Raw genomic sequence first — 72,089 nt, 5'->3', positions numbered from 1 at the left:
CGTCGGGACTGCCTTGTGTGATGTTACCCGCGATAAATATTTTAAAACATTTTTATCTTTATGTAAAGATAGTATAGTAATTTCGTTTTTAAACATTATTTCAGATCTAAAGACAAACAGAAATAAATGAATAATTAATGTTTAATTTGTATGGATTATCGTAGGTTTTTTTTAAGCGAACGAGAAAACAGTTATGTAAACTTATATATTGTTCAGAAGTAAAAAAAAAAGTGTAGGCAGGGGAATAAAGCATTCATTTCCCTTGGCCTCGGGAGATATGAAGATTTGTTCGCCCTCGAAATAATTATTTTTCGGTTTACAAATGTTTAAATCTCCCTCAGGCACGAAAAATAAATGTATAATATCTTGTCGGGTAATTTTTCTTTTGTAACAGATAAAACAAAAAACAAAACTTGTAATTTCGGTTTATCATTATTTAGAATTTGTCTTGTTGAATAGGATTAAAAACTAGATAAATAGTTATCTAAGGTACCAGGATTATAATTTAATACGCCGACAGACGCGCGTTTCGTCTACATAAGACTCATCAGTGACGCTCAGATCAAAATAGTTGTAAAGCCAAAAACAAGTGATAAGTTGAAGAGCATAATTCATTATTTATGATAATCCATTCTTTATAATAATTTATTTTTTAATCTTTCATATTTAGTTTTTGGACATATTTTAAAACAGTCCTGTGATATGAAAAGTAAAACATAACATTTAAAAAAATATTCATTGAAAAGATGGCGTATTGGTCCAATGAATACTTTGTAGTTTAAACGACATATTTGTATACCAAGTGTACTTTAAAACAGTCGCTATAATACAGAAAATACTTCCTTACCCACAAAAGGTTGAGGAATTTTGATACTCAAGGTTAAAAAACAGTAAATCAGTAGTGTCTAAGATTTTTATATGTTTTTGTATACAAAATTGGGCATATTGTAACGAAAAGAGAAATTTTCAAATAACCGATTTATTCATCAATTAAACCATAATCTATGAATTATGATGTTAACTCCTTAGGATTGATGTTAATGTATTCAAATCTCAACATTATTCCAAAACCTTCCAGTTATCTTGCTGAAACATCTAAGCAAAAAACTGCGTCTTACTTGTTTCAACAAATGTTTATTTATTGGACCGGTAACAAATACAGACACCCTATTACCAGAGATCGGTACAGCATATACTTAGATCGACATTCTCTTTTCTACCTACAAATCCTCTTCGTTCCCGGTTGGACATAAGGCTATGTGTTCCCGATTGAGACATCATCTAATCAAAAATATGTTGACAACCATATATAAAAATGTCTAGCTATTTGAATCCCATTATTTGCAGGAATAATCAGTGGCGGATCCAGAACTTTTCCTAAGGGGGGCCCCCGCTGACTGACTTAAGGGGGGGGGGGGGTTTGCTCCAGTCATGCTTCAATAATTCCCTATATAATCAACCAAATTTTTTCCACAAAAAGGGGGGGGGCCTCAGGGCCCCCCTGGATCCGCCTATGATAATTGCACTCATACACATCAATTTGAAAAAAGCTTCATTTCTATTTACTAATAGAAAGCAGATTTTAACAGAGTAATCTCCCTTAGGTGTTCTGTATCTTCTTAATTTAGAATCTTACCTCTTCATTTATGTGTTGACTGATTGTCTGGTACGCTTCAGTATGGGGATAGTAGTAATCGTTTGTCCAATTGATACACAAAGATATCGTCAATTTAATGGTAAAATATGCTGAATCTGAAAAAAAAACCATAGTACTTTAAGATTATGGAAGCAGTTGCACTTATACTAGTATATCATTCAATCTGTTTAAATATTGAGACACTTCTGAAACCTGAATACTGCTGGGTGTCTCAACAATTATGAAAGAGGGTAAAATCTATTGATAAGTCCTGATTAAAACATACTTAATAGTATTTTCATCTAAGCGATTAATTTCTTTGTGTGTGTGATTGTTTAGGTGGGTACGAATGCTTTTCATTAGCCAAAGGAGTTATCTTGGTACAGTAATTACAGTAATTACTGTCTTTGCCGGTTGTCCCAAGTTATAATTCAATCATTTGAAATCATATTGTTTTTAAAAATCTTAATATATTTTATGCTGTCATACTATTTACTGGTTTGCCTATTAACTCCTTTTTTTTTATGTCACACATAATATTTCAAAATATTATCTTAATTTTGAATAATTAAGTGACATCGCGAAATTTTAAATATAATTCAAAGCAATACTTTTAATATTTTAGGTATTGTAAATTCCTAATCATTCATTAGGTTCTATTGAAATGAGGATTTCTTTTGCATAGTCAAACCACCAATTGTAATGTTAAACAATATAACATTATCCTATAATTTGTGAATTAAATTTTGCACTACAATCATTGTTATTGATGCCCAAGGTTCATATGAGAAAAAAAATACACTATTACTTGTACTAATTAATAATTGAATGGGCCTTTATGTTGCCATACTTATCAATTGCTTATAAAAGTTGAAAGGTACTTGATACATAATAATGCAAAGGGACAACATAAAGCTTTTGCTTAGGTTTTCCGTGATTTAAAACCATTTTCATATATACAAAAATGCATAACTAAAAAGCTTACCGAGAAGAAGTTCCTGATTATCATACTTTGCTACGTTGGCTGCATAAGATAGTGGTGTTGACACAGAAATATTACACCAACCTCCCACTGTATAACAATAATATTCACATACAAACTTCCTTGATGGCGTTGTTGTTGGTGTTGTTGTCATGTCAGTCGTTGTAATCTCTGGTGTCGTAGTAGCTTCAGTCGTTGTAATCTCTGGTGTAGTAGTAGCTTCAGTTGTTGTAATCTCTGGTGTAGTAGTAGCTTCAGTCGTGGTTATCTCTGGTATAGTAGTAGCTTCAGTTGTGGTTATATCTGGTGTAGTAGTAGCTTCAGTTGTTGTGATCTCTAGTGTAGTAGTAGCTTCAGTAGTTGTTATCACTGGTGTAGTAGTAGCTTCAGTTGTTGTAATCTCTGGTGTAGTAGTAGCTTCAGTTGTTGTAATCTCTGGTGTAGTAGTAGCTTCAGTCGTTGTTATCACTGGTGTAGTAGTAGCTTCAGTTGTTGTAATCTCTGGTGTAGTAGTAGCCTCAGTCGTGGTTATCTCTGGTGTAGTAGTAGCTTCAGTTGTTGTGATCTCTAGTGTAGTAGTAGCTTCAGTCGTGGTTATCTCTGGTGTAGTAGTAGCTTCAGTCGTAGTTATATATGGAGTAGTAGTAGCTTCAGTCGTTGTTATCTTCGGAGTAGTAGTAGCTTCAGTCGTTGTTATCTTCGGAGTAGTAGCAGCTTCAGTCGTAGTTATCTCTGGTGTAGTAGTAGCTTCTGTTGTTGTAATCTCTGGTGTAGTAGTAGCTTCAGTCGTGGTTATCTCTGGTGTAGTAGAAGCTTCAGTCGTGGTTATCTTCGGAGTAGTAGTAGCTTCAGTTGTTGTGATCTCTAGTGTAGTAGTAGCTTTAGTCGTAGTTATCTCTGGAGTAGTAGTAGCTTCAGTTGTTGTGATCTCTAGTGTAGTAGTAGCTTCAGTTGTTGTAATCTCTGGTGTAGTAGTAGCTTCAGTTGTTGTAATCTCTGGTGTCGTAGTAGCTTCAGTCGTTGTTATCTCTGGGGTCGTAGTAGCTTCAGTCGTGGTTATCTCTGGAGTAGTAGTAGCTTCAGTTGTTGTAATCTTTGGTGTAGTAGTAGCTTCAGTCGTGGTTATCTCTGGTGTAGTAGTAGCTTCAGTCGTAGTAATCACTGGTGTAGTAGTAGCTTCGGTCGTAGTAATCACTGGTGTAGTAGTAGCTTCAGTAGTTGTTATCACTGGTGTAGTAGTTGCTTCAGTCGTTGTTATCTCTAGTGTAGTAGTAGCTTCAGTCGTGGTTATCTCTGGTGTCGTAGTAGCTTCAGTCGTTGTTATCTCTGGTGTCGTAGTAGCTTCAGTCGTGGTTATCTCCGGAGTAGTAGTAGCTTCAGTTGTTGTAATCTCTGGTGTAGTAGTCGCTTCAGTCGTGGTTATCTCTGGTGTAGTAGTAGCTTCAGTCGTAGTAATCACTGGTGTAGTAGTAGCTTCGGTCGTAGTTATCACTGGTGTAGTAGTAGCCTCAGTCGTTGTTATCTCTTGTGTAGTAGTTGCTTCAGTCGTTGTTATCTCTAGTGTAGTAGTAGCTTCAGTCGTGGTTATCTCTGGTGTCGTAGTAGCTTCGGTCGTTGTTATCTCTGGCGTAGTAGTAGCTTCAGTCGTTGTTATCTCTGGTGTAGTAGTAGCTTCAGTCGTTGTGATTTCTGGAGTAGTAGTAGCTTCAGTCGTAGTTATCTCTGGTGTCGTGGTAGCTTCTGTCGTTGTTATCTCTGGAGTAGTAGTAGCTTCAGTCGTTGTTATCTCTTGCGTAGTAGTAGCTTCAGTCGTTGTTATCTCTGGAGTAGTAGTAGCTTCAATCGTTGTGATCACTGGCGTAGTAGTAGCTTCAGTCGTTATCTTTGGAGTAGTAGTAGCTTCAGTCGTAGTTATCTCTGGAGTAGTAGTACCTTCAGTCGTTGTGATCACTGGTGTAGTAGTAGCTTCGGTCGTTGTTATCTCTGGAGTAGTAGTACCTTCAGCCGTTGTGATCTCTAGTGTAGTAGTAGCTTCAGTTGTTGTAATTTCTGGTGTAGTAGTAGCTTCAGTTGTTGTGATCTCTAGTGTCGTAGTAGCTTCAGTTGTTGTGATCTCTAGTGTAGTAGTAGCTTCAGTTGTTGTGATCTCTGGTGTCGTAGTAGCTTCAGTCGTTGTGATCTCTAGTGTAGTAGTAGCTTCAGTTGTTGTAATTTCTGGTGTAGTAGTAGCTTCAGTTGTTCTGATCTCTAGTGTAGTAGTAGCTTCAGTTGTTTTAATCTCTGGTGTCGTAGTAGATTCAGTTTTTGTAATCTCTGGTGTAGTAGTAGCTTCAGTCGTGGTAATCTCTGGTGTAGTAGTAGCTTCAGTCGTAGTAATCACTGGTGTAGTAGTAGCTTCAGTCGTTGTTATCTCTGGTGTAGTAGTAGCTTCGGTCGTAGTTATCACTGGTGTAGTAGTAGCTTCAGTCGTAGTTATCTCTGGTGTAGTAGTAGCTTCTGTAGTTGTTATCTCTGGTGTCGTAGTAGCTTCAGTAGTTGTTATCACTGGTGTAGTAGTAGCTTCAGTTGTTGTGATCTCTAGTGTAGTAGTAGCTTCAGTTGTTGTAATTTCTGGTGTAGTAGTAGCTTCAGTTGTTGTAATCTCTGGTGTCGTAGTAGATTCAGTTGTTGTAATATCTGGTGTAGTAGTAGCTTCAGTCGTGGTAATCTCTGGTGTTGTAGTAGCTTCAGTCGTAGTAATCACTGGTGTAGTAGTAGCTTCGGTCGTAGTTTTCACTGGTGTAGTAGTAGCTTCAGTCGTAGTTATCTCTGGTGTAGTAGTAGCTTCAGTCGTGGTTATCTCTGGTGTAGTAGTAGTTTCAGTCGTGGTTATCTCTGGTGTAGTAGTGGCTTCAGTCGTGGTTATCTCTGGTGTAGTAGTAATATCTGCTGTTGTTGTCATTTCCTGTGTTGTTAGTACATGACAGTAGCTTTCACAAACATCTGCAACTGAAAACCCAAATCAAAGTTTCAATAAGATTTTATAATGACTTCATACAATATGTCGTTGTGTATATATTTTTTTTTAATTCTATGTCATGTTTTATTAAACATTTTCTAAAGGGAGTCAAGTAGGAAAGTGTGAATTTTGTAATTTCTATATATACTGGGTAAACGCAGAAATCAACATCATCTCATATTTGATTAGCATTATTTGAAAAGCTCCGTTTGGTTTCTTATTGGAATACATGCCAAGTTCTATTTTGTAGGTATTGCGGTACTCTTTGTGTCCAAGATAGTATACATATCTGGTTGCATAAGGCGTCTATATCTAGATAACTAAGAGTAAATAATAGCTGAATTTCACAGGTAGATGTACACCAGAAAGACTATACTCATGTGCAATTAGAAGAAATTCCCATAACTCAAATTATATTACAGTTGTTTTTCACTCGTTTTGTTGTTTGATGACGTGTGTGATTTTGTCCGATTTATGGAAGTCCCTTTTTTAATTTACCTTGGAGTTTGGTATTTTTGTTATACTTTGTAGGGTTCAGTTGCTTTCGTTTACTTTGTAAACTTCATTTAGTTTTTGTCCGAATATTTAGTTCTCTAATACTTTGTGATCAACAATCATTTACAATCAAACAATTGCAAAATGCATTCACACTAGGTGATTATAACAATATGGTATTAGAAGGAGGTCTATCTATGGAACGTCATGACTGTCTTCTGATGTTGATTTTTTAAAAGTAAGGTGCTTTATGCAATATGTTCAGTAGTACGTATATTATGTTCAGTAGTTTTCATTCTATGTTCAGTAGTTTTGCCATTATAATAATGAAACTACTGAACATAATAACCAATGCACCGCGAACATAACTACTGAATATAATATAAAAACGACTGAAGATAATATGGAAACTACTGAAAACAATATACATACTACTGAACATAATGCATAAAGCACCGAAGATATTAAACAATTAACATCAGAAGACAGTCATGGCGTTCCATACCTATCGCACCAATTGAATGCTGTAAACCAACTTATTTTCTCGGATACTTTATTTCGCGTTTTACCCTTTCTTGACCACTTCGCAGCTATTTAATTTCGCGATTTTCTGATTTACTTGCTGAAGTTTAATAAGGAAAGATCAAAGATTTACATATTCACGACGATTTATATTCGCGTTATTTTTCTACTCGCGAAAGTCGCGAAAATAAATCGCTCGCGAAAATAAGAAGTTCATGAGTCATTGTCTGTCATCAAGTTGTTCATATCTTAGATACATAGTGACTTACTCCAATCTTGTAACTAGGGACTATCTTAAGAAAGTCTCCTTGTTGAAGACCGTATCTTGACCTATAATGGTTTTCTTTTATAATTTTGAATTGGATGGAGAGTTGTCTCATTGGCACCCATACCACATCTTTCTATATCAAAGAATGTGAAGCAGTCGGTCACATAACATAATTCAATTCTACATTAACCGTGTTTTACAATTCATAGTCGTCTGTCTAGTTTAAAGTCCTGGTCATGATTTTGATACTATGTGCTTGACGATTATTATACTTGGTGTAAATATACATATTTTAAGAATAAAGCAGCCTCCAACAAAAAAAAACGACAATCTCACCTATAGTTGGTGCTTCATTAACTTCGATGGACTATTTTCAAACAGAAAGTTATCGACAATCATAAACAGTTTAGAGTATGAATGCATTTAAGAGAAATCATAAGGTCTCCCTTTATCATCTGTATCTTGAGAACAAAAGGGAAAACGTTTGCGTCAGTCGTAACATTTGTCACAGGCATGTTATAGGTATACCGGAGCTTGTTTTGTTTTATCTATTTGAATGTTTGTTTATTATATTTTTGAATGAATGAATGAATGAATGAATGAATCTTTTATTGAAAAAGCATAAACATGCTAAGTCAAAAAACAGCAAGATATGTTACATACATAAAACATGAATAGACAGCAGAGAACAATAGTATAATACAATGACATCTAAAGTCATGAGATTATATTAAATCGAATATTCAAGCAGCTTTAACACTATTACATACTAGTAATTTAAAAGTAAATTTAGTAATTTGATTGTGGTAATACTTATTGTATTGCTCTAAGAATTTCTTACCAGTATAGCATTGCGAATTCGCTGTAGATGTGCCTTTCAAAATAAGCAATGAACAAATGGTCAGTAAATCTGAATAGATCATTGTTCTGAAAGAAATAAGATTTTCATTATAAGCATTTATGTGTTATATCTTGTAAAAAAAATTCCAAGTGGTTATATTTTGAATGAGAAAAGGTTTGAATTTGACAAGTGCTGAATCAAAAGGAGGCAATGCCTTTAAAGACGTGTGTAAAACTTTATAGTTTATATTTTTTAATTTCGTTTTTTTTGTTTTTTTTTGTCTTACCTTTTATTTGTGATGACATTATTTTTCTTATTTCTGATCTCTCCTTTTTCGAGATAACTTTTGTCGACCAATTTTTGTTCTTTATAAGTTCCGCTTTTACATATATGATATGTACCAGGAATAAAGACTTGCAATATGCACATTTTCTAGTCTAGTTATTTTTGTCAATTTAAATCTATTTTAAAATATTAACAAAAGAGTTCTTGGTATTGTATATTTTAAATAGATGTTATTATTAATGTGGACAATATTTAATTTACAAAAAAGAAACTCCTGGTTAATTTTGTTTTATTTCGGACATTCCATTTGGCATATGTTAAAAGATATCTTCATATCTTATTCGAGTATAACAGTATATACTTATTAATAAAATTATTACATGTTGTGATTGCTCGAACAATTGCCATTGAGACTAGCGCACAATTACCATTAAGACAACAAAATTAGAGTAAAATGGCATGTTTTCAGTTGCCGCATTCATTTCTTAGGAAAGAATTTGATATTATCAATTTGTATTTCATACATACCTGGGATTTTTCGACGTAGAATCTGGTCAGTAACATCAGGATCCAGAATTGATAAATTTAAAAACTATATAGATTTATTCAGGTAGTTAAATACGACAGGTATTTCAACAACATTTCTGAGAAATAAATTTTTACTGGTATGGAGTAAAAGGACTCACACAACTGTGTTAAAAAGAATGATATGAATTTGTCAAAACCTATTATTCATACACCTATAAAATTGAAATATATTTATTTACATTTTCAATACTTTTATGTACTAACAAAACATTAATTTTCTAAGTAAAATAACCCATTAACGTTAAAGAATATCAAGAGATATGATTCTGAAACGTCAAACATTAGTATTATGTTATCAACATTTATTTTATATGGCTTAATGAATTACCATGATATTATTCAAATTATAATTCTACGTTTTCGTGTTGATTTGCACAATTTCCTAGAAAATTGCATATTGGACAAGCAGTTAATCATATGCATACTATAGTTGATCATTTTGGCTGTTTATAAAAGAGGGACGAAAGATACCAAAGGGACAGTCAAACTCGTAAATCCAAAACAAACTGACAACAGAAAAACAACAGCACACATGACACAACATAGAAAACTTAAGAATTTTACCAAATGAATTGTGTTTAATATCCACTAATACTTGTTGTATGAACAAACATACGGATAAATTCACGGAAAAACTGTTCATTCTCCATTGAGTACATCTAGGTTCATAGAATACTGACATATTTTGCTTGATTGCAATTGAAAAATACTTATTAAAAGTAAAATAACGAAAATTCCGAACTCCGAGGAAATACTAAACTGAATATTCCTAAGCAAATGGCAATTCAAAAGCTCAAAAACATCAAATGAATGAATAACAACTGTCATATTCTTGACTTGGTACTGCTATGCATGTAAATGATACTGAAATGAAAGCATGGTAACCCATGGGTTATATATGGAAAAAGAAACTTCCTATTTTTGTTAATACTTACAAAACGTCAAACTGATATTTGAATTCAAAATATCCGTGTTGATTTCTACAAAAATTGAAGAGTAAAAAAATAAAGAACCTAAGATTGTACATGTGGTTAACATGGCCCCGACAAACACAATTTATATAAGACTTTGTTAAACTTATGATGAAAGCTTATAATAATGACTCTCGCTCGCTACTGCATGTATTGATATTTATTTTGTTTAAATAAATAATATTTCAAACTCACTCAACCATTCCAAAAAATACAATTTTAATAATATTAAGTTTTACGTATTGAAGTTATCTTATTATTCCTTTAACAAAATTAAAGAATGGTTTTAAATTTCATCTTTACACAATATATTTTCAAACCTCCATAGTTTTGTTGAATATCATTTTTTCTTGTTCAAGGTTAAAGCAATTCATATGGTTTTATTTAGAAAAATGAACATAGATGTAAATATACCCTTACATCAGAATATATGCAAAAGCTAACTTAAAGGACTTGATAAATAGGAGTGTGATCATGACATAAAATACTTATCACACAGAAATATGAAGATAAACTACTTAAGTCGACTCTGTCACAATCGGGGATTGGTAGAACGACATGATGTGACTGTGTCTCAACTCACTTGTGCAGAGACATGTTTTCTTGGTCTTCTACTGTCACCTCAATTTGAATACCGGAATAGTTGTGTGATCTGTAAAAGAGGGACGAAAGATACCAGAGGGAGAGTCAAACTCATAGATAGAAAATAAACGGTTGACTCTAGTTTTTCATGTTAATGCCAAAATCTCGTTAATTTAATGATTACCAAGATTTTCAGCATCTTTACAAGGGTGTTGTCTAAAACTTATAATTTCCAATGTAGTACCAATCTCAATATGTGTATTATTTCCACTGAGTTCTTTGCAAATTTATCATTTATACAGGTATATTCCGTTTTTAAAAAAATCAATGCATATATATTGAATGGTAACATCAGACCAGTATTCAGCACTTTTGTGTTTGTCATTTATAAATTATAAATACATTTTCTGAAAATTTCATGTTTATATAAGATTTGCATTTTTTGTGAAAAAAAGACACACCCCTGTTTTAGTTACAAAGTCCCGTACCTCCAACAGTTTTAATCTTATGTTCACTAAAAAGTGTACAAATCGTTTGTCCATCATATAGCATATTAATCTATTGCAATAAAAAATCATAATATTTCATAAAATTTGTAAATTTAGCTAACTAAGTCCTTATATTTGAATAAAGTAACATTCGTTTATAGTGGAAAATTGTTTTAAGGTTGAATAAGCTACACTTAAAATTTGCTCGCCGGTCCCATTCTGTGATTACCATTAGATAACTCTGGTTCATTTGCCAATCAATCCATCATCAAGAGAAGATAATTTATCGTTCATAGTCTTTTTCAAAAATGATGAACGCTTCTTTATATTGGTATGTAATCATTTTAAACGTTTCAAATTTATGAAATTATATTCGTACATCAATGTTTTTGATACACCAATAACAAAAACTGAAATATATTGAATGTATACATTCAAAATTATACCAGAAACGTAAACTTAATTATAAAATAATCAACCTGTTAAGGGGAGAGAATACTCGCATAACTTTTTCGAATTGGCACATAATTCAACGGAATGTCACTCTTGCATACAAATGGCACATCAATAGAATTAATTAACTGCGCAATCGTGCTCCAACTTCAATGATGATTCTGAATTATAAATATAACCAAAAGTTGTTAATCTATAGATAGTGAAGACTAATGAAAGCTAACCCACTGTAAAAATATTTCTTTGCAATTTTTTAAAACTATCTAAGGAAAATGATCGAGTCACTTGACTTTCAAAGCTCAAAATTAATGTTTTTACACAATATTTGAATAAAGTAGTTAAAGATTATTCGCTTCTCAAAGTGTAAGACGCAATAAAAATCGTATGCTTGCACCATCCTACCGAAATACGGATTTAATTAAGTCCTGAACATTTCGATATTTCTCCGTATATTTATAACAAAACCTGTTTAACCAAATCACAAGTACGTGTTAAGATCCGACTAAATACCTATTTCCCAATATGGTCAGGTAAAATTGCTATATCATAAGAAACAACTACTATGTTAAGTTTCGTTCTCAGGTTAAGGTACATGTGGACGCTGTACAGACAGACAGACGGACGCCGAACATTTGTATACCATAATACGTCCCGTTGGCATTTTGACGGGCCTATAAAAATTGTCCACTAATTTTCTCTACGGTAGCATATCTTTTTCTCTTTTGTATAATGTTTACATGTCACTGTTAATACGCTTGTCCATGTTCATTTTATAAGCCTTGTACGTTTGATAACTATTCATGCTTTACTGACTAAATACGCATTTGATATGTATGTACGATTTTTACGAATAAACTGATAAAGCCTTTTTGTGTTCATGCGGCATAAAGCCACTACAATCAATCAATCAATCACAAATTGGTTAACCAATATAAGATATATCTTGGCCTCAACTCATACGCAATATGTTTACGCAGTTTTATATATTTAAATACTAGAATTGTTGTATTATGAGGCTGGTATTATCGGTTTCCTTGTTAATTATGGTTTATTCCCGATTGTGACATTTTGACTAAGTGTGTATGTGCATGGTAGGAGGCGATTACCTTGTCGAAGTACCTTTGGGAGCTCATGCATTTCACATTTTGTTTGTTTCTTTGATATGCTTTAATCAATGAGATCTGAACATCGGTAAACGACTATTGTTTATACTTGACCGTTTTTGGACATTTTTTGCGAAATTTTTGTTTTTTGTTCTCTTCAAGATCGTATTTATTTATTCTATTATCTGGTTTTATTCGACAACAGCAATAGCGTAACAACTTGGAAGCCATATAGCTTTGATGATTTTTTTTAAAGCACTAGTCGATGCCAATGCCGATGAACCTTTAGTCCCTGAGAGAATCAACATTTTGGTAGACAGTTTTTTTCGTGACATGAATTATAAATAATATATAAATAAATATATTGTTTCAAACAGTTAGGTTTTCATTTAAGGGCATACATTACAGTTTTGATCCCGCATTTACATTTTGATAAACAAAAATCAATATAGACGATTTTATTACCTGATTAAATCAAATATGTAAATTGAGGACGAAATTTTGTATATTTGCTCGAAATTTGGATTAGTGGCCGTATTTATCTTTCAAAAGAAAGACATAACCTTTTTATCCTTTTAAAAGATAAACACAAATTGTTTTTTGTTAAATAATTTGTAATTTCTGTATTTTATAAGAATCCTAAAAATTTATACATTTTATATTCAGAAATATCTCATTTTTATCAAATGTTCATGAATGTAGAAAAAAACATAATTTTTTGCTGTATATTTGTCAAAGGAGAAGGTTCAGTAAGACCCCTTTTTGGCCCTAAAATATAGCAGTTTTACAAAATTGTGAAAATGTAATCTATCAGCAAGTTATTGGAAAGTATAATGCTTCTGCTACATAAATATGGGCCTTTTTTTTGACAATACAATGTACATATATCGGATCTAGCATCAAAAAGTCATGCTAAATTACTGAAATCTTCACAATTTTTGCATTTTTGTTAAATTCTAGACGGTTTCTGTCTTAAATGAAAGTGGCCACATTCGTGTTCATTCTTAATATTGAAATGTAAATTGTATTTAATGATAATACATAACATATATAAAGGTTGAGGATGGACACGGATGCGTATTAAATGACTAAATCAGTTAGAATCTTTCACATAAACTTATCGAATCAATTGAAATAGACACTTAAGTGTTTAAAAAGTGTCCAAAATCTTTCTAAAGATGAACCTGATATTTGAGGCCAAAATCGACCCTTACTGGACCTACTCCTTTAAAAAAAATGCACTTTTTACGTTTTCATGAAAATTGGCACACCTAATCTTCTTGCCTAATCAAACCGAATGGGATGTTAAAAAAGAGGGGTCCATGAACTCGTTTTCAAATTAAATAAGGTAGCAATACACAGTTAGGAAAAAAAACTTAAAATTGACACTCATAATTTTTAAACACCCTCTTTCCCCTCCTGTCTAACAAAGAAGGCTTAATATGTGTGTTATGCATGTATATACTTATAGAAAGAGAATCTTCCATATAGATTTGATTTATAATGGTCATAAGGGTGAAATATAATCCCTTTTCAATCAATTACAGTGATACCTTTCCTGAATCTATAGGTTTATATCAATCAAGTGGTCAAAAAAAAAAAATCCTATCAAAAATTTGAATTTTCGAAAAAACTAAGGATTTTCTTATCCCAGTCATAGATTACCTTAGCCGTATTTGGCACAACTTTTTGGAATTTTGGATCCTCAATGCTCTTCAACTTTGTACTTGTTTGGCTTTATGAATATTTTGATATGAGCGTCACTGATGAGTCTTATGTAGACGAAACGCGCGTCTGGCGTACTAAATTATAATCCTGGTACCTTTGATAACTACTTAACAGGCATAGATTGTCTGAGCCGTATTTTGGCACAACTTTTCGAAATTTTGTCCACTGATAGGGGACATAAAATTGCTGTGATCATTATAATATTGTCTCATTCATAATATCTCCTAATGCTCCTTTTTTAATTGTAATTGTTGTAGGAAAGGAGGTTTTGAAATGTTGAATAAATTAAAAATTGCATACAACTTTTTTAGAAAGTATTTATTTGGGATATTCACTTATACTACAATGTTTTAAATTTTATGTATCATTTTCACCAAAATCTTTGACATGGACCAATTACTGTCCCTTGATCCTTTAGAAGTTGCACAAAATTTGTTTTTAATGATCTTAATGACAGTTGACATAACTCAAAAGCATGAACAATACTCTAGAAAAAAAAAAGTCAATAAATAAAGTAGTTCACAGGCAAAAAGATTCTATATTTTATTTTATTTTTTTTAAATTTTACGTTTCAACGTCACTTTTAAGCAAACCTTTCAGGCTGTTTTGTAGCAGCCAGTTTTTATTGGTGGATGAATCCGGATTTTCCGGGAGAAAAACAATGACCTTCGATAGGAAAACTGATAATCCTAGTCAATTAAGATTGGAGTTAAGGTTAGAACTCACAACCTCAGTTTTTACTGGCTAGTGATTACAGTAAAAACAACTTACACCACTTGGCCCCCAAGTCCCCTTAATTCTATATTTAAAGCCTTCCCGTTGTCTTTCTTAAATGATTGACTAACGTGATAGTGAATAATTGATTATGACATAAATTTTATTTGCCTGTTAAAAGGGGTGTAAAATACGAAAAAGACAATAAAAACTTAGTAGTTGAAGAGAAAACATTCCATGAAACACTACACAGTATAAGAAAGACTGTAGAACATAAACTCCATCAAAAACCAGAGTGATCTCAAGAGCTTTGGAAGAGTAAGCAGATCTTGCTCAATTTTTGATTCTAAATGCTCTTCAATTTCACTCTTTGAAGTCTGTTTAACTCTTTTGATTAGAATGACTGATTGATTGTTTGCGTTTTAAGGCCTCTTTTAATGGTTTTTTGGTGGCAGCCAGTTTTGATTGGTGGAGGAAGCTGGGATGTTCAGTGAAAAAGCACTGACCTTTGATAGGAAAACTGACAATTAGAGTTGAGTTTGACTTGACTAGTGATTACAGTAGTAGACTATATAGACCACTTGGCCAACAAGGTCCCTTCTCTTGATTAAGAGGTCACAGAATCTTTTGTAGAAGAAATGCCCTATCAGTGTAAGAAAAATTAATCCTTATGAAAAAGTTCTGACAAGTATATAGTAAATAGCATCCACTTTTGAATTGTATTTTTAACATTGTTGGTTTGCAAAAGTCTTCCTGTGGAAGTTGGATAAATAGAGTTTTCAAATGACCAGTTTTGTTAAATAATAGAATCTGCAACTTATATTCCATCTGACTGTAAAAGCAGGAAACCCACATCAATGTTCACAGATATAATTTGGTTTTTGTTTGTTTGTTTGGTTGATTTCTTATTAAGATTGAATCAACAAATAGCTTATTTTTATTCTGTATATAAGACCTTGGAGTTTAAAATTTCATTTTTTTATTTTTGCATCATAAAATCTGTACAAGGTTTTGAATTTTGTTTATCTCTTGTTGTGTCCAAGTGTTCTTTGGGAAGGAATCTTGAACAGTGGACCTGAAATGACAAAAATAAAATATGACAGTATATCTTCTGTTATATAATACACACACACACATGTATAAATTTGTAATTTTAAAACGTCTTACCAAAACAAAAGAACATACCTTATAAAACAATTTCAAAAATAAATATGTGTCCATAGAACACTGATGCGCCACTTGCACTATCATTTTCTATGTTCATTGGACCGTGAAATAGGGGTCAAAAATCTGATTTGGCATTAAAATCATAAAGATCATATTATAGGGAACATGTACTAGGTTTAATGCTGATTGGACTTTAACTTCATCAAAAACTACCTTGACCAAAAACTTTAACCTGAAGCGGGACAGATGAACAATAGATGAACGACGGATGCACAGACCTAAAAACATAATGCCCCTAAATGGGACATAAAAATAACATAATCATTCCAAACAACTGAGAAAACTGCAGATCGAAGATGTCCACCATTATCTTAATAAGTAGATGTGGTATGATTGCCAATGAGACAACTCTCCACAAGAGACCAAATGGCATACAAGTAATTAGCTATATAAATTGTACTTCTTTCAACATTGAAAATAAATCCATTTGGCACAGCAAGCTATAAAATGCCTCAAAATGACAATGTAAAACACATATTTATTAGAAAAGTAGCAATTATTTAACAACTTACATATTAAAACTGGAGTCTTGTGTGTACTCCATGTCATCTACAGTTCTCTGATCTAAACTCTCTTCTACTTGGTCCTCAGGTGTTGTATCTCCTAACCTTAAACTGCCATAGGTAATGTTACAACCTGGTATACAACCAATCGGAAACTCATTCCAGTTTACATGGTCTAAAAGAAATAATAAACTGTTAACACAGAGAAATGTCTTTTTGAAATTATGATAGCGTAATGCAAATGTTGTATTTTTTAAAAAGACAAAATTTAAAGATATAAACTATGCAAACATTCAGAGTCAATGAACCATGACTGAAGGTGTAGGGCCAAATAACTGTCATGGAAATGAGAAATCCAAAAACTTATATAACTGCAAAGTATTTACCATTAACTTATAACATAAGTGGTAAGCAGAAAGTGAACATTTTGACAAATTTGTGTGTAACAAGTTCAATGAAATGAGACATCAACATTACAGCATTATATAAAACCCAAAATTTCTAGAAATGTTAATAAAAGTAGGTTTGTTGAAATTTTACACTTTAAGACTCCAAGGGAATCCATGTTATAAAATATATTCAGATTTTCAGGGTTCTCGTTAAGACGCGTATACGCGTCCTGGACGCATGAAAATCGAGCTGGACGCGTCATTTTTGAAACCCGTGAGTCCCTGGGACGCGTCCTGATTGTATCCCCGGAGTCCCAGAAACATCGTTTTGCCTAGAAGATTAATGATATGACATTGTTTTGACAAGAAACTAAACCGGAAGTCGATGTCAAAACATCGATGTGATGCGTAGATCAATATTTTTGACAGCTGATAGATTTATAATTTACATAATTTACATTGTCTGCATGGTTGAACAAGCCAATGAACGGCGATCATGAGACATTTCTCAAATTGAAAAGTAAAAATTCTTTGCAAACTATATTTTTTAAATACAAATGCATGACTGTACCTTAAATGAATTGAATATTAATCCAAACTAAATTATGAAAAGCAGAATAATCCAGAAAATAAATGAATTGCTTGACCACATGGTTTGTTTTGTTTACAAATATGTCACATGATCATTTTAGGCGGGAAAAATACTTGGGGAAACACCTAAGTAACAGACAACTCTGTCTGGATATTTATAGACATTAAAAATAAACAGATGATATGGTTGTGCCATGAAAGTAGTAAAACTTGGTGTATAAATTCAATCTACACTAATTTAATTGGGAAAAGGGGTTTGAGGGGAAGGGGTTAATTTGTAATTTTTTTTTTTTTTAATTTTAATAAATTGTGGTAACTAAAAATGACAAGACAAATTCTTTAACTGGGTTTATTATTGAATAGTCCATTCATATAAAAAAACAAAAAACAAACTAAAACCCTACCTATCGCCCTGATCTTTTTAAGAGAATTCTGGCTTTGGCAAACAAATTTTTTTTTCAATGTGGCCCCACATCAAGGATATGATATAGACCCAGAAAGAAGTCTGTTACATGTATATTTTGAACAATAACTATTAAGAGGTCATATTTTTTATTGATTTAATAAAATCTACCAACCCGACACGCATGGTTTAAGTTGTATTTCGTCAAATTTCATTATTTTATGACACAAAAAAAATACATTGCATCCTGGACTCATCAAAATCTTTTGGGACTCACCATTTCTAAAAGTGATGAGTCCCAGGACTCACCATGAAAAATTCCTAGTGAGAACCCTGATTTTTATGAATTACCAGTTATATTATAAAATCAATTTATTATTTATAACAAAATGATCAGAGGCATGTTAACGTACACCCTCAATCGTACCAATTAAGAGGCATATAAATTGTTATAAAAGTTTTACCTGTAAATAATTTCCATGATGATTCCAAACTGATTTCTTTTGCTTCACCTACTGGCAAATCTTTAACAAAGAAAATCATTCACAAATTGTTACAAATACATTTCATAAATGAGTATACATAAAATAATTATTTAGTTTTTATTTATTTGTCTAAAATTATTGTGACCTTATTAGAATTTGCACTTTGAAGATTTTTTTAATTGTGTTTTTTTTTAGTTATATGGCATGTAACAGCCTTGAGCTGCAAAGGAGATGTTTGTACAACACATTAGTGCATGAAGGAAATCAGGCTTATTAAAACATTTGTTGCTATGTCTGGGTTTATAATTATATACTTTCTTTTTTTATGGTAGCACTCTGCATGACTTCTTTCGCATCATACTCTCTCTAGATATTCATTGATTGATGGTGTTTAATGCCACTCTCAGCACTATTCGTAGATTTTGGCACCAGCAGATAACCTCTGACCTTTTGCATGATACTCTTTCTAGCCATTGGTCCAAAACTATTGTCTATATTGTGTGGGGTCAGTTTTTAAGGGTGGAGGAGACTGGAGTGCCAGCAGATAACCTCTGACCTTTTGCATGATACTCTTTCTAGCCATTGGTCCAAAACTATTGTCTATATTGTGTGGGGTCAGTTTTTAAGGGTGGAGGAGACTGGAGTGCCAGCAGATAACCTCTGACCTTTTGCATGATACTCTTTCTAGCCATTGGTCCAAAACTATTGTCTATATTGTGTGGGGTCAGTTTTTAAGGGTGGAGGAGACTGGAGTGCCAGCAGATAACCTCTGACCTTTTGCATGATACTCTTTCTAGCCATTGGTCCAAAACTATTGTCTATATTGTGTGGGGTCAGTTTTTAAGGGTGGAGGAGACTGGAGTGCCAGCAGATAACCTCTAACCTTTTGCATGATACTCTTTCTAGCCATTGATCCAAAACTATTGTCTATATTGTGTGGGGTCAGTTTTTAAGGGTGGAGGAGACTGGAGTGCCAGCAGATAACCTCTGACCTTTTGCATGATACTCTTTCTAGCCATTGATCCAAAACTATTGTCTATATTGTGTGGGGTCAGTTTTTAAGGGTGGAGGAGACTGGAGTGCCAGCAGATAACCTCTGACCTTTTGCATGATACTCTTTCTAGCCATTGATCCAAAACTATTGTCTATATTGTGTGGGGTCAGTTTTTAAGGGTGGAGGAGACTGGAGTGCCAGCAGATAACCTCTGACCTTTTGCATGATACTCTTTCTAGTCATTGATCCAATACTATTGTCTATATTGTGTGGGGTCAGTTTTTAAGGGTGGAGGAGACTGGAGTGCCAGCAGATAACCTCTGACCTTTTGCATGATACTCTGTCTAGCCATTGATCCAAAACTATTGTCTATATTGTGTGGGGTCAGTTTTTAAGGGTGGAGGAGACTGGAGTGCCAGCAGAGAACCTCTGACCTTTTGCATGATACTCTTTCTAGCCATTGGTCCAAAACTATTGTCTATATTGTGTGGGGTCAGTTTTTAAGGGTGGAGGAGACTGGAGTGCCAGCAGATAACCTCTGACCTTTTGCATGATACTCTTTCTAGCCATTGATCCAAAACTATTGTCTATATTGTGTGGGGTCAGTTTTTAAGGGTGGAGGAGACTGGAGTGCCAGCAGATAACCTCTGACCTTTTGCATGATACTCTTTCTAGCCATTGATCCAAAACTATTGTCTATATTGTGTGGGGTCAGTTTTTAAGGGTGGAGGAGACTGGAGTGCCAGAAGATAACCTCTGACCTTTTGCATGATACTCTTTCTAGCCATTGATCCAAAACTATTATTTAATATACATGTATAGCTATTTTGTAAACATACCTTTCACATGGTAAATTTCCTCTTTTTGAATGGATTGTTCATGTGATGAGTAGATATCCATCATTTTTGTCAGTTGATTGGCTTTATTTTCAGGCAGAAGATAGTTAAGATCAAGTTTATGCAGACTGAAAACATAAAATTATTGTCATTATATTTACTTTATCATTGAGAATAATTTTGATTTGTAAGAAGTGTTTGTACATAAACTGCATAAAACAAATCTACAATGCAGAAATTACTTGAAACATCTATAAGATATTTTGATGAGTTAAAATTTCACTTCGCTCATTCTATTGTATCAGTAAGCTGTTATTCAATGACACAAATACTTTACTACATTATAATTTTCTAGTATTTAATTTCTGTTCATAAAATAATAGTGACAAAATATATATAGGAGAAACACAGTCAATACATCGTTAATGTGTTATTCTAATCTTGTTTACTGATATTTTGATTATTCTTGTTTTTAATCTACAAAATAAAACTTTATATAAAATATCATTATCTATTAGTGAATAACCCCACCATTGGATCATTTTCTTAAAATGTGCAAAACAGAATTCATATTTAAATACATGGCAACCAGCTGATAACCATACTTTTGATCTTTAAGGTTATAAAGAACTGACATAAAAGATGTAAATGTTGTTCCACTGCTGATGATTTAATAAATTCTACCAATACTTACAGACACAGTACACTGTATTGGTCCACACTATTCAATACACAATCAAAGTACTCCACTATTTTGTTTGAACATCCTGCAATGACATATCAATGAATACTTCGTTTGACATTGAAAATATTATTCATTCCAAACATGCCTCAACAAAAATATCTACTGAACTGGCATTTTGTGTTGTTGTAATTACTAAAAATCTATTTCATTTTTCATGTGTACTAATCAATTCATGTTTTGTATCATATTTAAGTGTTTCAGGATGCCTATTTAAACTGTGATCACCAGCAAAGCATCTAAAATTACTTTTTTTTTTTATCATTTTCATTATTATGAATGTATGTTGAAATATAGACAATGTAACCTGAAAAGAGGCAATCATTTTAAAAGTGCTAGGCCTACAGGTGAGGGCAAAATAAATCAAGATTGATTTGTATTTAACACCGCTTTAAACACTATTGTGTTAATTCGTGGCGGTAAGTTTTTGTTGGAAGAGAAAGTCAGATTGCCCAGAGATAATTACCCTAAATCTCATTGGAAATAAGAAGATTTGGTATGATTACCTATGAGACAACTATTAACTTAATAATGATTTATGTCAGTTATCAAATGTGGAAGTTTTGCAAATTTTCCATTACTAAATATTTTCAACAACAAAACCCTGAAACACCATATGGTTCAAAAATCAACAAAGTTCGTCTTTATGCCGTAGAAAAATAGGATTTTTCGCTTAATCTTCAGATTTAGTAATAGAGTGACTTACCGGTATCAGCCAGCTGGTAAAGAAATGATGAAATAATTCCATGGCAACCATCTGTAACAGGTAAACACTTCAGCATGGATAGTGTCAAACCATACTGGTGATAAATCTTAAGAACTGGGTGCCAGAATGATAAAGTGTCTTCTGGAATAAAAATAAAAAATTGAAAGTACCATACACAAAAATGTATAATATGTACACATGATGTATCCAACTTCAATAAACAACAATTCCTTTTACATATTTTATAAGTATTTTTCTTACAATTGCAGTACTTTAAATGTACTGTCCCATTGTTCTTATTCTCCACAAGTCTAGAAAGATGAAAAATAAACAATCCTATATGTTTGCCTTCAGCGCATTTTTTTCACTATGATAAATCGTGTTTTATACATATTGATATATTTTGTGTTTTAACCACACCTTTAAGCACTGCTTTCGGGCTTTTTTTGTGGCAGCCAGTTTTTATTGGTGAGGAAGCCTGAGTGCCTGGATAAAAACCACAATCCTAGCCAATTAAGATTGGAGTCAAGTGCACCTGCATGAGCAGGATTCGAAATTTCACAACCTTAGTGTTGACTGGCTAGTGATTACAGCAGTAATTACTTAGACCACTCAGCCAATGAGGCCCCTAACTATGTTTTAAAATTTCACACAAACCTGCGTCAACATTCTTTTTAACTTGACCTTCAATTATTTTTGACATTGATGTTACAGCTTTCTCCCTGCAATAGAGAAGAAATAATACAATAAGTCAATATCTCATATTAAAAACAAGAAAGTTATCAAAAATAATTATCAAGTAAATAACTACCTGGTATGCATAAAACTAGTGTGAAAAAGAGAGATAAATTTGTGCACTGCCTATCAGAACATTTACAGACAGGATAAGCGATAAAGAGAATAAATGTTGATTTCAATTTGTTTTCAGATCTAGACCAAATATCTATCACACAAAATGGAGAAGTGTAGACTCTTGACAACTTTGTCTCTGGTACACAACAGTTATGGTATCTCGAGCTAATGTGAATTAATTCTCCTTTCAAAAGTTGACATGAAGTTGCATATACAGTAAGAAATTCAAGTACCCAGTCATATCCTCTCTGTGTTTTTGTTATATGTATTTCTGTTAGTATCCATCTGATAAGTTAAACCTTTTTCAACAGATTTTTATAGTTTGTTCTTATGGTGTACTGTTACACCCCTGTCCCAGGTGAAGGGTGGGTTGGGATCTCACTCACATTTTGAACCTTGCCACATTCTCTATGTATGTGCCTGTCCCTAGTCAGGAGCCTGTAATTCAGTGACTGACGTTTGTTGCTGTGTTACACACTTGCTTTTCATTCATTTTTTTGTTCATTAATTAGGCCATTTGAATTGTTTGAATTATTTGTGATTTCTGGGCCTTTTATAGCTACCTATGCTGTATATGCTTTGCTAATTTTTGAAGGCCTTACAGATGGCTGTTGCTTTCTGAGTCATTTGGTCTTTTCTTGAGAGTTGACGTATTGGCAATCATACCACATCTTTTTTTTTATATTAAAATAATACTACATAACCATCTCAACATCAAGAAATCCATTTGCATCTGACCTAAATCATATATATATAAATATATACCTATTGCGTAATAATTCTACTTCTATGTTCTTCAATATCTGTGTTGTCTTACTTCCCCTTTTCTTTGATGTAAGCGTCTTCTGAAATTAATTTGCAAATAAAATTCATCTGCCAAAAGTGTATGCCAACATTTTGTATATAATATATTGTTTTGTGTAAGTTTTAATTTAGCATGAAATATTTGCCACTGGAAATTAAGGAAGTCACAATCAATCAATCATTCTAATTTTAAAAATGGTTAACTCTAAGATTATCTTGGACAAAACCCTTGACCAAGAGGGCTAACAAAGCATGAAATCTAGGAAATAGTGACCTACTTTTATCCTTATGCTGACTTTCTCCACTAGAAACATTGCCATAATATATATTACATTGAATGGTGTAGACTGAGTAGGGACTTCATGGACAAAAATGTCAATTGTTACTGAACCTTATTAAACAAACCTTAATTTTAAAACTATTAAGCATCTCTGTGATATTATCTTTAACTTTGCTGTCTTTTGTATCTTTCATTGGATGGTCTTGTTGATAAGCCATACCCTCCAACTGTTTTTCCCAATATTCATCCTTTAAAAAATATAGTTTAATCATAAAACACTTTTAATACAAAAATAAATATTTTTTTTATGTTAATTTGTTATGCAATATGTAGTGAACTTTTGGTAAAGTTCTTGCTTTTTTTTCCATCAATAAATTGTAATTGAATTGAACACATTGAAATAAACAGTATACAAGTTTGTCACCAGTATACAACGAAGAAAGTTTTACACAAAGAAGTAAATTGTACAAATTGAATTTATACGATTGTCATACAAGTGAGATGTTTAGCTAGCTATTAAACCAGGTTTAATCCACCATTTTCTACATCAGAAAATGCCTGTACCAAGTCAGGAATATGACAGTTGTTGTCCATTGGTTTGATGTGTTTGAGCTTTTGATTTTGACATTTGATTAGGGACATTTTGTTTTGAATTTCCCTAAGTTCAGTATTTTTATGATTTTACCTTTTTTGTACACATTGAAGTAAATTGTACACAATGAAGTTAATTGTAAACAAAGAAGTAAATTGTACACATTGAAGTAAATTGTACACATTGAAGTAAATTGTACACATTGAAGTAAATTGTACACATTGAAGCCAAAAGTATACCAGGATGTCAATTGTAAACAATGAATTAAAGCTGTCTACTTTTGTTAAAATGAGTCATTTAAAATTGTAAGACTGTAACTACAATGTACATATAAGCTATTTCAAGGTACATAGAAAACTTAAACCTGAACTAAGGAAGAAAAGAATTAAAAAGGAAAAAGAAACAAAACATTTTATTCTATTGAAGGAATAAAACAATAAGTTTTTTTTTTTTTTTAACTTTCACTGAAAGTTTAGGATGAATTATATTGCATGAAATTCAGATCATAATTGACTAGTATTGCAAATTTTCTCGCCAAAGTTTGTTGTTCTCTCCGTGCACTTTGGCTTCCTCCACCAATAAAAAATACCACCATGATATAGCCGAAGAGTACTCAGTGGCGGATCCAGAAACTTTCATAAGTGGGGGCCCACTGACTGCCTAAGATGGGGCCTGCTCCAGTCATGCTACAGTGATTCCCTATATAATCAAATTTGTCCCACGATAGCCCCCCCCCCCCCCCCCCCCCCAAAAAAAATAATCTGCCTCTGGTACTGAAATTGGCAAATGCCACTTTGCATCAGTCAATCAACATGCAGTACATGATAAATTACCTTTAACCATTGAATACACCAGTCAGCAGCTGTCTTCAGTAAATCTAATGATGGCAGACGACCATGTGTAGCATCATGTCTTAAGTTCACTATCCATTCTGGAACTCCCAACTGTAAAACAATAGTACGCAATTAATCAAAAATGTAGGAAAACAAATTTCTTGTATTTTGACAGTTCTAGTTAAAAGTTCTAACAAGAGCCAACTGGAATATTTTATAGATACCGTACATGTAAGCTTCAAGTATCAATTTGTTATTTTCAATGCTTCAAATATTTCTGTGTCTAAAGGATATAGTTCCTATTTTGTATAAATGAACATTGTTAGCATAAATTAAAAGGACCAACGACTTAAAGTTTATTAACACAATTTTCAAGTTTTGCAGCGAAAATAAATTTATACATACTCTGTTTACTTTCACTTCTAAAATATAACGTTTTATGGATTGTTAAGGTGGTACCTAACACTACAGGGAGATAACTCTGTAAAGTCAGCTAAACGTTTTAAAAACGTTGTGTTGTAAAAGGAATATTAAGCTTCTCAATTATCAAAATTGGTGTTTGTCAAACTGCTATATAACCAGTGTAATTTTTCTGACAAAATGGTTGGTTCAAAATTTTTGAAATTTTTATATTTTTGTTAAAGGGTCAAAGTAAGTACTTTGACAAAATTTTATGAAAATAAAACGAGCCAAATAAATTTTAGTACAAGTGTTGGGTACCACCTTAAGATCATACCTCTTCTGCAAGTCTGTGAACAGCCTGTATATATACTGCTTCACTTACCTCTCCAGCAAGTCTGTGAACAGCCTGCATATACTGCTTCACTTACCTCTCCAGCAAGTCTGTGAACAGCCTGCATATACTGCTTCACTTACCTCTCCAGCAAGTCTGTGAACAGCCTGTATATACTACTTCACTTACCTCTCCAGCAAGTCTGTGAACAGCCTGCATATACTGCTTCACTTACCTCTCCTGCAAGTCTGTGAACAGCCTGCATATACTGCTTCACTTACCTCTCCTGCAAGTCTGTGAACAGCCTGTATATACTACTTCACTTACCTCTCCTGCAAGTCTGTGAACAGCCTGCATATACTGCTTCACTTACCTCTCCTGCAAGTCTGTGAACAGCCTGCATATACTGCTTCACTTACCTCTCCTGCAAGTCTGTGAACAGCCTGCATATACTGCTTCACTTGGCTTCTTTCTGTTATATGATTCACAAACCTAAGAAAAAATAAATATCAACTGTCAACCAGAATTTAAACTAAAATGTAGAAGTTAGAATAAAATATTTGAAAAACACTCCATTTTGTGAATTATCTCAATAAACATGTAGCGATTTTTCCAATCAAAATCAACATTGTTCTGATACACGCATAATTATAAACAAGAAATGTGAATGAACTCACAAAAAGATTCTTCTGCCTATTGAAGTAAGTTAGATTATCTCCCCTTATTCACATTTGTATATTCCCTCAATGAACATTTATTTGTAAGCTCTTTTTAAATCAAAATCCACATTGTGCTAACACGGGCATGACTATAAACAAGAACTGTGAGTGAACTCACAAAAAGATTCCTTTACCATTGTCTAATGAGAGACTATTACCATATATTACAATATTGAAGACGTTAGAATATCTCCTCTTTTTCAGTTTTGTAAATTGAATCCAAGAAAATTGATTTCCAACAAATAATATTTAATCTACAGAATGCAGCATCCTATTCAGAAATAAAGAAATGTAATAAACCTACCTAATAATGGCTAAGCTGTATGCATTTCTAATAGAATCTTCCATATTCTGACCAGATTTCTTCCCTTCATGTTCATTTATATAAACTTTAATTAGTGCATCTGTACTCTCTACAGCAACAGGCAGAATACATCTTTAAATACAATTCTTATATAAACTACATTTGAACCTCAATAACCAAAATTATTTATACATGTCAACAAAGAGAGTATTTTTTAAACTGGTGTTTTTTTATTATGTAACTTTACTTTGTCCTACTTCAAGTTTTATTTAAAATCGTCAGACGGTGGCATGGAAATTGCTTTCATTTTATATTTTACAATTACAGGTTTCCCATTTCATTTTTATGTGTGTTTTATATATATTTTTATGTGTGTTTATAACTGTTTTTATGTCTAATTGTTGTTACTCATTAATCAAAAAATCTAAATATAGACATGTCACACATGTACATTTGTACCATCATAATATTAATGAATATCAAATTACAGAGTGTGGCCATAAGTCACTTGAGATTTTTCGCTTTATATTGATATACATGTATAAAACTACATTTTTTCAAAACCACATTTTCGGTTTGATTTTAGGCAACTTGGTACTAATAGAAGCAGAATTCTCACAGGTTTATTTGATGATTGGTATAAATATATTTTTTTGTGGATCATTTTCATTTTTTCACAAGATAAACACAAATATTACTTTCTGTTCAGAAATCGCTATATTTTCAACCTAGTTAAATTATAAAAATTTATTGTATGTGTTCACATTAAAAGAAAACAAAAACACCTGAAGTCAAAACTATAACCAAATAAACAAACATACTTTTGACAATTTTGCACCTTTTGAGGCCTTGTTGATAAAAATCCAACCATAAATGCCCTCAAAATATTTTTTTGAAAAATGTGTTTTTATATGAGATATATATCATGTATATAGCAAAAAAATGCAGGTGATGAATACTTTCAGCCAGGTACTGTACATACATGACATATATACATTGATGTAATTAAAGAAGTATGTAATAAATTATAAAATATGACAATATTAAAAGTGTAGCAACAGCATGCTTTCCATATCAGGAAGTTCAGACATTTTTTAAAACTGTCAACAATTTTTGATATTGTATAATAACTTGTTTCTATAATAAAGCAGGCTATTTTACTAAATTCATAAAGTTCTTGAAGTTAAGTCCTTTTCTAGACAAGACTTCTTTTTGGCCCCCTGTTCATGTGTTTTCTTGCTTATTCTGCCAACAAAAACTGTCAACAAAATGGGATTCATAAGGAAGTCTTTCTGGTATATATATGTTATTTACTTGTTGTGTATAATTACACTATTCAATATTAAAAGGGAGAGTATACTTGCATACCTGCTTTTCCAAACATTGATTCTTGCTAAGGCTTGTTTTTGTGCAGAGGTACATCCACCAAATAACCCATGGTACACTGCCTCAAATTCACAACTGTTGATATATGATAAATACATTATATACCAAAATAAATTACATACATTTTTACTGTTTATTATCCTAATGTTAAAACTCTTTGTGTAAAAATGGATCATTACACATGTGAGGAAACAACTACTTATGTTATCTGGTTATCATTTAGCAATTCAGATTTTTTTTAAATTTCGGGAGCCCAATGCTCTTCAACTTCATGTACAAAAAATGTAAGTGCTTGATTAAGCCTTTTAACCTTTTTAGTTTATTGTTCACTAATGTTACAAATATGAAGAATCTTATTACAATTTTTAACGTATTTAGTTGTTTTGCGGGAAAGTCAGTGGCAGGGGAAAAGGTTATAAGTGTCACTGGTGAAAGATTCATGTGTTTTGTAAGGGGAACACCCCTATCCAGGAAATATTGTATTCGCCCTGGAGTATATAAGCAGGTGAGGAATATCCCAATATTTGGGTTCTGTCAGTATTTTTGGATAAAGAAAACCAGTTAACAAGCAGAGGAACATTACAAGGTCATGGCTGTAAGTTATCTGTATCTGTATTTCCCACTTCTGAATATGGATGGGAACTAGATCACAGATTCCTTTCAGCTATTGTGTGTGACAGGTTGGTCTGCTCTGCGCATAAGTTATTACGCTTGCTGAGGAATGCTGATTTAAACACCTCAATTGTAATGACGCACACTGCAGAGTCCTCCAGATCATTCCAATCTACTGCAGTGCGCACAACAATAGAGTTTTTGAACTAGTCAGTCTTACTATTTGGAACTATGACTGCTCGTTTGTTGTTGCAGTCTTGTCGGTTTATAATGTTCTTAACCATGTTAATAACAAAGTTATTATATGTTGTTGCTCTGATTTGTCATTTAGGTCTATGGAATTTAATTAGGTCATGTGTAGGTAGTCTGGAGGTAGAAATGGTATTTTCCCCAATACAGAGGAATATAACATTGCAAGGACAACTTGTACTGTGTACAAGTGGGTCTAACATAGGAAGTTGGCAGGGCAGTCTGTCGCACTCGGAGGACAGAATGTACCAGTACATCTCCTGTCAATTGTATTTTCATAAAACTTCCGCCGAATAGAGTCAAAGAGGGTTCAGAATAAATCATGAGTACAGACAAATAAAGAAATCAATACGATTCAGAATCCCAAAAAGGAATAAAATTTTCAAATAAAAAAAAATGTATTTCACCATACATTAGAATAGTGAATATTTTGACCGAAACATGTGACTCTGATCTAAATTATAGTAGTAGATATATTTTTCTGTTTATTGTTTAACTTTACCTATTAATCCATGGAACGATTACACTGTTTGAAGGACCTTGCATGCTTGAAGCACCCACGTTGGATTGCAGAAAAATATCAGAGAACTAAATTTGTAGAGGGGAAAGTGACGACTATTTTGTTATTTTCTTTTCTTTTCTTTTCTTTTCTATTCTAAAACGTATGTCCTTCTATTTTCGGAACACCTCTTCGATGACCTATGTAAAGGCACTGGCTACGGTTACATCAAAATGTAACAATAATCAAAAAGTAATTATTAATATTTGGAGACTTATTGCGGCCGGAATGCAGGATTGGGTAAGTCTTAAGAAACTGGATAATTATGAATGTAACAATAATATTTGTGTCCGTACGCAAGGTATTGTTACGTTAGATTTATTGAACATTAACCTTCTATATTTTTTGCCCAATTCTTCGAAATTATTAATTATTATTATTATAACTATAATTATTATTGCAAAATATAGTTCAATGTCGATGTTAAGATTTTTTTTCACCTGAAGCATTGCAGACATTGAAAGTTTATATAACGGATTTCTTGTCAGTAAATTGAGATTAAACAAACTCAAATTTCCCAACCTTACAGTAGTTTTAAGAGAGACATAAACACGCTGATCCCTGTGTGGATATGTCTCTGGTTTTAAGACAATTTGATTTTTGTCGTTTAGCATGGCATTTTTATGTGCTCTCAGTGGACTGATCGTGGGGGAAACTCGAAAAATACTTTTCAAAAACGTCACCAGTGTCATCAGTGTCTGATGAACCAGGGGTATGTCAAAGAACGTCTCGTCCTTTTTGTAAAAAGTTAACCGGAGGTAACCGTGGGGCAAGACCTTGTTGATAAATATTCTGTATCAACTGTACAAATAATGCACGATGGTCTTGAAGTATAGATTCTATGTTGTTTATCATCTTTTCTTTGTTGATAATTTTTTTTGTCATACTGATTAAGATTATAACGCAATGTTGACTGTTGTACCCCTATTTCTGTCAGTTTACCTATTACATTTGTTTGTTTTGTTCAAACATCTTTGTCAATACAAATGAATTTTCAGCGACTGTCATACTAGTGAGAGGTTTAGCTAGCTATACAACCAGGATTAATCCACCATTTTTTACATAAGGAAATGCATGTAACAATGCTGGAATATGGCCGTTGTTTTCCATTCGTTGGATGTGTTTGAGGTTTTGATTTTGCCATTTTATTAAGGACTTTCCGATTTGAACTTTTCTTGAAGTTTGGTATTTTCACTATTTTACTTTAAAAAAAACTTGGAATTCACTTTCCGCTGGAAGAAAAAATCACAAAAGATTCTTTTCTCCTTTGGTAATGACATAATTATGGATGACGAAAATCACCCATCAATATACTGGAAATCTGAACTTGAAAAAAATCCCCATTAAGAACGATATATAAACGATTCGCCAAGATTTTCGATTGAAGAACTGTCTATATTTCTTCGGAATAGTCTTTCTTCAGTAAAAGATGGATTTCAGAAATATTGTGATGATGTAGACAATAAGATGTGGATGCTTAACAAATTTAAAGATAGATTCCCAAAATATTCAAGCACACCCATTACAGTTTTGCAGTGATATCAAATCCTTTTATTTTTCCCAAGCTTTTACACGACGATATATTCTCCATGCTCATCGAATGATTGACTACAACGTCTCATTAAGTACAGCTCTTACAAAAATGGAAAATGTAGGTACATAAACCTTGTTTGGGTCATAAAAATCATTCTTTATTGAAAACCAGCACCGATTCCACCACAAATGCACCGAAGATGATATCGATTCATCAAAATGCTGATGATTTTGATCGAAAACATACGTATTGCGTATAAATACACTCATGTAGACACCAGGATTAAAATTTACCAGACGCGCGTTTCGTCTACAAAAGACTCACCAGTGACGCTCGTATAAAAAAAGAAAAAAAAAAAAAAAAAAGCCAAATTAAATACGAAATTGAAGAGCATTGAGGACCAACAATTCATAAAAGTGTTGCCAAATACAGCTAAGCAAATCTATTCCTGAGTTAAAAAAAAGCCTAAGTATTTCATAAATTCTAAGTTTTGTAAACATTTAATTTATAATTATGACCATATCAATCACAATTCATGTCAACACAGCTGTGCTGGCGAATGGGCAGGTGATACCCTCGGGGAATTAAAACTCCACCAGCTGTGGCATCGACCCAGTGGTTGTAAACAAACTCATCATAGATATCAGGAAATTTAGTTTTTGCGCCAGACGCGCGCGTACGGGGCGCCGAATGGGACTCTTGTGGTTTTGTACAAAATTCAATTCTGTCATAACAAAATCATTTTTGTCTTACAAAACTATGTGATACAGACTTGTTTTAAGAGAACTTAAATTTTGTGATGACAAAATTCATTTTTGTCATGACAAAAGTCAATTTTGTCAAAATATAAACTTATTTGCATACAAAATTGACTTTTGTTACCTGATATGGAAATTAAAACACAAAAGTCAATTGTGTGAGACGAGATTCAATTTTGTCTCCTTTGTGAGACAAAATTGACTTTTGTGAGACAAAATTGACTTTTGTGAGTCAAAATTGACTTTTGTGAGACAAAATTCAATTTTGTGAGACAAAATTCAATATTGTCAATTTTGTCTGACAAATTTCAATTTTGTGACGACAAAATTCATTATTGTGACGACAAAATTCATTTTTGTCAATTTTGTGACAACAAAATTCATTATTGTGACGACAAAATTAATTTTTGTGACGACAAAATTCATTTTTGTGACGACAAAATTCATTTTTATGAGGACAAAATTGTCTTTTGTGAGACAAAATTGACTTTTGTGAGACATTATTGACTTTTGTGAGACAAATTTCAATTTTGTGAGACAAAATTCAATTTAGTCAATTTTGTTTTACAACAGACAATTTTGTCTCACAAAAGTCAATTTTGTCCCACAAAAGTCAATTTTGTCCCACAAAAGTCAATTTTTGTGTAACAAAAGTCGATTTTGTATGCAAATTAGTTCACAGAATCCAAACTAAACTAATTTGCATACAAAATTGACTTTTGTCGCCCAATTTTCAAATTAGGTAACAAAAGTCAAGTCTGTGTATCAAAAATGACTTTTGTCCACTGAAAGATAATTTTGTATGACAAAATTTTAAATTTGTAGTATGCTACAAATTTTGTTAAACTGAACTCATTTTTGTTGAACAAAAGTCACTTTTGTCCGTACAAAATTTAATTTCGAGTACAATACCACAAGAGTCCCATTCGGCGCCCCGTAGCGCGCGTTTCGTCTACAAAATTATGAATATCAATTATGATTCCAGCCCAGTAGTCAGCACTTCGGTGTTGACAGTAATATCAATTATATGGTCATTTTTATAAATTTACTGTTGGCAAAAGTATTAATTCTTCGAAATGTTAAGGATTTTCTTACCCCAGGAAAATATAACCTTAGCCGTATTTGGCACAACTTTTTAGTATTTAAGTCATCAATGCTCTTCAACTTTATACTTGTTTGGCCTTTTAACTATTTTGATCTGAGCCTCATTGATGAGTCTGATGTAGACGAAACGCGCGTCTGGTGTATCAAATGATAAGCCTGGTACCTTTGATAACTATTTACACCACCGGATCTATGCCACTGCTGGTGGACGTTTCTTCCCTGAGGGTATCACCAGCCCAGTAGTCAGTACTTCGGTGTTGACATGAATATCAATTAATATGTGGTCAATTTTATAAATTTACTGTTTGCAAAAGTATTGATTATTTGTTATACTAAGGATTTTCTTATCCGTTGCATAGATTACCGAAGCTGTATTTAAAACAACATTTGGAAATTTTGGTACTTAATGCTCTTCAAATTTATACTTGTTGGATTACTAAGTATTTTGATCTGAGCGTCCCTAATGAGTCTTATGAAGACGAAACGCGCGTCTGGTGTATCAAATTATAAGCCTGGTACATTTGATAAGTATCCGATTCGTATCGTAACATTTTCATTTATATCGACAAATACGTGTGTCCTCACACTAAATCTATGACAAATTTACGTCATAATATGTCAACTTTCTTTTACATATCTAAATGCATAGGTTATGCTCGTTCATGTTTACACTTCAATATTTATTTTGAAATTATGAGGTGAACTTCTTATACACAAAACACATATCTAGCATAGTAACGACGAAGAACCTCGCTATATAAGTTTCAGTTATTTAATACTGGTAGTTCGTTTCTATGTATGTTACATTGTCGTTTTTTTTGGTTGCACTTCAGTGTTTTTGTTGTTTCGTTGATTTCCTCTTTTAGATGATGTGGTTCCCTCGGTTTTAGTTTGAAACCAGGATTTGTTTCCTCTCAACCGATTTATGGCTTTTGAACAACAGAATAGTACTATTGCCTTTATTTTGATTTTCCTCTGAGTTCAGTTTTTTTGTAATTTTACTTTTTATTTATGGGTCTCTCTTTTATCATGGCGAATCGGTTTCTTATAATAGGACTACCAGGTTACGATATGTTTGTGTCTCAGCTCACTGGTGAAATATTTTCGCGGTCTTAACTCTTTAAAAATACCAGGATATTTTCTAATCAGTAAATTTGCGGATTGATGGTTTCATTTTGACTAAATGGGAATTCGCAATGTGCGTGATGCATGCATACTAGGAGACGCCTGCTCCTTTTTATGCTCATGCGTTTTTTTTTATTTGACGACATTCGACCAAAAATTAGTACTTTTATTTTAAGGAGAAGGGCCATACTGTTAAATTTCAACTTTAAAAAATCATCGGATTGCATCAGGCAGTAGAACCGACAAAAACAACAGCATAAAGCTAATAAAACTTGCTGGAAAAATAAAATTTCGAAATGAGATTTTTCAAACAATGTTTTCTACCATGCATGTGATGAACTGATTGATTTTAAATCATCATGTCAAGTGAGGTGCACTGCATACTTCTTCACATTGTTATACCATAGGCATCATTCAAAATTGGGGCATATGTGGCTAAGTGGTTTAAGTAGTCCAACTACTGTATCACTATTCTGTAAACAAAAAGGTAGTGAATTCGACCCTACACATGGCACATGCGCTCGACTCCAATCTTATACAACTAGGAGTCTTTTTTCCTGTTGTAGGTCATATTTCTGTAAGAGTTCTTTGGTTTCCTCCACCAATAAAAAAAAGGACTGCCACAAAATAGCTAATTGCACTGAGGTGGCATTAAAAACCAATTAATCAATCAATTTAAACAAATTTACCCTTTTTACCCATTTCATTTGGCTTTCGAAGTGTATGGTAAACTAATAATACAAAACAAATTATGAAAATATATTTATTTCTTCCCTCAAATAACATAAACATTTTAACATTAGATGTTAATATTGTTATTTTGTTTTGAATATGTTATAATTATCAGTAATCTAACCAATATGATGTTCAATTTCTATCCCAATTGCTACATGTATGAATTAATAATTTTTCTTCTCATACCCATCTTATTCTATTGATATAAACATTACTGGCCTATTCCCTTGCAGACTTCAAATATGATACAAAAATTGATATAGGAATAGAACTTTAAACATACTTTCTAATTTCTATAGAATGAAGGCACCTACGAAAATAATATTCTTTTTTTGTAAAAGAATATTTGTACGAAACTTAAAGTTGCATGATTACTTTTGTTATACTTATGATTCATTTAAAAAAAATAATGATATAAATGGTCAATACCATGTTACTCCTATCCCAAGACACAGCATATTGCTAAATCTGGAGAAGAGGCTATGATTTTGAACATTTATAATAATATTCCTACAGTAAAGATGTTGAAGAGTACATTTTTCAATCATTTTAGAGAATGAATAAAATATTTATAAAATTATTGTACTAAGATTAGTTAATAAATCGTCAAAAAAATTATCACATATTCATGTATTTATGCATTTTCATTTAATAATTAAATCAAAGTTCAGCTTGTTTTCTTACATCAAATATGAAACATTTACCCAATTTGAATATATATCCCTTCTATTTCAATTATGATAATATTATGTAGTTTAAAGATAGATATTTAATATAAAATTAAGGAAAATAAATATAAGAAATAAAGAAATATTTAATATTAGAAATCAAAAACAATTAAATACTAATAATTCAGTTCTAATTCAAATTTACTGAATATTAAAGGTATGCCTAGGTAATGTCTTTTTTAACTGGATACTTTTTTCAGTCATAATTAATTTCCGAGTTTTCGTTAGTAACTTCAAAAATAAAAGGTTGTTTTCTTAATATATCCATTCTATCTACATTATGATAATATTATGTAGTTTATAGATATATTCTCCATTTCCATTCTCAATTTTATCATAATCATAATAAGAAAAGTTAAAGAAAAATTAAAAGAATTAAAAAAATAAAGAAAAATTTAATATAATATATGATTCCTTTCTTATTCAAATTTACGAAATATTAAAGGTTTTGTGGGCAATATTATTTTAACTTCTTTTCGTCATTGATTTAATTTTACATTTGCTGTAAATTTCTTCAATAGTTTTTGCTTTCATTACATAAGTAATTGCAGAATACAAAATTGAAAATTTCAATTTCAATCAATATGCACTCTATTACAAATAAAATACCTATAGTTTTAAGTTTTAAAAAAATGGAATATTTTTTTGGTGAAAAATTGAAATTCTCCCTCACCTTATCTGTAGGAATATATAGTATGCAAGATTTTTTAAATTATGAAATAAAGTCTATTACATAAAAAGTAAATAACAAAAGTAATGCCAAATATATATTACAGCTCCAAAATACTTTTGCATGCTGATCATATGGACCTCAATCAACATTTGCATAAAATAAATAACATTCTTAAATTTATCAATTAAAATTTCAATACAATTTAAATATAAAAAAAATAAATTAAGATTGTCTTAAATCTCTACGCTAAATTTCTTCATCTGAAAGAATTTTGAATATTATTCGGAACTCTATGTTTAACTGTTTGGAAATAAGAAATGTAACATCTCATATTTCACACATGCATTTAATAAAAAAAAGAAAAATAAATATTATAACAAACCCATGACTATGTCAGAAATTATATATACTAAAACAAAAATAATTTAACAACAATACAAAACATAAACCCCAAAATATTAAATAAATTCTATTATAAATAATTTCATCCCGCATATTTTCGATATAAAAAAGCTTGTATAAAAAAATAAACTCCAATAATTTTTTTTTAATTCCACTTTAAATGGAATAAATGGGGTATTTCTTGTTAACTTAAAATATTTCATAAATCTGCCAATAATATGGTTCCCCATCAATATTTAGTACACAAACGATTGCATTCACACATTTTAACATAATTCATAAACATCAACACAATCAACAATGTAACAAGACAAATATGAACATCAACACATGATAATATAAAATGTATCACTTTTTTTATGATCCTGAGTCAAATCCTTAGTCAATTTATCAACAACAGCGAATGATAATATTGACAGGAATGTTTTAAAACATAACAATGGGGTCAAATGTCATCAATTTTCAGTATTTTACTGAAAACAACATGGTGAGTCATTACAATAAAGTCAAATTCTGTATATTCAGTCTATCCATGAGCATATTTCACTCAAAACAATAAAACCATATTATGTCTTGCTTCCAGACAGTAAGGCTTTTAGATTCTCTAATACTCTGTCTATCTATGAGTATATATCTTTCATAACAATAAAACCTAGTATAATGTCTTGTTTTCAGACAATAAGGCATTTAGATTCTTTAATAATCCGTCCATTTATGAGTATTTATCATACATATTGCAATAAAACCTTATAATGTCCCAGACAATAAGGAGTTTAGAATCTTTAATAAAGTGAAATAGTATTATGCATAATACTCAACTTTATTTTCTACTTTTGGAATGTCATTTTAGGAATAGTAATTTTATGTTGAAAATGTATGGCTTAGTTTCTTAGTTGTCAATGTATGGCAGGATTGACCTTTTTCAGTAATTTGCATCCAATTTTCTTTTTAGGTGGTAAATCATATTTTATTTCTCATGTGACTTTTCCCAAAAACATTTTATAATATTGCACGTTCAAGTGGTTTAACTAGAAATAACAGCTAAAATTAATTACATATTCATTTTTTTGGGGCAGAAAGACATATTATCTTTAAAGTTTTAGATGTTTTTCAGTATTAAAGGAGGAAAATATTATATTGCATAAAAATTATTTGTTTGATTTTAAATAAATTATATTCAAAACATCTCCTTTTTTCAATTTAAAAATAAATAAATTTGTAAATAAATTTTACTTGACCAGTTAACCACTATAAGTTTATATGAAAATTCCTAAAACATTGTGTCTCAAGACTGATGTTTCAATTTCTAAGATTAGTTAACAATTTCAGTACAAATTAAAAATACTGCTGACTAGTTATGCATGGTTGACATTTTTGACATAAATAAAATAAATTTTAATTCATCTATGTTTTGAACACTTATATTGGTAAAAACTGACCATCAACAGAAACACAACTGTGTTTAATTTCCTTTCTCTTCTCTTAACTTATCATTAATCAAAAACAAAAATTAGTTGCAAACATTAAATCAAAAACAAAAGTTTGTTGCAAACAGAACAATAAAAAGCAAATGAAAATGGATATGAAAGAAAATGACATTTTAAATCTGAGAGGCATCTTTGATCCTGACTTGATAATAATCCTATTAACAAATTAAATAGTTTTGAAAAAAAACATATATAAAAGCAGACTTGCATTTGACAAAATTTATGTATAATTTTAATTGATAAAACCATGTGTATCTTCATTATATCAGAACAGCCCATTTCCTTAAATTTTAATAATAAAAACAATGATTTCTCTTGATGGTCAGTGCGATGATATGAAACTTTGATGTATTTAAAAGCAATATTTTCTTTTTTTTAGTAATTATTCTACATTAAATGTTCATTTTTCCATACATTAAATACAAATTTAATTTTTCAAGATTTTATAGTTTTACATAATTTCATGTCCATGTATTTCTTTTCTTTTCATTGTTGGATTCTTCTTCTTTCATTGGTACTATGAGGACAACTACAAAAGAATTGTGAGATTTGAAAGATAACAATAAATAGTAAATTAGCTACAAGAAAAATTCAATAAAAACCTTTGGGGCCCTTTATAGCTTGCTGTTTTGTGTGAGCCAAGGCTCCGTGTTGAAGAATATAATGGTTTAAGTTTGCAGATTGTGACTTGGATGGAGAGTTATCTCATTGGCACTCATGCCACATATTCTTATATCTATTAAAAAAAACAATATTCATAGAAGGCTGCCTTGTGATGTTGCAGACCATATATTTTTGACACAGCATGAATTTGACCATGTGTAAACCCATAGGCCACTTTCGAGTTCATCTGTCAGCGGAAAAAACTTGTCAATTATGCACGCCATTTTGACATCATTTACTAGATAGAGGGGATCGCTTGTATCCCTGCACTATTAACGTTCATCAAGCGTCATAGTGATCGTCATTGTGCAGGATAAACTAGAAATAATGTTTGTTTTGTAAGTACTTAATTACAATTCCCTAATGACAGCAGTGCTGATTGTCAATTATTAGAATTTAATTTTCCGAATAATTTGTGCAGTATAACATTATAGTTTTCCCGGCCACTCGCTCAACATCGGAACGGAAGTGACGATGCCCCTTAACGCACGAATGATGTTCACTAAACCCAGAGTTTTTGACGGAAATGCATCGAACTCGAAAGTTGTCTATTTTCTTTCAGGTGATTCCTGTTACAATAGAAATTTACAAATGTCCAGTTTTAAACAAACAATGGTCAAATATAAGTCCAGTTGCAGGAAATCTGTTGGCATAAGACTATGGTAACAAAATCAAGCACAATTTTGATGTAGACTTTTATCACCCGGTTCACAAAGGTATGTATCAAAAAAATAATAACATATTGTATTCATACACATTCAAACAGATGAAACAAACATCACACAGTACAGTTGTGTTTCACTCTCACAGACATAAGAATATTAGTACCAATAGAATAACACTTTCTAGCTATTTCTTTTATTCAACTATGCATTTGGATACTTTCATCTTCCTTCAGCTTACGAATAATATCAACAATTCACTAAATTTTAATACAAGTACTTACATTTGGGAAAATTGGATTGTCAGATACTAGGTTTGGCCTAGGAATATTAAACTGAAAAACAAGAAAGAAAATCATTATTTTAACTTAAAATATAACATACTAGAACTTATACAAATTACTTAACAGGTTGCTAGGTAGTGGATGCTCTTACATAGTACAAAGCTGAAACATTGAAAGTCAATGTGATCACATCTCCAGTTAATAAGGATATGGCTCAATTTGTTTTTTACTTTCTGCATTTTGGAAATCGATTATTTAAAAACATCCAGACTTAAGGATGCATTCTTCTGACTTTTCAGTCTCGTTCAGTCTCGTTGAAATCTCGTTCTTGAATTATTTCCAAAACATGTGATACAAGTGGAAAATATCAATGAATTTTAAAAATATTATAATCAAACATAACTCTGTGAAAAAATTGTGTATTTACAATGAACGATTTTTGAGTAATCCAGTTTTCAAATTTTATGACCAATTAAGTCAGTATTTTTAGCCAAAATTTTGATAAAAATGGGTGAGGGATGCAAAAAATGATTTTACAAGAATCATGTGCATCCCATATCATTTTGGTCTTTTCTAATTTCTTAGATATGTATTTTTTCAATCATTTGTAACAAAAAAAATGAAATAATATGCATTTTGTTCTAAAAACTGAGAAAAATCACAAAAATACAAAATTGACAGCATGGTAAATTTTACACAAAAAAACGTCAAAATATGATAAAACTTTCTTATATTAACACCTACCTATAGTTTTTTTAAGTAAAATTTATTCAGATTGGTCCACTTTATCTTTATAAAAAGTATGAAAAAAGTTTAATTGTGGAACTGTGATTTTTTTCACAATAATAGCCCAAAAATAGGTAAAAATCAATGAAAAATGGGAAAACCATCAAAATTGGGCAATTTCAAAGGGTCGTAGCAAAAAAAGAAGTGCACCACCATATGATTTTTTCTTCACCAATTGTTTTGTTACAGTCTTATAAACCCAAAAATCAGGTTAAGAAAAAAAGTTTAATTCTAGAAATTTTTGGCTCCTCAGAGGTGTACATCCTTAAGACAGGTAAAATTCTATCCTAATTTTTTAATTACTCATAGTGCTTTCTATAAATATGTTAAGCCTTCAAATAAAATTATGATTAAATAGAATATTCAAACTTACGTCTGGTTCATTCGTGAGTGCATCATTGAACCAATCTGCATCCATACCTACAATATATATTATATAATATAAGAAATAGTTATAAAAAAAACCTAAGTGTGCTATTATAAAAAGGAAAAACTACCATTTAGTTGTTTAAGTTGCAAAATCAGTTCTGTTAGTTTCAAACACAAAAGCAAGTTTTCTTATTAGAGTTATTATATTCTATAATATAACTTTCATTATGCATTATTTTTTTTTTAGCCATTACTTGATTTATATAAAAACTTTTCCCCCCAGATTTTATAATAAAGTTTTCCAAATAAACTTCCTTTTGAAATTCTTTTGAGCATTGCATATCTATGTAGCTTACACAATTAGTTTTAAAGTTCTATAACTATATTGTAAAAATCTTTTAGCAAGATAAATTACTATAAAGGTAAAATCCCCATGATGAATTTACCGTAGTTAGGGTTTAGAGGGCTTATCTTTTTATAAAAACATTTCTTTTTTGCATAAAAATGTCAAAACTTTTACTTGCCCTATTTTTACCATGAAACACATATATGCCCCCTTTTTCTCAAACCCTGGACCCGCCAATGTATCCTAAATCTTCCTGATCTTACCTGCCATATCTAAGCTAACGTTATCATCGTCGTCATCATTTGTATACTGTTCCAATTCTTCATTATCATAGGGGTATGATATAGGGAACTCAAATAATCTATCTTCAGATAGTTCTTCATCTTCCCATTGACTAGATGCAGAGAATGGTGTAAATGCTTTGGTATAATGAGGTAAATACATTGTTGAGGGCATACCAAACACAGGTATTCCATCACTGAAATAAAATAAACAAAGCAAATTATTATAAAAGTAATTAAAACTAGCTTTGTTTCGAAAATTTTAAACAGCGAATGCACATGCATATATGCATGTCTATACATTTTTCTGTAAATTTTCTGAACATTTGGAGCATTTGTGAACATTTCAAAATATTTGACATTTTTGCAGTTTCTATGGCAATGGTGGCCATTTTGGAAATTCTAAAGTCAAAAGTCTCATCTAGACTTGTCAGTTAACAATCGTATAAAGTTTCATAAAGGTTGGAACATTCTGATTTTTTTTAATTTGCCCATAGTACACAGATGATGCCCAATTGCATATAACAATATAAAGGGCCATAATTCATGAAGGGTTAAAGTGATGCAACCCAAAATTTCATCTTGATCTGTGTTTTGAGGTTATAAGCATTTTGTATAAGTTTCATAACATTTGTTAGATGCAAACTTAAGCTAGAAAACAGAAACAAATTTTGGGACATACAGTTGGACTGACAAGGGTAACACTTTTAAATGTCCTCTCTGATGTGGTGGGGGCATAAAAATAAGAAAGCAAATATACGAAAGAAAAGTTCTCTCAATAGCATCTTCTTTTTGTTTGGGATTTGATTGTCTTTTTGATTATCTTCTGCCTTTTTTCAAGGTGTAAATCCAACTGATTCTGGATAAAAGTCTAATAAACTGAATGTGTAACAGTTTACATGAACTTAATACATGTACTGAGAGGGCAGAAATCAGATCTATATTATATTCCCATTATCTTTGTATTAATTCAGGAACTAAATCTTACCTAGCCTGAGATGCCTCTTCCTTTCCTTTAGAACCTCGTCTGAGAGCCAGGATCAGACATGTGGCAGCTGCCAGTCCAGCAGCAGCAGCAAGGATTGGTACCCCTATTTCTAGGACTTCTTTTTCTCTAGTATCTACAGGCTCAGCTGCATACTGACAATAATCTCCATTATAGGCTTCCCCACACCTAAAAATAATAAATCCTTCACATATCATAGACTTCCCCACAACTAAAAATAATAAATTCTTCGCATATTATAGGCTTCCCCACAACTATAAATAAATCCTTCACATATAATAGGCTTCCCCAGAACTAAAAATAACAAATCCTTCACATAAAAGTAAACTGAGAACAATAATTTGAGCATCACACACACCATTTATGGAGGGCCACCCATCTCAAAATTATTTTATAAGTTGATATGATTTTACTTTTGTTGCAAACATTCAGAATAGAAATACTATAATTATTATAAACATGTTATTTTTTTATGTATTTTTCAAATGCACAAGAATTATCAAGTATAACTGTACCTGTTTTTTTTATGTCCCTGCAACTAAAAGTTGAGGGAAAAGGGGGGGGGGGGGCATATTGTTTTATTATTATTGATTTTTATTGTTTTCCTACAGCTCTAGATGAAAAGGGAGGGTTTAAAAAATCCATTAAAAAGCTAGTTAAAAACCATCACATGAAGAATTTTGTTTAGATAACAAAAAGGAAACAAAAGACCAATTTTCATCACTTTTATATTGGGCCACACTTAAATATATTTTGGTTTGCCCAAACCCTTCCCAAAGATAGCTAGAGACAGTGGGTAGGTAGGTAGGCATTTTCTTCTTCTTTTTTTTTCAACAAAGAGAAATTGAAGTTTCTTATGTTAGTCTTCATTTGATAAAAAACCTTTTTCACATCAGGACAATAAAAGATTTTGAGTAGGCAGCTATTTTCTGGGTTGGGTAGGCTTAGGGCAAACACACATCTAAATTCTTTTTTTATGGCCTTGATTATAACTTTATGAATACTTACACACATTTTGGCTGGTTGTTTTCATCAACTTCACAGGGTTGATTATTTCTACATGTTTCACTAGCTCTGAATATGGTACAACCATCATTTGTACTGTTTATTCCAAGTGGAACTATATTCAAAAAGAGAGATAATTAGTATACAGAATTAATCATTGTTGTACTATAACAGTCCTGAAAGATTCCCCCATAATTAACATTGAATCCAGAATTTCTGAATTGCAGAATCCCAAACACCCAAATAAAAAGCAGCATTTGAAAAATACAATCCAACAATTAATATTTTTGACATCATTCATACTTTTTGAGGAACAAACCTAATAGGATATGTAAATCATAATACATGTACTACTACGCTCTGGAGGATAAAGCCAGAAGTATACTTGTACTCCACACGGCCAATCCACATACAAAATTTCGTGACATATCATGCATTGTTATTACCCAGACATCCTAACCTAGACATCAATTACAAAAGGGAATTCAAGGTCGGTTGAAAAGGACTTATCATTATCAACGGCCAAAAAAAATCTTACTCACCTAACACAAAGCAGAAACAAGATATTAAGATATTTGCAAATTGCTGATATCACCAATAAAATTATATTTTAAAACTATTGTTCATACTCAGCAGAGAAAAAAAATTAAAGCAAGAATGTGTCCATAGTACACAGATGCCCAACTGACACTATCATTTTCTACGTTCAGTTAACTGTGAAATCAGGATCAAAACTCTAATATGGCATTCAAATCAGAAAGATCATATCATAAGGAACATGTGTACTAAGTTTCAAGTTGATTTGACTTCAACTTCATTAAAAACTACCTTGACAAAAAAGTCTCACCTGTAGCAGGACAGACAGACATACAAACTGGCAGACGAACGAACAAATGGAAGGACTAACGGACGAATGGACAAACAGACATACAAACTGGCAGACGAACGAACGAATGGAAGGACTAACGGACGAATGGACAAACAGATGCACAGACCAGATACATAATGCCCCTCTACTATTGTAGGTGAGGCATAAAAACTCAAAGAATATTCTGTTTACTCACCTTTGACCTGAGTTCCATCTGGTTTCTGTATGAAAATGTATGGTGAATCCTGTAAGACAGGTACTGTAGTGTTATCAATCACTAATGGTCTATTTTGTAAAACAACAGAACTCATCGCTCCAGCTATCAGCTGTTCATCTTCTGGTTTAACAGGGGTATTCAAGGTCACATTAAAGTTCACTGTTGTTTTATTTGTTGCTGGATCGAAACTGTGAAAATTAAGATCAGACAAAATTTTCATTTGATCAGTAGTCAAACAAAATATTTTTATAATATACTGGTATACTAATAATAATAATATTTCTCTAGTTCTTACTCGATTTATCCCTTTCCTGACCTGTTATTTATTTTTATTTAATCAATGTGTGTTTTGTTTGATCTTGATTGGTCAAATTTCAATTATGACATAAAATTTTCTTGCTTTCCTCTGAAAATTCTATTGTGACCACATGAAAAAAGGTGACCATGCCTTATGACATCAGGTAGAAAGAACACATATTTTTGCAGATCCTTCGAAAGATTGCCAGCATATCGTCTTATAACTTCATTAGAGAAATAGATTCAACCACCAAATCTTGTGTAATACAATATTTATCCACTCTCGACAGTTTAATTTTAAATATTTGAAAATTCTCCAGTGGAAAAAAATCGTATCACACTTGTTGCAGTTGTAGAATCTGTATATATTAACTGGGGAACTAGCATGTTAAGGAAGCAGTTCAGCCCTGAAATACAAAATTTTCCTTGAAAACATGTATCATGCTTTAAAAAAACATTTCTAGTGGAAGAATGATAACTATTATGAATTCTCAACATTGTGTTATTTCATTTCTTTGTCAGAGAATGATTAAGTACACATTATTCATGGTATATATATAAACTTACTTGATAGCTTCAGGTGGTATGTCTACTGAACTAAAGTCTAACCCAGTAACATTTCCAAATATTTTTGCCAACTGAAATATAGAAACATGGATTATCAATATAAATGCAAGTAAAGTTGGGAAGCAGACACTTAAATATTGGTACAAAAAAGTGCCTGTTCTATAAGGTTATCATAAAAATTACTGGTACGGCAATGGTGCATTTTTAAAATTATTGGTGTGGAGAAAACCGTGCCTGCTGATCTGACTGCTAAACCCCTGAAGTAACCAATGCATATTGAAAGAAGAAGTAACAGGTGCAGATGAACTTGATAAATTTGTTCCCAATAATGTTTTTAATTTTGTGATTCTTAAATTACTAGTTTAAAAACTTTCATTTTTGATTTAGCAAACTAAGTCCTCAAACCATATTACGAATCATTTTGAATATAATCATGATAATGCCTCTTATTTTGAATACAATAATCGTTGCAATCATTTAAAAAAAATATTCATAAAAATTGAGAATAGAAATGAGGAATATGTCAAAGGCACAACAACCCAACCAAAGAGCAGACAACATACATTGATAAGAAATACTTACAGATTCAGATATACTCTTATTATCAGATCCGGAGAATTTCCCATCAAGAGAAACTTCCAGCTCCACATCTTTATCTAATGGTGTAGGTTCTGAAAAATATGTCAATTGATATATTGCAAATTCAGAAATTATTGCAATGTTTTTATTTTTGTGAAAAATGGGACAGGGTTTTAATTGAAATAGTTAAAACTTGCAGTTTGAAATTTTTTATATGAATTATACAGGATTTCTCTCAATATAGAAGAAATTAAAATGGCATTGTAGTCAAAAACAACAAAATCCCAATAATAAATGCATGCAATTTACAGTACTCCGATGTTGAACATTTCTTATGCATTTCTTATGGTATGGTAATTAACATACTTTAATTCACAATTTCAAATTACTTAAATTCACAATTCCAAGATATACTCAGATGTTAATCCTATGACTTTGGATAACTTTACAAAACTTTGAACACCTTGCCATCCAGTTTAAAAAATACTGAAAAAACATAGGTCAGATTACTTTTCCTGAGAAACTAATATTGTTTAAATACATAAACTAAAAAAAATAAAAAATAATAACTTCTTTATCACCAAGCTATCCCTAATAAAATATACATATAATAACACAGAATAAAACTTCAATTTTTTTAAGCATTCAAAATAAGGTAAAATTGGATAAAAGGTTGTAAAATGGTTTTAATTTTTTTTTAGAAAAAAACTTTTTTAACACTTATATCATATACATGATTTAAAATTTTTTAATATCCGACCACTACATTTTTATTCATACCTGGTGCACATTCACCATTCACATTGGTCAAGAAGCCTCTTTTACACAAACATGTGTGTTTTCCTTTTTGGTTCTTACAGTTGTGTATACCACATATACCTTTGTCTTTCTTACACTCATTAACATCTGTCATAAAGAAAATAATAAATATATAGCAGTTATCTTATGTCATATTTAATATTTTAATGTTTTGTCATTTAAAGTACATGGTATGAGTGCCCGATCTTTGATATTTTCTTCTATGTATTCACTTTTTTAGATTTTAAAATTTGAACAATTTGGAGTTTGATTTATTGCAGAGACCTTTGTCTTTTGTTTAAGACCATATAAAGTACAGACATAATGAATATAATTGTTGTAACTATTTATTGGTACATTGTAATTCCTTTTTTTTCTCCTCCTTTTTTCCCAGTTACCGTATATCTACAATGCGATCATAAAAAAAAAGACATATAAAATCTAATGATCCATTTGAAATCACAACTAATATTTATAAGTAAATCATAAGTAAATAATTATTATTATATACTAAAAAAGTTCATCAATATTTTACTTTTAGATTTTTTTGTGTAATAAAAATACTCTAAAATTCAAATTTTACACAGCAATAACTAAACTGGTATTAATTGAGAGCACCAGACAGACTGAGGTTTTTTCAACAATATTCTATCGGATAAAACAATTAAAAATTTTATGCTTACCATAACATTTAGTTTTGTTGATTCCTCCCTTTTTGTATCCATTCCCACACACTTTGCATTTGTATGGGTATTTATTAGCCCTGTGGTTAGCAGGACTCAAATCTTCACAAGTTGTCCCTCTTGACTCACAAGGTGCCCCTTCACATCCGTTAAAGTCAAGGTCACAATGTGTACCTGTAATCAAATTCTAATTTTAGAAATGCATGACAAAATTTAAAACAAAGTTAAATCAATTTCTTTTCCTTTTAAAATATCTTAAATTGAAAGTCTTAATCAGAATCACCCCCTTTTTACCCCCAAATTTTATAAGTAACAACCCAAGCACTTCTGATGCCGTATATACCAATATAAAAAAATTAAAAAATTCTGATGGTTAATAATAAAATCAATGAGCGCCATTACCTGTCCAGCCTTCTTCACAAGTACACTTGACCTTGCGGAAGTAGCTATTAGGATTCTGGGCATACAGAAGCTTGTCAAAGTCACATGTCCCATGGTTGTTACAGTCACATATATTAATGACAATACCTAATGCCTGGCTTATACCTCCTAGTGTATCCTCTCCAACAAACCTACAATTCAAGAAGTAAAATAAAAATGTAAGACAAGACAATAATAACTCATGTCACAAATGTTTTCATTTTCTTGAAAGTGATACTGTGAATTCATATATTTTTCGTTGGTACCAATTTTCTTGGATATTTGATTTCATAATTTGGCAAAAAACTGCATATAAAACTATTGAACATTTGCAATTTGCTTAACATTTAATTTCGTGGATTATCTGTAACAACTAAGTCCATGAAAAAGGCATTCGACGAATTTTAATGAATCCACAGTATATCACAGAATAAGAATTATAACAAAATTTGTACTTACATATGCAACACAATGGGTGCCACATGTGGAACAGGATCTGCTTAATTGCATTCTGGAGCACCTGAGTTCATCCCTGTTTTTGGCGTGGTTCACATTGATTAGTCTTTGGTTTTCTGTGTTATGATTTGTAAACTTTTTTTTTTTTGGAGAGGGTCTTTTGTTCTATCCCAAGAGAAAACGAAAACGGGATCGATCGGGATCCCAATGCAATCCCGGTGAAATTGTCGGGATAAGCCAGGATAAGCATCTGGAAGCGGGATCCCATTCGGGATAAATATCTGAAACTGGGATCCCATTCGGGATAAATGTCTGAAGCCGGGATTCCAGTATATAGATGAAACGGGATAAATATCAGACACTGGGATCCCAATAGGAACTGTTTAAAGCCGGGATCCCAATCGGGAAAATTTTCTGATGCTGGGATCCCAGTCTAGTTAAAACGGGAAATTGTATGAACCATAATTAATTTATGTTGTTGAAAATATGCAAGTGTTTTGTTTGTGTATATACATATGTCTCTAATATTAAACATCAAGTATAGGTTATTGGTGTTAATTAACAATGTGTATGACACCAAAGCTGTCAGGTGAAGCCAATCACATTTAAGTGTCACATAATATCCAGTTTGACAGATATTTTTAAGTCAGAAAATGCCGAGATTTTCGCGATATAATGACAAGTCGTCCGAGGAAATGTCAACGGGTGTTTTGCCAGACAAGCTTCGGCGTTTCTAATGTTCCCCAAGTTCTCATAAGTGCGTTTCTATTAGTTGTCGTCCGGTATCAATGATAAGATAATGACTGACGTCGTAAAACGTTGGTTTCTCAACTTATGTAAAAAGTAAAAAAAAAAATGATGACCACGTGCTTTGTTTTCAATTGTACTGAACAGTTCGACCCAAGAAAATACTGTCCTAAATAATGGAACCACTATCTTATCCGCATGCACCAGATGCCGATTACTAAAGTATTCCTTTCTTATATTTAGTAAAAACTGGCCAGTAATAAATACTTTTATGCGATAACTTTAATTTATTTATAATTTATAATTATGGACATTGAGGACGAAGATGATGTTTTCAGATAAGTGCATTAATAATTTAATTAAACATGTGTATATGTGCATATAATGAATATAAATATAAATAATTGAGGAACTATGATTTATAGGGCAACCTATAGTTTTATATATCTGAGCAAATCAACATCAGAAAGTCTTGAAAGCATAAACTGAAAATATATTCCGACTCAGACGTATTTCTTTTTAACATATATACAATGAATAAACTTGTTAACTTGTCACATAACAGGCATAAATAGTAGGTATGTCAAAATTTAATTCAGTTGTGTTTATGTTTATTTGGTGAAAATAATAAGTCGCTAGTTATTTATCGTCAGGGGATAAAAAAAAAGGGGGGAAGGTAATTAATTTGCAAAAAGATTAAAATAACCTTCCGAGACTTCATAATTATTTGGACTAGCTTCCAATCTACTGTATTCTATAAACTTTAACATGCAATAATATTTCTATTGAATTTGTTGCTTCAAAACGTATTGAACAAATGATTCTTTGTGGATTTTTTTCATACTTTTAGGGGATATACTGATCTTTTTAAATGGAGCTGCTAACGAAACAGATTGCATGCAGATATTCCAGATACCATAATTTACTCAGCAACTTTAGTTGGACGTACAGACAGCAAATTAATGAACAGAAAGGAAAACATGACATGTATCCTTTTGCATAAATAACCCAGGAATCCCAGTGGCAGTGCAATTTGAATTGGTGCATGTATATCCTGCTGGTATTTATTTTTGGGATCCCGCTTTTTTTTCCGGGAATCCCAGTATATTTCCACTGGGTTTAACATCGGGATCCCGCTTCTTTAACGGGAATCCCGAAATTTTATCCCAGTACATTACATCGGGATCCCGCTTATTTAGCGGGAATCCCAAAATTTTATCCCAGTGGGATCCCAATTGAATTCCCACAATATCCCAGTGGGATCCCAGTATATTTCAACCGGGATTAACATCGGAAATCCCGGACTTTTGGCGGGATTCCCGAAATTTTATCCCGGTGGAATTAGGTGGGATCCCACTTGGAATCCCATCAAAATTCCAGCTGGGATTCCAGTGGAATTCCAGATTTATTTTCTCTTGGGATGTCATGGCATTGTCAGTTTTTCTTTGACTTATAAATGAGTTTAAACTAGATATCATTGAGATGGAAGCCATCTCTGTGGGCCCCGCTGTCAATAACGTGGGGTAAATGAGTGTAAATACTCATGTGTGATTTCAATCTAAGATTTTAAGTTAAAACTGATAATTATTCTCATCTTACTTTCATAGTATAATAGTGATATGACTTCATGATGTGAACTAATTGTTGACTTCTCTAAGGTGACTTCTGGATATATGGATTGATGTTTGAACAATATGTTTAAAGGTGCTGCCCAATTGATATATGTCACATATTTTTAGAATTATGCCTTCAATATATTATGACCCACCAAGTATAAGGTATGAAATATTAACGGTTCTCGAGAGGTAGAGCGGACACAATTTGTAAAGAACAACGAACGGATGGACAGACAGACAGACTGACCTTAGACCTAGGATGCATACATTATGACACATTCTCTGGTGTTGGTTTATATTAGTGTTGTCAAATCGTACACTTTTGCCTAACCGGTTACTCGGATAATCGTTCGACCGATTAACCGGTTAACCGGTAGTTTTAAGTTGTCGTTTGAAAGCCTTTTCAATAGTACCTTACATGTACACATAGTTATAAGATGTGGTATAAGTGTCAATTTGACAACCTTTCATCCAAGTCATAATACTACGATTAAAGAATTGAAGTTTGTCCTTTGGCATTATAAGGCTTGTCTGTGAGGATTCCAGGAGAAGTTTGGTTTTTGATAAACAAATACACCGTATCAACTATAGCATTTGTACCAACAACAAAAAAAAGAAGATATGGTATGATTCCCAATGAAACAATTGTCCACAAGAGACTAAAATGACACAGAAATTAATAACTAGAAATTAATAACTATAGCTCAACATACGACCTGTTTCTTTACTGTGTTTGCTTGTTTCGTTAAGCATGTTACTCGTACTATCACGTATACCTTGAGTACATTAATATTAGTTTGCATTTCACACTTTTTAAGGCAGCATTTCGTTTAAAGAAAGACTAAACCTTGCACTACTTAGTTTACACATTTAGATGTTTACACAACATTAGATCAAAAACGAAATAATGAACTAATTAGTAAAATTTAATCGCATCTCTGATTTAAAGTTATTGTTAAAAAAACATGTTTACCGATCATGTTTCTTTAAGGTCCTGCCCCGAGCTCTAATTAATTTTATGTATTTAGGATCAACAATAGCAATCAATATACTGGACAATTGATCTGTCAAATAAATAACTACGACGACATTTTTAAAATAAAACCTAACTATTTAATGATTTCCATGCAAATTTATATCAAAACTATTAAAATTGAAAAAAAGTCCGGTTAACCGGTTAGCGTTTTTGGTATTCGGTATTCGGTCGTTCGACCGGTTAACCGGTTAACCGGTTAACCGTTGACAACACTAGTTTATATATATGTTAAGTTGAAAATGTTTGTCAGGTATAAAGTATGACATAATAACAGCTGTCCTCTCAAAATATAGTGTGGATCAAATTTGTTAGCGATGGACAGACCAACAGACAGACAGACCTTTGACCTAGGAAGTGGTACATACATCATGACACACCCTCTGGTGTTGGTTAAAATGGATGTCAAGTATAATATTTGAAATCATAATGGTTCTCAAGATATAGAGCAGACACAATCTTCACCACAGGACACAGGATTGTCAACTGAAACCAAAGTTTTTTTGACGTTGACCTTTGACCTAAGAAGTTGTACATACATCATGACACGCCCTCTTGTGGTGGTTAAAATGGATGTCAAGTATAAACTTTGAAATCATAACGGTTATCTAGATATGGAGCGGACACAATCCCACAGGACACGGGGTTGTCAACTCTAAACCAAAGTTTTTGACCTCGACCTTTGACATAGGAAGTTGTACATACATCATGACACGCCCTCTGGTGGTTGTTAAAATGGATGTCAAGTATAAACTTTGAAATCATAATGGTTATCTAGATATGGAGCGGACACGATCTTCACCACAGGACACGGGGTTGTCAACTAAAACCAAAGTTTTTGACCTTGACCTTTGACCTAGAAAGTTGTACATACAACATGACACACCCTCTGGTGTTGGTTGATAATCATATTAAGTATTAAGTATGAAATCATAATGGTTCTCTAGATATGGAGCGGACACGAAAGTGTTACGGACGGACGGACAGACGGACAGACGGACGGACGGACGGACGGACGGACAGACTGATCACTATAGGGCGACCCGACTTTTAGTCGGGGCCCTAATAAATATCTATCCCATATAGAACACACTACATATTTTCCTGGTCCAGATAGTAATGTTATTATAAAGGGTACAAAAATTTGCCTTTTCAGAATCTAGAGGACTATGGGTAATTTCTATTGTTTATCACGTTTTAAACCAATCACAACGTTTTGGTGTACGTTTTTGGAAATATTACCCAGAATGCATTAGATTCTGAAACAGCGAATTGGGCTACTATAAACAAATAAATTGACATACCTGAGAATTGTGGGATCAAAATTAGTTGGAGTCCATGTGACTTTGACAGAGGTGTTAGTTTCCTCTGAACATGTTGCGTTGAGTGGTAGCTGGCAATTGATCGACATCCCTGGTATGGGTTTTTGTATTTCAAATGTTATCTGGTCATTTATAGTTACATTTACAACTTGTGTCCCTTCTGGAGGTGGAACATAATTATCTGAAATCAAATTAAAATTACATTGTAAGACGGAAGAAAATAAAGTTTGGGAAAAAGTTAAATATTAAGCAGACAATGTAAAAAAAATAAATCTTTTTTTGGGGGGACATGCTGATAGATTTTTAAAAACACACTTTTATCGAAAAGAATTTAAATTAGCAGTACATTTGTTAATTTTAATCCTTAGGAAAGAGTGTGTTTTTAGGTATTTCTTAAACTGTGTCACACAGGCACTTGTTTCAATCAATGGAAAGGTCAACCATCCATATTTATAGAAACAAGTGCCTGTGCTACGACACCTCATACTGCCTGTTACTGGAGATTTTTTGTGTGCTATATATACCAATAAAAAATGTCCGAAAATCTTAAAACGGGAAACTGACAAATTCAGTCTGTTATAGATAAGAGAAGTCAAAAGATAAAAAATATTTTGTTTTATTACTTATTGCTGAAATATACCTTTATAAAAATAAATTAAATACACACATTTTCTATAAATTATCATACTGATAAAACTTTGAACCAGCATTTACTTTACTCTTCAATTTTATTTCTGTTAACTAAATAATGAACCAATGTTAAGGGCCACCTGAAGGACACCTCCAGGTGAAGGAGTTTCTCGCTCCTTTGAAGACCTATTTGTGACCTTCTGCTGTTGTCTGTTCTATGATCGGGTTGTTGTCTCTTTGACACATTCCCCATTTCCATTCTCAATTTCAATATAAATTTTGTTTAGCTTAACTTCTGTTTGCCTAGTGCCTTACCTTTTATTTTATCTTTGTTCTTTACTTTTTCATATTCTTGGTTTGTGTTAGATCCCACAGTGGGTCCTAGTACAATAGTGTCATACTGACATAACTTATTGTCTCCACAAGTGTCGTTAGTTTGTGCAATGGTTGCATCCGAAATATCCTCTTGGAATATTGGAATATAATTATCCTGAGTATAATTTTCATTTGAATATCCATTGTTATACCAGAATCTTGTTGTTTCAGGAGTTACAGCCCCTGGAAAAGAAAAAAAAACCCACCATGTTAGCACTGTTAGACAAAACAAATGTTTTGGAGGATTGGTACATGTTGTTGCTTAAAAACCCAACTTAAGTAGATGGTCAAAAGTATTACTATCAAAGTTAAAACATATAAACTAAACAAAGAAATGAAGCTGTTAAATTCAACATCAACATTTTGCCTTTTCATTGTACATATATATCGATATTTACAAATCAATGGCCTATATCTGTACTCAACCAGTCTGAATTGGTCTGAAATTTACTAAATAATACTCAACTGTAGTCTGAACCATACTTAAAAGTCTGAACTTGTACTTAACCATTTAAACGCATCTGAACCATGCTTAACTTAGTCTGAACCATACTCGACCTAGTCTGAACAATTCTCGACCAAGTCTGAACCAACCTAGACCCATTTTTGTATGTATTCATTGTATTTTACCAATTTAGGAACTGGAAATTTAAACAACAATTTCAAATTATAAATAAATTCATTATAGCATTCAAACCGAAATTTCACAACAGACATAATATTAATTCAACCCCATATTTATACAACAATTACACACATATATAATATAACCTTTAAAATAAAATTAAACAAGCTAATCAAATAATCTCAAAACTGAATTGTGACTAATATTTTGAGTGTTAATCAAAATTTTTGAATCTTTCAGATATATTTTATGGTTTAATATATACTGGACAATTTTAATCACTTAAACTTAAGCCTAAGTATAGATTTAGGGTGTCAGTTGAGTAAAGTAAATAATGCAGTGAATTTTTGTTCTTATAATAAAATGCATATGCATGTAAATAAAGTATTAGAGCAACTAAATCAATTCAAAAAATGACACTGTTGTTTTATAAAACCATGAATTTATAAAATCATTATAAATAAACTTAGCAATCCTTGATAACCTTTTCAAAATTAAAATAGGTTCCAAAATTGCAGTAATTTAAAAAAAAATATTTATTTCATTAAATTTAATATATTTTGTCAAAATTAAAGACATGGCATACAAGAAGCACGTAATAATGTTAAATTACATCAGTACTTGTGTGTTTTACAGGTAAAAAGAAAACCCTACTTTTCTTAAACTTGTGTATTACGTATCTATTAAATTCAAAAGGCCTTGCAATTTCAGTTGTACAGGATGTTGCAATTTTGGATGAATGTTATTTAGAATTTAATACTCTATGACCAGGTGTGATCTGTTTAATGAGTTTGCCCCCAAGCAGGAGGTATTAATTTATTCACTAATCAGAACAGGAACTTTATATACTATAGAAAGTCCCTGATCAGAAGAACAATTTTATTAATTTTATCAATTTATTTATTTAATTTTTATTTTTTTAATTTGATTTATATCACATATAATACATCCCAAATTATGATAAAAAGATATATTTCTAATATAAGGTTGGACTATTTAAGTGATTTTGTTGGCTGTTGCTCCATGTACCTCATCAAAAAGATAATTATATTACTATAGTATGTAACCGTTAAACCAATGTAGATTTTATTTATATATTTTGGAAAATTAAGATTAGTTTTTAGGTAAAAGAAAATCTTTTATTTAACTAAACTCTTAAACCTTAAACATTGTTAAAATTAATAAAATACAATTATTATATAAGATAATCTGATTTGATTTGATAAATCTGAGAATCATGTAAGGACATAAAAATCTGATTTTATATATGAATCTTTATTTTATTCTGGCTGTTGTCATGTCAATTAAAAAGAAATTTATTTTAACATTTAAAAGTAAAAACGTAGAGGGTCAAATATGGTTCAGAAAGGTAGAGTATTGTTCAGACCTTTGGTCAAGTATATGGTTAAGGGGGCTCGCGGGTCTAAATGATTTTTTTAATTTAATATAGGATTTCGCTATATTTTTCTATAAATGAACTTTATCTTATACCTAATGGAAAAATGAAATAAAAAAATGGGGTCACCATTCATTTACGCTCACAATCTGCCTTCAAAAGAAGTATACATTTTTGTTAATGTCCTTTTTTTCTGTTGATCTAATAGGAGAAATATCGGTAATATCGAAATAAAAAAAGAACTAAATTACAGAAATTGCTTAAATTTTACAATTATTTAGTTTATGTACAGCTTATTCGAAAACAACAATAAAAAATATAGGTCACCAATGATTTAAAAAAGATATTTCAATTTTAATGCCAAAATATGGCATTTTTGCACCAAAGGGAGATAATTTGGAGCTTTTTCAATGATATCTACAATTTAAAAGTCACCAGGGGTCAACACAAATTGATTTTTTGGAATGATTTTTGTACCATATGATATAGTAACAACTACTAAAGGTAATTAATAAAATTTGTAATGAAAAAGATTTTTTTTTTTTTTTCTAAAAATCTTATACCCGTGAGCCTCCTTAAGACTGAAAAAAATAGGTCAAGTACAGGTCGAGAACTGGTTAAGACTGTTTCAGTATGGTGGAGTAATACTTCGATCAGACTATTTTTAATGTAAATCATATGGGTCAAGTACAAATCAGTACAGTCAAGTATGTTTAAGACTGAGGTCAAGTAAAACTCAGACCAATTCAGACTGGTCGAGTAAAATTCAGTACAGTCAAGTACGGATTTAGGCCATTTCAGACTGTAACCTTATTTATAATTTCATTGAAGATTGAAATTTATATCATTGGATTTTATTTTTGGCCATAATTAAGATTGATGAATTAACATTTCTCTGCCAATATCTATTTCCTTGATTTCAGAGTAAATAATAAATGTACTCTCGTTTGAATTGTTTTACATTGTCATTTTGAGGCCTTTTATAGCTGACTGTGCAGTATGAGCTTTGCTTATTGTTGAAGGCCGTACAGTGACCTATAGTTGTTAATTACTGTGTCATTTTGGTCTCTTGTGGAGAGTTGTCATTGGCAAGAATACCACATCTTCTTTTTTATTGGTACTCACATTCTGACAGAATCTGGTATAGACTAGGGTCTGATTGGTTGGTTGGTAATGTTCCAGATGGTGTTTGTATATCATCAGTTTGGTTGTTATTAGCAGTTCCTAATAAACCAGTCACTCCATCCAACAAATGTGGTTCTGAGCATAGGGTCATCTGTATAGTTTTGTCAACATGACAAAATTCTGCTGCAAAACCTGAAAAAAATAACTCTTATGTTTTAAAAATAAAACTTTATTTGCATACAGTTCATCAAAAGAAATATTTAGGGATTGGCTATTGTATTTACTTTCCAGTTGAACTAACTTATATTAATCCTTATAGCATAATAATTTATTAAAATTTTGATTTAATCTAATCCTAAATATTCCAAACATTAACTTTATCAAAACAGTCATTTTTGAATTTATATGTTTGAACTTACCCATAAGGATTAACTTATCATTGAAACATCTTATTCTTGGTCTAAAAATCTTTTGATAGACCTTGAAATTTTTGTGAGCTACTAAAATATGTGATATTTTTTTTTAGCAATCTGTACATGTGTAGCTATAAAATAATAATCTGGTGACTTGAATAAATATATTAGAAAGAATGTATAGAAACAATGTAAAAATTCACTGACCTGAGTTATACGTGACTACATAACATTCCCCATCCTGTCTGATTGCTCCACCACTGATGTCATATATTGTTCCCTGTGATAACTGGTTTGTTATTCTTGTACCATCAACTATTATTTCTATACCTGTTTGTGATGAAAAAAGTAAAGACTTCTATTGCACATGTTGTTATCTGATTTATAAGCATTGCAGTATAAACTGTTATTTTAACATTTGCTTGTCCGAGGGGGCATAATTTAGTCTGATGTCAAATGATGTTGCTGACTACACATCTTCATTTTTAAACACTATTTATCTTACATTACATGTAATCATATTATTTTTAAACTCGAAGAATTTCAATTATATGCCAATCAAACAAAATTGGGAATAAAGCCGTAATATAATATCAGTCATTAGAAGCAATTTAATGTCTTCAAAGATTTTCAAATTATAATTTTCCAAATTAAAATTGGTTATCACCAGAAAACTGTACCTCTAATTGTCAACAATCTTAATCCTGCTTAAAATTTCAAATAGTATAAAATAAAAAAAAGAGGATATTTCAAGCGATATAAAATTATTGGAGGGCTAGACGTGTTGATATTCTCATCACAAATGTCTATAAATATAAGATAAGACAAGCTAAAAACTATTAATTGTATTAAAATAATACCTGTTCTCTTCTCATTAAACATAATTGTTATATTAGATGATCCAGCCTCATGTATAGCAAACGCTGTGTAAACTGTTGTGTTGGTGTTCTGTTCTGTGGGAGCTCCATTAAGCCAGGGATGTTCCAGTCTACCTTGAACCTGGATTCCTGTTGGACTATAAGCCAGTACAAACTCTCCCTTGTTACTGAATGTATAGTCTAAGCCATCAAATGTTGTAATATGTGGAGTACCATAAACATGAGCTGTAAAAAAACAAATACAATTTATAATAACAACATCAAAACATAAACTTATTCTGCTCCATCCTAAACGAATATAATGGTTTACTTTTACAAATTGTGACTTGGATGATGAGTTGTCACATTGGCACTCATACCACATCTTCTTATATCCATATAATATTAGTGATTTTTTTTTTTGGATTTTTTTACTCATACAGTGAAACATGTTTAAACCAAACTTTTTCAGGACTTGAGATTCTGTTCGGTTTCAGCTAATTTTTGGTTTTATCAGGTTCATAATGCACATAATTTGATATAATGGTACTTAAGAACCTGTTTGGTTTAGACAGGTTTCGGTTTATGCAGGATTCGGTTTAGCCAGGTTTCACTGTATCAACTTATTTTTACCATTAGGTTAGTTCTGTGGTAATTTTACCAGGTATATAGAGGTTTAGCTATTTTCAAAATTTCAGATTTTAATATTATAATTTCTCAAGAAAATCTATAGTTAAGTCACCTGAGGTAAAATATGTTAGCTGAGCAATGAATTGATCATTTGAAAATCAGCTGAGCAATGATGATCATTTGAAAATCATTTGAATAAACTCCGGGTGCTCAGAATTTCTCGCTACATTGAAGACCTGTTGGTGACCTTCTGCTGTTGTTTTTTTTATGGTTGGGTTGTTGTCTCTTTGACACTTTCCCCATTTCCATTCTCAATTTTATGTTATATGTTTAAATAATGCTTTTTAAAAAGGAACATGTGTACCAGTTATAAGAATACATACATTTGTAAATTTTGCATATCTTTAATCAATTTATAATTACATGTATTAAATGAAATACCAAAAATAAAGTTAAATTTGCAGACATAAAGAAAGGACTTGGCCTTGTAAAGATTTCATAAAATTTTAAAAGTTTAAGGAATATAAATTCAATCGTTAGATTAAATGATTGTTGCTTCCTGTCCAGTGGCAAATAATTAAAAAAATACCGGTAGTCAAAATTAAAATAATATGTACTTTCATCTAGACCTCCCCTTAAAATTATACAGCCTTATCAACGTATTAGTCTAAAAAAAAAACACTGAAGAAAACTAAAAAAACATAACGTTCCAGAATGACAGAATTAGTACAACTTTTCTAACAGACTATATACTATCATCGAGAACATAAATATAAGAAACTTACCGCAGGTTGGAGCAGTGTAGTTCACACACGTCGGAGATGGCCTGTATTGATAGTAAGTGTCACAACTTTTCTCTAGTTGAACATAAATATAAGAAACTTACCACAGGTAAGAGAAGTGTAGTTCACACACGTCGGAGATGGCCTGTATTGATAGTAAGTGTCACAACTTTTATCTAGTTGACAACAAGCTGTTTCTGCATCAAGGTCATTCTTTTGATGTTCTGTGGGATAAAGTCGTGGGTGATAGCGATAAAACTTGCTTGTTCCTCTAAGTCCAGTTAATAATGCTCCAGTTGATGCAGCATCATAGCAACACAGCTGAAATATAAAGGATAATTTGTTTAATACCTGGGTGTCTCGCTCATACAACTTTACTCAGTTCTTGGAGTACAAAATGTGAGCTTGAAACACCAAATCCTGTATTTTGATAAGATGAATTCTGAGTCTGAGTATGCTAATGGTACTCAAGAGTTCAATGAACTTAAGGCCAGGACAATTCTAACACCCTAGGGAGCTATTTAGAACTTCAAGGGGTCATGTTTTTTTTTCTGAGTCAGCATTTATTTTTGCACAAACCACAAACATTTTTATTTAGTTTTTCAACTTTATCAATCAAATTATTTATTTTTCAAAATTTAACACTAAGGTACATGTACATGTATGCATGGGATAATTTGGATTCAGAACATTTTTTTTATCATCTGCTTGACCAGAATATTTATTTTTTATCCAATTGGGGATCAGAATTTTTTTCAGAAAAAAAAATGTTTATTTTCAATATCAAGATTGTAGTCATCATGGTCATGATGGTAGTTGATATTGAAGATTTGCAGATCTACATTTTTTACTTTAGACATGGTATAACTGTCATGTCTCATGCAAAATATAAAACTTAAATCTTACCACACCATATCCTTGTGGTGTAGGTGAAATCAGTTCTGCACAAGATGTTGTTGCATCCATACGTAATCTTTTGTCAAGAAGTGCCTGTGTATATGTACATGGACAGGACGGGTTAGGAGTAATTATAGCTTGTTGCTTCTTCCATTTTTTACAGGTTGCTGCATAATTACGAGGTGGGTTCTTTTCATCAAACAAAGGAAATATCCATATTCCTTTTTCACCTGTATAAATGAAATGGCACAGTTTCAAGATACCACAAATATAATAAATAATGATTTATTGGCATTTTATTGAAAAATTAAAATATGCATACATCATGTACATGAAGTTTTGTTGTGACTAGATGTTCTTAAAAACAAAGTACAATCATGTATTGTAATTTCAATGAAAATAAATCACCACAATTATTTGTACACTTTAATTTAAATTGTAATTGTACTGCTTCTGGGGCATGTCAGGGCGTCTTGATGAACCAATAAAAATTGTTGTTGTTGTTGTCAATGTTGTTTCTAAATGGTCATATGATTTTGTTAAAATCGTATATTTTGGTATGATATTTGTTTGGGAGCATTGTGCATGATGTGTAGCTTTTTTCATAAAGAACCAACATATCTACCAACTTTTTCGTACTAGGAGCCAAAAAATTTACCTACATGTACTTTTTCATACTTTATATGTACGGAGAGTCAACAAATTAACCTTCTTTTTTTTTCATAAGGAGCCATCAAATTAACCTACTTTTTTCATAAGAAGCCAACAAATTTAACTATACTTTTTCATAAGCATAAAGCCAACACATTACCAACTTTTTCATAAGGAGCCAACAAATTTACCTTCTTATCGGGATTTCATATTCCAACAAATTTACCTACTTTTTTCATAAGGAGTCAACAAATTTACCAACTTTTTTCCTCTAAGGAGCCAACAGACTTAAACTTACCTGTATTTCCAGGTGTGTCAAATACATTTCCAGCATCGGCAGTTCCAGATAACGGGTGTTGGACACTGACATTTGGGGCTTTCAAACCAATGAATGGAGTCCTTGCACCATCATATGGTAGAGATGTTCCATTGTAATTGTAGATGACATACGTTTTATCACCATCAGTAAAAATAATTGCTTGAAATGTTGTATTCTGAAGTAGAAAAATATATATTATATACATATTTGGATGACCCATTAACTAGTAAAAGGTAAAGCATGTAAAACTTGATAAGGCAGAAGAAAAATAATGTGTTTCCGCTAACGTGCTGAAAGAAATTAAGGTAGATAGGTTGGCAATATCAAGGACCTATATTAGATAGATAGTTATACGTCCTTAGCAATATTAATTTATTTTAGGGTTAAACACATGTATTACTTTTTTTCTTGCCTTACAGTCAGGGGTACTACTTGTACAAGTGTATTTTATTTACTTGAAGAAGTAAAAAAAATATACATATATAAGTAAATAAATAATGTTTAAATAATCTCCCCTTCATTTTCTCAAAATTTACTTGTTTAAGTAAATTTTTCTTACAATCCAACAAAAATCCTCAAGTTTTGAGATGTAAAATCATGCCTTTAATGATTTTTCCCAGGTTTGCTCAAATTTTTTAATTAAAGTTCCAATGTTTCATCTCATTAGTTCAACAAAGAAACTGATTGCGCAAAGATCTTAAGTATTTGCGCAAGGCCTTCAAAAATTGCTCCTTGGGGGCTTGTAAATGAGCAGTGTTCTGAAGATAACAGACAAATGAGATTTTTATTGTCCATGAAATTGCACTGAAATGATTAGTAAAGACATCTGCAAAGAGCAGATAATTTAAAATTCTATTAGAGCAAAGAAATCCAAAGATTTCAATAAAAGAAGATAGGATGACTTTTTTACTTCTACAAGTAAAAAAATCTGAATGTCTAAGGGACATAACTCAGCCAATATTTTTTTTTACCTATACAAGTAAATAAAATTCACTTGTATAAGTAGCGTACAAATTTACTTATATGTGTATATTTATTTTTACTTCTTCAAGTAAATAAAATACACTTGTACAAGTAGTACCCCTGACTGCCTTATCAAGGATTTGTATAGTATTAATGGGACTAAGTATACGAACACTAACATTTGTATAAAAGTCCCAGATTAAAGATACAAATCGTTTGGCCAAGCAAGGATTTGAATAGTTATATAGCTTTCTTGGACCAAGGTAGATTTTAATCCATCAAATCCAGTTATTCCAAATTTTCATGTCAGAATTTCTCTCATACACTCAACATGCTCAATGTACAAAAACAATGTAAAATTGAAAACAATCCTACCAAACTACCTTATTTCCACCAGATTAATACTGAAAGGAAAGACACGGGTGAAATAAACGCATTATTTTATTTGGACTTCGGAAAAAATAGATCAAAGGATCGAAAATGCGTGAGTCTCACGCTAAATGGTTGATTTGGAAAATCTCACATGATTGGGAAGAATATTTTAACATGACAGAGTTGCTATACGTAAACACGTAGTATATAAATGTGAGGTGTTTCAAAATCTCAGAATTTGTTTCTAAAGTTTTTAGATGAAAAAGAGCACTGTATGAATGGGGAACGAAACTACGGTTTTATGAATGTTATGAAAGGATAGAGCAGACACCGGAGCAGACATGTTGTCTCTATAAAAAATTGATATTCAAGGGAAAAAAGCCGGTGCAGCAATATTACCACAATAGTTATAGATACATTTAGACGGCCAATGTGAGTACACAAACTTGTCCCACCTCCCAGGACCCTTACTGAAAATTTCTCGAAAAATCAGAGCTTCTGAAAAACTGTTGCAGCAGATTAGCCCACAAGGACTGGGTTAGCAGATTAACATTTTGTTTATCAATTGATGTTTTATCAATTCTTTTTTCGTATTTTCTGTCTATTTGTATTATCATGATTATATTCAAGGGAGGACAAGGCCGTAGCGCCGAGCGGAACGAGGCGAAAAATTTTTGGGACCTTTTTTTTTTAGCGGGGTTCGGATGCATGAAAAGGAAGAAGCTTATTTCAGCATTACTATATTAAATAAAAAACCATAAAATATATAACAGACTGAATGCGTTTTTTTTATTAGCTAGCCTAGTAAGTAACAAAACAAGTTTCAACTCTGTTGGTCAACCAAAACTTTCCGATTCTCCTATGACCTGTACTATCAAAAAGCTTCAACACACGTTCTGATGTTTAAATATATATTTATGTCCAACAGCAAGTTATAAGCTTCTAAAAGACGAGAACATATTATAAGTTTTAAGTCTTTGGTCTGACCTCCCGTTTGGGATTCGAACCCACGGCCTACCGCAATATAATCAATGGAACACACTAGCATACAAACAGACAATGCTAATAATAATAATAAAACAAAGAAACACAAAAAAAATATTTTCAAACAATACCAAAAGTATATTTCATGCTTTTATTAAAGATAAATAAAAATCATGAATTGCCTTATACATTAAAGACTTCCATATAAAAGGCGCTTCATGATTTTGTTTAAATTAATTATAAATAATCATTATTTTTTGGTCAATGAAATATTTTATCGATTTGCATTTGCGGCATGTTTGTTGTTCAGTGTGTAAACATTGGTAGATTCAAAAATAAACCAAGAAAGTTATAAGCCAGCATACTTATCGGTGGTGTTTATACTCATGAGTTTCCCTTTTCATCTTTTTTTTCTTTGAAGAACCCGTCTTCAACCAGTTTTGTAACGACATAAATAAGATTTGTTTCAATTTGTGTATTTTGATTTGTAATCGGGACACTTGTTTTTGTTACCGTCACCGCTATGCATGTAAAATAATTATATTCAGAATCGCTGCTGCAGATTGGAAACACTGTATGTAGTGTGCCGGTAAATAGTTTGAAACTTGAAACACGCATATTGATAATGTAAAATACATGAAATTAAAAAAAAATGCCACTTCTAAAGTTTGATCGTCGTTTCAAAAGTGAGGCATTTGCCTCATTTGCCTCCATTACGCTACGGCCCTGTCAGGATCCAGCCATTTTCAAAAGTGGGTGGGTGGTTCTGTGACCTAAATTGAAAGATCAAAGAGAAAAAAAACAAAGATCAAAGGAAAATGTTGCCAAAAAAGAATGAACATGCCTGTGACTTGGCAGCCCTGACATTTTTTTGTGAATATATATATATATATATATATGAATATAATTATTTTCTGTGACTGTATCTTACATTAATTTGTAGGATCCTGTACTATAGATAATTTAGCTGATCTGTAACAATAACATCTTCATGCCTTTTATATCATGTACTGTAGTAAGCCGCTAGATTAAAACTGACGTGGAAAGGTAACACATGCCCACCGAAAGCTCTTTTTTTGAGAGCCCAGGTGGTCGTGTGGTCTAGCGGGACGGCTGCAGTGCAGGCGATTTGGTGTCATGATATCACATTAGCATGGGTTCGAATCCCGGCGAGGGAAGAACCAAAAATTTGCGAAAGCAAATTTACAGATCTAACATTGTTGGGTTATCATGTTTAGACGAGTTGTATATATACATTATGTACACAGCCATGTATCACCATCATTGATGGCGATCCGTGGATACATCTGTTGTAGGGTCACAGTCACTGACTCAGACGTACTTATGAATAGGATTATTTTCTGTGACTGTATCTTACATTAATTTGTAGGATCCTTTACTATAGATAATTTAGCTGATCTGTAACAATAACATCTTCATGCCTTATATATCATGTACTGTAGTACGCCGCTAGATTAAAACTGACGTGGAAAGGTAACACATGCCCACCGAAAGCTCTTTTTTTGAGAGCCCAGGTGGTCGTGTGGTCTAGCAGGACGGCTGCAGTGCAGGCGATTTGGTGTCACGATATCACATTAGCATGGGTTCGAATCTCGGCGAGGGAAGAACCAAAAATTTGCGAAAGCAAATTTACAGATCTAACATTGTTGGGTTGATGTTTAGACGAGTTGTATATATATATATATATATTTCTCTAATTCTATGAAAATTTATCCCTTTCTGAACCCATTGTATAAAAAAATTTAATCAACATGTGGTTGCTGGTGATCTCAAAAGATCATTGGATGATTTTAAGGGTCATGACCTGTTTAGCTAACTGGATGAATCAAAATTTGATAGCAGGTGTTAATGAAATTGACAACTTCGTGCAATTCAGTAAGACCCCTTTTTGGCCCCATAATATAGCAGTTTTAGAAAATTGTGAAAATGTAATCGTTTAGACTTTTAATGAAAAGTAGAATAAATCATGAATATTGGCTGTTTTTGACAATATAATGCACAGATATCGGGTACTAGCATCATTAAGTCATGCTAAATTACTAAAATCTTCACAATTGTAGCATTTTGGTTAAATTTTAGACGGTTTCTGTCTTAAATGAAAGTGGCCGCATTCGTGTTCATTCATAATATTGAAATGTAAGTTGTATTTGATGATAATACATAATATATATAAAGGTTGAGGATGAACACGGATGTGGCCACTTTCATTTTTGACAAAAACCATGTGAAAAGTGACGATTTTTTGCATATTTGATAGATTTTTCATATTTAAGCTTGAATCGGAGCGTTTTTAATTACTTAATAAGTTAAAATCTTTCACATAACCTAATCGAATCAATTGAAATAGATACTTAAGTGTTTAGAAAGTGTCTAAAATCTTTCGTTAGATGAACTTGAAAATTGAGGCCGAATTCGGCCCTTACCAGACCTACTCCTTTTCTTTGTTGTTCACATATTATATAATAATTAACACCAATGCCAAATCAGAGCATTCTATTACAGTCATGTCTACTCTAAGTGGTCTCAGCTACAGATTGATTTGATGTATTTAAATTTTCTAATTAATCATCGTAAACTTCAATTATGTCACCCAACATAAAAAAAAGTTAGCTTTATAATATTAGATGTCAAATTTAATTTTTAATGTTTTGCTTCTTCAATAGAACATATCCAGAAGAGGTCCAGATTCCAATTATAACTCTTCACCAGACATTCCAGAGATGTACAGAAGAAACAACTGCATAAAAAGTGCCCATGGAGAATCGTATTTCATAACTTTTATCGGTAAGTAATTTAAAAAAACACATCACATATTCAATATTACCTCAATGCCTTCATTTTCTTCAGCTGGAAAAGGCGCAACAACATTCCAGGAAACCTCCACTGCCCATGTTGGGTTAAAAGTTGGATCTAAGAAAGGTCTCCATTTAACAGTCAAATTTGTAGTTGGTTGTAAATTTTGGTATACTGTGTAATATACTGATGTTTCTGTTAAGTTTGTCGTGTCCAAATCAGTCCAGTATGGTTGCAACATAATTGTGTCTGCCATTTCTAAAGAGGTAGAATTCTGTGGAGTGTAGCCAACCGTATTGTTTCCTAGAGTCACTAAACCATTGGTACTGACCTATTTAAATAAAATTTAAACTGTTTATTAGAAAGTCATTTAAAAGGGATGTTATTAGATAAAAGAAGAAGAAAAAGTTCATATTAATTGCATAGACATGAAAAACCATAAAAACTAAAGTGGTTGATTAAAGAACAACAGTAAGAAACACAAAATAATATTTGGAAAATAACGTTGACTTCAATAAAAATATTTTTTTAAATGTTCTGCTTATATACTTTTTTTTTTTTTTTGGTGGGGCTTTCAAACCAATGAATGGAGTCCTTGCATCATCATATGGAAGGGATTTTGGGGTCTACTAAGACCATCTAGGTGTACATATGAGACTGTTGAAACCATGTTTGCTCATATTTACCCATTACCCAAAGACCAAGAATTTGTCCTAAAAAATGTATTATTTCCACTGAAAGATATTTTGTTTTTGTTCTGTGACATCTGTTTGACTATGAGTATGTATAACCTATACAGACATTTTATACCAAGAGTCCCAGTCATGGGGTGAATTACATTGCAATGTAATGCATTAAATTACAATTACTTTGACAAAAGCATGCATTAAATTACAATTACTTTGACAAAAGCATGTATTAAGTTACAATTACTTTGACAAAAGCATGCATTAAATTACAATTACAATAACATGCATTTATCAAAGTAATGCATTATATCACAATTACTTTTGCAAAGTAATGCATTGAATTCTACATTACAATTGGAAATGTTATTAAGTAAAAAAAACATTTTGAAAAACAACATGAATTCACAAAAGATTCTTGCATATGAAATACCGGTTCTGTATACCTATTGAATTTATCTATCGAGTAAAAAGTCTAATATTCAATACAACTATTACATTTTAATACATAAGGGTTTCAAAGTATACATCTCTGTGTTTTTCTCTAAGTTTAATATTTATTTTAACTTAAGTAAACATCACCTATTAAGACATTTAAAAAACAATCCTAGATGCTTTATAAATAGAACTTACAATTATTGTCATATTACAATTTAAAGGTTTCATTCACTGTTCAGCAAATTATTTTCATGTGTGTTTCTGCAAAGTAAGGAAAATGTCAGTCATCAAATTCCTAATTTTTCCAGGAATAAATTGTTCATGATATTTTCCCTGAAATTTGCATTTACCACAGGACAAAAATAAATTTGTTTAGAAGTTAAGGATGCACTTAGGTGAGGTTCGGTAAAATTTAAGAAATTAAGAAATTAAAATTGATACTATAAGCTGGTAGAGCATCAATTAAGGATAAAGATAAGCTAAACATATTGATAGGTCATGGATATTTGAGATTTAAAATATGGCAGGAAAAGGCTGACTCTGACTTTTACCTTATATTTGCATTGGTATTATTTGGGTCTCAAAAAACAAAAGAAAGAAAATCAAGAATCTTCTAAAATTTTGGTAAATGACCTTTCATGAGCTATTAAATCTTATATGAAAAAATAAATGGGTGTTATGGGGCAAAATGTTTTGCCTTGTATTGTATGGAAAAACATTAAGGAGACCGAACATTTGACACAAATTCCAAAACCTCACCTAAGTACATCCTTAAGTACATTAAAAATTGAAGTACCTATTTGAAGACCAAACATACATTTTATACTAAAATATTCTGATTTAAAAAATAATTAATCTGTGATAAACATCAATAAAATTTCTTAATTTATTGGTAAAAATATTTTTGTCCTTGTAATTAAGAAAGTTTACTTCAATTCCATGATTTAGATTCTTACTGCAAAAAAACTCAATAACATCATAATACAGATTTATCCATTATTAATACCTACATGAATACACTGATACTGATCATCAAATCCAGGAACTGCACCTTCTATATCAACAGAATCTGAAACAATGTCATCACCACTAGGCACTGCGACAGAAAATATTATTTCTGACCCAAACGGTTCTTCTGTGCTTGTAACTGTAGTGCCAGAAGTCTGAGAGACTGTTGTACTTTCGGCGGTGGTAACAGGCGAGGTTGTAGTTGCAATTTTGCCTGTCGTTGCCTCAGCTGTAGTTCCAGTAGTCTGCAAGACAGTGGTACCTTCGGTACTTGATACTGTAGTGCCAGTAGTCTGAGACACGGTTGTACCTTCTGTGCTGGTCACAGGCGAGGTGGTAGTTGCAATTGTGCCTGTCGTTGTATCAGCTGTAGTTCCAGTAGTCTGTGAGACAGTGATACCTTCGGTGCTTGATACTGTAGTGCCAGTAGTCTGAGACACGGTTGTACCTTCTGTGCTGGTCACTGGCGAGGTTGTGCTTTGAATTGTACCTGTTGTTGTATCGACTGTAGTGCCAGTAGTCTGTGAGACAGTTGTACCTTCGGTGCTTGAAACTGTAGTGCCAGAAGTTTGAGACCCGGTTGTACCTTCGGTGCTGGTCACTGGCGAGGTGGTTGTTGCAATTGTGCCTGTCGTTGTCTCAGCTGTAGTTCCAGTAGTCTGTGAGACAGTGGTACCTTCGGTGCTTGATACTGTAGTGCCAGTAGTCTGAGACACGGTTGTACCTTCTGTACTGGTCACTGGCGAGGTTGTACTTTGAATTGTGACTGTTGTTGTATCGACTGTAGTGCCAGTAGTTTGTGAGACAGTTGTACCTTCGGTGCTTGAAACTGTAGTGCCAGAAGTTTGAGACACGGTTGTATCTTCGGTGCTGGTCACAGGCGAATTGGTAGTTGCAATTGTGCCTGTCGTTGTCTCAGCTGTAGTTCCAGTAGTCTGTGAGACAGCGGTTCCTTCGGTGCTTGATACTGTAGTGCTAGTAGTCTGAGACACGGTTGTACCTTCTGTGCTGGTCACTGGCGATGTTGTACTTTGAATTGTGCCTGTTGTTGTATCGACTGTAGTGCCAGTAGTCTGTGAGACAGTTGTACCTTCGATGCTTGAAACTGTAGTGCCAGAAGTTTGAGACACGGTTGTACCTTCGCTGCTGGTCACAGGCGAGGTGGTAGTTGCAATTGTGCCTGTCGTTGTCTCAGCTGTAGTTCCAGTAGTCTGTGAGACAGTGGTACCTTCGGTGCTTGATACTGTAGTGCCAGTAGTCTGAGACACGGTTGTACCTTCGGTGCTGGTCACTGGCGAGGTTGTACTTTGAATTGTGCCTGTTGTTGTATCGACTGTAGTGCCAGTAGTCTGTGAGACAGTTGTACCTTCGGTGCTTGAAACTGTAGTGCCAGAAGTTTGAGACACGGTTGTACCTCCGCTGCTGGTCACTGGCGAGGTTGTACTTTGAATTGTGCCTGTTGTTGTATCGACTGTAGTGCCAGTAGTCTGTGAGACAGTTGTACCTTCGGTGCTTGAAACCGTAGTGCCAGAAGTTTGAGACACGGTTGTATCTTCTGTGCTGGTCACAGGCGAGGTGGTAGTTGCAATTGTGTCTGTCGTTGTCTCAGCTGTAGTTCCAGTAGTCTGTGAGACAGTGATACCTTCGGTGCTTGATACTGTAGTGCCAGTAGTCTGAGACACGGTTGTACCTTCTGTACTGGTCACTGGCGAGGTTGTACTTTGAACTGTGCCTGTTGTTGTATGGACTGTAGTGCCAGTAGTCTGTGAGACAGTTGTACCTTCGGTGCTTGAAACTGTAGTGCCAGAAGTTTGAGACACGGTTGTACCTTCGGTGCTGGTCACAGGCGAGGTGGTAGTTGCAATTGTGCCTGTCGTTGTCTCAGCTGTAGTTCCAGTAGTCTGTGAGACAGTGGTACCTTCGGTGCTTGATACTGTAGTGCCAGTAGTCTGAGACACGGTTGTACCGTCTGTGCTGGTCACTGGCGAGGTTGTACTTTGAATTGTGCCTGTTGTTGTATCGACTGTAGTGCCAGTAGTCTGTGAGACAGTTGTACCTTCGGTGCTTGAAACTGTAGTGCCAGAAGTTTTAGACACGGTTGTACCTTCGGTGCTGGTCACAGGCGAGGTGGTAGTTGCAATTGTGCCTGTCGTTGTCTCAGCTGTAGTTCCAGTAGTCTGTGAGACAGTGGTACCTTCGGTGCTTGATACTGTAGTGCCAGTAGTCTGAGACACGGTTGTACCTTCTGTGCTGGTCACTGGCGAGGTTGTACTTTGAATTGTGCCTGTTGTTGTATCGACTGTAGTGCCAGTAGTCTGTGAGACAGTTGTACCTTCGGTGCTTGAAACTGTAGTGCCAGAAGTTTGAGACACGGTTGTACCTTCGGTGCTGGTCATAGGCGAGGTGGTAGTTGCAATTGTGCCTGTCGTTGTCCCAGCTGTAGTTCCAGTAGTCTGTGAGACAGTGGTACCTTCGGTGCTTGATACTGTAGTGCCAGTAGTCTGAGACACGGTTGTACCTTCTGTGCTGGTCACTGGCGAGGTTGTACTTTGAATTGTGCCTGTTGTTGTATCGACTGTAGTGCCAGTAGTCTGTGAGACAGTTGTACCTTCGGTGCTTGAAACTGTAGTGCCAGAAGTTTGAGACACGGTTGTACCTTCGGTGCTGGTCACAGGCGAGGTGGTAGTTGCAATTGTGCCTGTCGTTGTCTCAGCTGTAGTTCCAGTAGTCTGTGAGACAGTGTTACCTTCGGTGCTTGATACTGTAGTGCCAGTAGTCTGAGACACGGTTGTACCTTCTGTGCTGGTCACAGGCGAGGTTGTACTTTGAATTGTGCCTGTTGTTGTATCGACTGTAGTGCCAGTAGTCTGTGAGACAGTTGTACCTTCGATGCTTGAAACTGTAGTGCCAGAAGTTTGAGACACGGTTGTACCTTCGGTGCTGGTCACAGGCGAGGTGGTAGTTGCAATTGTGCCTGTCGTTGTCTCAGCTGTAGTTCCAGTAGTCTGTGAGACAGTGGTACCTTCGGTGCTTGATACTGTAGTGCCAGTAGTCTGAGACACGGTTGTACCTTCTGTGCTGGTCACTGGCGAGGTTGTACTTTGAATTAAGCCTGTTGTT

The 72,089-nt window shown here is 32.5% G+C and overlaps 4 protein-coding genes across 4 annotated transcripts in view; all 4 read right to left on the bottom strand.

Annotated features, from left to right (window-relative positions):
- LOC134687830 (mucin-2-like) overlaps positions 1-8,133 on the bottom strand; it is a 21,565-nt gene extending 13,432 nt beyond the window's left edge. Inside the window, exons 1-4 of the mRNA XM_063548289.1 lie at positions 8,029-8,133; positions 7,743-7,828; positions 2,622-5,606; positions 1,637-1,752 (exon numbers count right to left, since the gene is read on the bottom strand). Of these exons, the coding sequence (XP_063404359.1) occupies positions 1,637-1,752; positions 2,622-5,606; positions 7,743-7,824 (3,183 nt within the window). The 5' untranslated portion in view covers positions 7,825-7,828; positions 8,029-8,133. The remainder of the gene's footprint in view (positions 1-1,636; positions 1,753-2,621; positions 5,607-7,742; positions 7,829-8,028) is intronic.
- Positions 8,134-15,610: 7,477 nt separating this feature from the next.
- On the bottom strand, positions 15,611-20,204 carry LOC134687226 (uncharacterized). The gene is made up of 4 exons (XM_063547356.1): positions 20,086-20,204; positions 18,232-18,291; positions 16,394-16,559; positions 15,611-15,729 (listed from the first exon to the last, which is right to left on the bottom strand). Exons 1-4 carry the CDS (start codon positions 20,147-20,149, stop codon positions 15,645-15,647), a joined length of 375 nt encoding a protein of 124 aa, XP_063403426.1. The 5' UTR covers positions 20,150-20,204; the 3' UTR covers positions 15,611-15,644.
- A 568-nt stretch (positions 20,205-20,772) lies between these two features.
- Positions 20,773-29,501, bottom strand: LOC134687829 (ribosomal biogenesis protein LAS1L-like). The gene is made up of 10 exons (XM_063548288.1): positions 29,397-29,501; positions 28,016-28,108; positions 26,648-26,779; positions 26,044-26,116; positions 24,892-25,002; positions 23,592-23,714; positions 23,148-23,227; positions 22,188-22,252; positions 21,531-21,671; positions 20,773-20,849 (listed from the first exon to the last, which is right to left on the bottom strand). Exons 1-10 carry the CDS (start codon positions 29,438-29,440, stop codon positions 20,773-20,775), a joined length of 939 nt encoding a protein of 312 aa, XP_063404358.1. The 5' UTR covers positions 29,441-29,501.
- Positions 29,502-38,163: 8,662 nt separating this feature from the next.
- LOC134687225 (mucin-like protein) lies at positions 38,164-70,787 on the bottom strand. The gene is made up of 22 exons (XM_063547354.1): positions 68,972-70,787; positions 66,869-67,168; positions 61,684-61,879; positions 60,744-60,964; positions 59,942-60,158; positions 58,429-58,671; positions 57,776-57,898; positions 57,156-57,347; positions 53,950-54,192; positions 52,987-53,185; positions 47,813-47,982; positions 47,411-47,584; positions 46,710-46,835; positions 45,933-46,021; positions 45,351-45,421; positions 44,466-44,674; positions 43,405-43,516; positions 42,379-42,564; positions 41,373-41,587; positions 40,768-40,814; positions 39,609-39,659; positions 38,164-38,528 (listed from the first exon to the last, which is right to left on the bottom strand). Exons 2-22 carry the CDS (start codon positions 67,091-67,093, stop codon positions 38,517-38,519), a joined length of 3,321 nt encoding a protein of 1,106 aa, XP_063403424.1. The 5' UTR covers positions 67,094-67,168; positions 68,972-70,787; the 3' UTR covers positions 38,164-38,516.
- Between the last annotated feature and the right edge of the window lie 1,302 nt (positions 70,788-72,089).

The sequence above is a fragment of the Mytilus trossulus genome, chromosome 10 (genome assembly GCF_036588685.1).
Source record: "Mytilus trossulus isolate FHL-02 chromosome 10, PNRI_Mtr1.1.1.hap1, whole genome shotgun sequence".
Classification (NCBI taxonomy): domain Eukaryota; kingdom Metazoa; phylum Mollusca; class Bivalvia; order Mytilida; family Mytilidae; genus Mytilus; species Mytilus trossulus.
Note: the sequence above shows the minus strand (reverse complement) of the source record. Positions and strands in the feature narration are given on the sequence as shown.

Bases quoted from the DNA above. Each gene is read 5' to 3' on its own strand.
- LOC134687829 (XM_063548288.1), bottom strand. From the start codon at position 29,440: ATGCAAGGTCCTTCAAACAGTGTAATCGTTCCATGGATTAATAG. The intron at 23,715-24,891 runs GTAATTTATCAT...TATTTTTTAAAG, and splicing joins GGTGTATTCAATGGTTAAAG to GATGAATATTGGGAAAAACA. The intron at 23,228-23,591 runs GTTTGTTTAATA...AATTAATTTCAG, and splicing joins TTAATAGTTTTAAAATTAAG to AAGACGCTTACATCAAAGAA.
- LOC134687225 (XM_063547354.1), bottom strand. From the start codon at position 67,093: ATGGCAGACACAATTATGTTGCAACCATACTGGACTGATTTGGACACG. The intron at 57,899-58,428 runs GTATTATTTTAA...CATCACAAACAG, and splicing joins GTTTAATGAGAAGAGAACAG to GTATAGAAATAATAGTTGAT. The intron at 47,983-52,986 runs GTATGTCAATTT...CTTGAATTGTAG, and splicing joins TTTGATCCCACAATTCTCAG to GTTTGTTGGAGAGGATACAC.
- LOC134687226 (XM_063547356.1), bottom strand. From the start codon at position 20,149: ATGATGGATATCTACTCATCACATGAACAATCCATTCAAAAAGAGGAA. The intron at 16,560-18,231 runs GTAAAACTTTTA...TATTTCTTTTAG, and splicing joins ATCATGGAAATTATTTACAG to ACCATGTAAACTGGAATGAG. The intron at 15,730-16,393 runs GTAAGTTGTTAA...TTGTCATTTCAG, and splicing joins CAAGACTCCAGTTTTAATAT to GTCCACTGTTCAAGATTCCT.